The following is a 69,799-nucleotide window of genomic DNA, read 5'->3' on the forward strand; positions in this document are numbered from 1 at the left end:
GGCCGATAAGTGCCTCCAAGAGTTCGGAGTCACCTGACCTAAAGGGAGTTGAAAAAAATCTAGCAGCTCTACAAAGGCAGGGGGAAGAGGGAAACGAAGCCCGCATTCCAAGCCGGCTTCATAAACGGTGGCGTAACCCTCCGGCGGCGAGTCAGCCCTATGAAGGTCGTCGGGAATCGCAACCTTCCCCCCAGGAAAAAAATATTTTTCGTGTAAGGATATCACAGTATCCTTACTCAAGATGCTGTGAAAATACTCTACGGTCTTCTCCCCGGATTCTTTCCGGCTAGAAGACCCCTTACCCCCTTTCCTACCGCTACCTGACTCAGAAGAAGAAGAAGAAGACATAGTTCTTACTCTTTGAAAGTCTGAAGAAATTCTGAAGAAATTCTTGAAAGCGGAAGGAAATTTTTACGCAAAAGAGAGAGAATGCAGAAGAAGCAATAGCAAAAGTGTTCAAATGATGAAGAAAGGACGTATTTATCAGATTCGGAGAAGATTTCAAAATCATCGCACCGTTTCGAATCCCACCTTTTCAGGATTCAACGGCCGGATTTTACTGTCGCATTTAATGCAGTCACGCGCAAGGCACGTCCCCTAACGTCAGCCTCCCCCGTACCTTTATCCAGAATGCCGAAGTGACTCGCTTCGCCGAAGTGATTCACTTCGCTTTTCGGGGGGGGGTAGTGATGGGGTACGTACTAAACAAGCCCAATAGCAGTGACGGCCCATCAGCCCAAAGCCCAAGGAAGAGTATCAGTTCGGCATTACCAAAGAGTTCGGCCCCAGCCTACAGCTCGGTAAAAGCCGACCAATCAAGCTCTACTCTCAGATCGGCAAAAGCTGCTCGGCAATAGTTCAGCAGTTCGGTCTCAGTGTTCGACCGAACTGGGAGATAGTGGACTCATGCAGAACCTCCACGACCTCCACTACACGATCTATTTAGTGGTGTCAACTCATGCAGGATCTCATGCAGGATAGCGGACCAAACAAAGAGATAGTGGACCCATGCAGGATCTCATGACCTCCACGACATCCACAACCTAGTTAGTGGTGATGTAAGCCACGACCTAGTTAGTGGTGATGCGAGCCACGATCTTAGTTCAATGTATAAATAGAACTTAGATCAGATAGACCAGGGAGAGAGCTCTCTAGACATCAAATATCATATAGCAAGTCTGTATTTGTAAGCTGTAAACCAGATCAAGCAATACAATCTTGCCCTCCTTTCTTCCCGTGGATGTAGATTTACCTCAGTAAATCGAACCACGTAATTCCTTGTGTCGTGATCTATATTTTCTTTTACCTGCATTTACTACCATCAAAAATTCGCCCAACCATCATATATGAAATAAACAATTTTTAAAGATGTGTAACTTATTCGAAAACTCGAGATCTATTTATACATGTAAGTACCAACAATAATTATGTAGAGAATCATGACAAGCTTCAAATGTATGAGCTTAGTAAACAAAAATACTATAATACCACAAAAGTCAAGTGTCAACTCCACTTTCTTGTATAATAATACCCCAAGATTTTGAACCATTATGAGTTTACTGTCATAGAGATCCCCTTTTTACCTTTAACTCAAGTAGTTAAATATTTAATTACATCTTTTAATAAAAAGGAGAAATTGGGGAAATAGTATAAATAATGCAATTTGTTAGCTTTTTAGGAGGAAGAGATGCTTTTAAGGTGGTGTATATATAAATAACCGAGCAAAATATGTCACGCGAGAGATAAATAAATCAAGAACTTGTACTTATATCCAATCAGGACTCGCCACATGGCGTTCGAGGGAGTTTTAGAACGTGACGCTTTATTGCTTTTTGATCCCTGCAGTTTTGTGCCCTTTCTGCAGTTGCCCCTTCAATTTGAATGATTAGTGCCATCCCACCCACATACTTAACTAAGCATTTTTAGTATAAAAATTAGATAATTAAAGGAAAACAACAAATTTGAGATCGTTTATATTCAACTTAAATATTTGGTGGAAAGTTATGCAAATAAGCACAATTAACATATAGGTTATGTTGGTTATTTTCTTCATTTTCCGTCGCGTTCTCTATCTTAAACCTCTAAAACTATGACATGTCTACGTATAATTTTCAAAATCAGATAAAAGTTTCAAGATATTTATTTTGAGTGAATTTTAAAATTGATAATCCCCATCGTATTTCGAGCTATAAGAGAAACAACAAAATTAAAAATATTAACACGGACTACATATATCATTGATACTCCAAATAAATATTCCCAAAATGTGAGCAACATATCGTTTATCTAATTATCTACTCATTGATAGTTAAATAAGTATTTAGTAATTAAGTCAAATAATTTATGTATTGAAATTTGTTTTAATTTCGCGCATGGTTTCGTGACGTGTAGAATGTTTTATTAGTAAGGACATAAATCCATTTCTATAAATGGAAAATATTTATAATAAAATAACTTTGGGATAAGGAGTGGATGATGGTCGATTTATGTGTATAAACATACAACTACGTGACAACTTGTTGTTTCAATTCTCTTTTCGTTTAAAAAAGTATAATGGAAATCATGGTGTGCATGTATACATGATTAAATTAAGAAAAGACACATCTTTTAATTCTTTGTATTCCTTCTTTTCTTTAGCTATAAGTATTCTAGATTTCTAGTAACTAATTTCACTAACTATTTTCACTCTTATCATACGTCTTCAAATTTTTCAAAACCCACGTTAGAATGGACTAAATAATAATCCTAGCAATATAAAGATAACATTAAACTTAGTAGAATAAAAAGATTCGTTAAATTAGGATTTATTGAAAAAAAGGGTAAATGTATAGTGAAATAGAATTATAGTATAAGAATATAAAAATGAAGTTGAAAATAAAAGGATTTGACGATGTATCTTATCTTAAATTAACAAGTTCAATGCACCAGATCATGTGAAATGAATCATATCGTTTCCAGTCAACTCATCGTAACTATGGATGTATCAATTAATAAAATATATTAACAAATTAATTGAGAAAAAAATTGGTATCCTTGGTTGATCAGCTTTTGAAATCTTAAGTGCCACGTTTTCTTCCTTATTTGATATAATCTTCTTTTTGCTTAGTCAAATTAATAACAGTGTGATTCCACTATCTAATCAGAAGAGAATAAGGAATAAAGTTGGGGAAGAAAAAGGGATTCTAATGTTCTTAATGTAGATAAAAGAATAAAATTGATTATTATTTATTGATGGAGTATTCATCTTACTATTTGAGTCTCTGAAAAGATGAATATCTGGAAAAAATATATATATAGTATGATCGTATATACATGAAATCTCATTATATAGTATGATACATGTGTAATTATTTAAACATTGTTGCATCTAATACAAATTATTACACGACAGATTCGATAATGAAGATTATCTATATATAGTTTTCATCCAATTTATGTGATTTAGTATAGTTGCGACTTGCGACGCCACTACTTTAGCATCACATATAATATTATTTCACATTAAAAATATGAATCAATTTATAATATCAATATTGTAAAGCCAACGTTTGAAATTTGAACCTTAAACTGTAATCATGAAAGAGAAATGTAAACATTTTACGCAAAATCTAATACTATTGTAAATATATTTCGTTCAGTATGCGAAAAATTGGATGATTCCATTATTGATTTAGTTAATTAAACAAATCGTCTTTTACTTTTGTGTACGTTAAATATATTATAGTATTCATTTAAATTAAATAAAATTCACTTACTGATGTCACAATTTATCGTATTAACAGTTTAACACAACTGATTTTGAGTGCTTATTTAGGTTGTTGTGACATAATTATTTAATTGTGTAACCGAGACCAACAAAAATATAAAGAGACACAGATTTACGTGGTTCATCAACATTGTGTTGGATACGTTCACGAGCAGGAAAGGAGAACATATTATATTCAGATTGTGTTTTCAGATTATAGAGTTACGTGTCCTACTTCTATATAAATAGGCACACAGACGACGGCCTAAGCTCAATATAACAATTAGGCAATAATACAGAAACATACGAGACCCCATTTAGCTAGCGACAAACAATACAAATTCAAGACATATTAGTATAGGATTCAATACCTTTTTATACGTATTTATTTATTTAACAATCAATTATTTTGTGGGCCTCTAATTGGCTAGTTGATTCATTATACTGATATTTGAATGTACTCGATCATTTCCAGAAAGGAATAATTAAAAGTTAATGGTCATCATTATCAAAATCCCTAAATGAACATTCAATTCCAACAAAAGACATAATTATCACACCTTTTCTTGATTTTGAACCTCAAAATTTTATTCCGTGTACAATAACATAAATTTTTGAATATGTCACCCTCTTCTTTATAAATTCTCAAGGATATATACCTTTGCTCCTTTCTTTTAATACATTCCTAAAAATTATGAACATTTAGTTTGACAAAATTTTTAATATATAATTGATAAAACTTGAGAGTGAGAGATAAGTAATAGTGTAAATAGTGTTAGTAAAAAGTGGGCTCTTATATAATTAGTGATGTACTGGAATGATATAAGTTGTAAATAAAATAATGTAAATGAGTAATGCGTTGTTTAACTATTTCAAAATTATAAAGTTCATACTTTTCAAAAACAGACCAATGAAAAAATAATTTATCGATAGTACTTTTCAAGGAGGAAATATCTTTTTAAAATTACGACCGGAGTGTTTTCATGTTAATCACTTTGTGATATCATGATTAATTTACAATGTTTCTATAATCATAACATGTAACATAGTTAATTATTTATTATCAATAAATATACATTTATTTTTAAGAATAAGAAACGGTAATATTTGTTTAAAACAATCGATATGAATTATGCATTAATAAGTAATAACGTCTACTTTAATTAATTGATGATTATTAAATACATAATTTAAATATATATTGTAAACGAATAACATTGAAAATAAAGTGAAATATAGAGATTCTATAGTGGCACATAGGAAAGAGAAAAGATAGAATCCTAAATTTATTATATATACGGAGTAGTATAGATCTACAAGGAAATTTCAATAACAGTATAACAATATGAAAATAACTTATTCTTTTCTTTTTCTTTTTGGTTTAACCAAAAGTGTATCGAATCTGCTAAATAACTTCATGCAGATGTATCGAATCATCTGTGTATCGAATCCGCCTTTTGGCGGAATCCGACTAATCCTGCTCGACCGGGCTTGCGGATTAAGGCCGAAGGTCTCCCAGCGGGTGGCGGGGTTTGAACCCGTGACCTCAAGGTCACCACAGCTCCGCGCTGCCAACTGCGCTGCAACCCGTTGATTCCTTCTTTTCTTTTTTAATTACACTTCATGCAGATGTCACAACCACCACATTCCACACACTAGATAACCCGTAGTCCCGTATCACCATTAAGTATTTAAGTTTGTGGTTTTCAATTGTAAATCTTCTCGATATAATGGAATGATATAGGTTTGTGGTTTTCGATTAAAAATATATAGCCTCTTCCTTTTTTTATGATTAATTGAACATAAATTTAAAGATCATGCCACGATGGACTCGAACCCGAGACCTCTGGCCTCAGGCCTCTTCTTGATATAATGAAATGTAGAGGAGTATTTTTTAGCTTGATATAATGGAATGGAATTCTAATGTGTAGATAATCCTCGCTCCCTTGAAAGACTTCATAAGGGAAGGGTTATCAACCTATCACACTTATATAGATTAGAGGAGATCTTTACCAAATCGATGTGAGATATAATTTAAGATATTTTAACATATACCCGCATGTGTGGGCCGAAATGACACAATCAGACTTCCATCAAGTGATTAGATAAAACCAGGATAAAGAGAGCCATCATCCGGAATGAACATCGGTCTTCCACTCATGAGGTAGACAAAAGACAAAGAATATCCATCTTCGACTTGGCTCGCTTAGATATTATATTAGAAATGAGGCATCCACCCTCTTAAAAAGCCCCATAAAGGGGAGAGTTATCCAAACTTATATAGATTAAATGAATATTTACTAAGTCGATATGAGATAGAATTTAAGAGATTTTAATACTGCCAGATTATTAAGAAGGAGCCTTTCTATTCTAGTACTCCCTATCATTTAAGGTAGGTGTTACCGGTATTAAAGATGATAAGTGGATTCTCTCTAAGAAGGAAGAGGAATCTGTGAAGCATCTCATTTTCAACTGCAAGATTTTCTCCGGTCTATGGCACTATTGTAGTTGCTAATAGAACGTGTACATGTGTTCACCCAGAAAGTACTTTTTAATAAAACAAATATATACGTTTTAAAAATCAGTGTTTATTATCCATCAATAAGAAATGATAATGAAAAAAGTTTTTTAACATTATTTGACAAGGTGGTGATGTTATTTCCAAAGCGGTCACTGGAATTGAAATATTATTGTTGAACGAATCAAAATTCATTCGTGAAAGTGGTTCATTTTCTTGTTCTTTTTTTTAATAAATTCATGATTAATAATTAAAAATTCGTATTTATTTCTTTTTGCATCTATTTCGTATAATTTGAAACGAGTTGAATTTGTAGTATGTTTTTTTAAGCCCATTGTACCAATTTTTAAATATATTAACGACTTTTTTTTTACAAAATTAAGCGGAACTAGTTGTTATTTTCATAATTTATTAGCTAAGAGATACATCGATGGAGACAAAGAATTAATTGAGTTAGACTTAAGGCATCTTTCGAAAATGAAAGGGCAAAGCATAATGATTAAGTCCTCTTTTGGAAAATGAAAGGGCATAGCATAACTAGAGGAACACATTTCCAACAAATAATTTAGAATTATTATCTTCTAAAAAGTACTACTATAGCTTTGGTGACATCAATATTTAACCAACACCGATACTAATCTTTTTAATTTATTTAAATTCTTTATAAAATGAGTAACGTGCAACACGATAACATCATAAATTATCCTTATATTTCAGTGACAAACATTCTAAGTTTAATTTTTTATGTAGAATATTAACTGCATATAGTTGGTTTAATTATTTGATTGATAATACGATAATTGCAAGCGAAAATGATGGATAAATTGGACAACAGCTAATGATATACTAGTTCCCACTTCCACATAACAAATGAGATTTTATTGACTAACTTGACAGTTTGTTTTCTAAAATATTAATTAAATTAAATCTCACAATTCGAATAGTCTATTTACATTGTATTTCTATATATACATAAACACCCTTAAATAGATGATGAAGATATAAAAGTGTTTTTAGTTAGCGTCTAGTGTAACATATATTTTACTCATTGATGGTATCTAATTTTCACATGCTTAAAATGATTAATGTGCGCCATATTAAATTCCTTAATCTCTGATATCTTAATTATTTATTGGAGCATATATGTATTGACATTGATTGATTTTTAGGCCATAATAAAATTACTTTCGATCAACCATTAACATCAACGTCCTCTAAAATGCATAGTTGAAGTTGTGGAAGAAGCAATTAATAAATTCTAACATGTAAAGTAATGTTCTAAAATGCATAGTTGAAGTTATGGAAGAAGCAATTAATAGTAACATGTAAAGTAATGTTTCGCAAGCAATAATCAACTCATATAATTATATCACGAAAAGAAAAAAATAGATGAAACTTTAGACATGAGTCGACTTTGTTACATATCACATGTTCCCTTATATGCCTAAAAGAGAGACAAACATCTTCGATTATATTGTTAAATTAGTCGAATTATTACCTTTTCTTGTCAAATTGAGTTGGGATATTATGTGGAGTTTGAAAAATTAGTCTCATACCGCTGTTTGGTATGATCATTGGCCGTTATGGATTATATTCATGAACTGAACTTAACGATCTTTTAATTTTTTTTAAAAGAAACTTACCAAATTTACAATATTTTGCTATCAACCATCTGCGTTTTATAAAAAACGTCAAATTCTTATTCCCGGTACCATGTGCATGTTATAAGATTCATATATCATATAGCTCCTGATGGAGTACGTACTAAACAAGCCCAACAGCAGTAAAGCCCATCAGCCTAAAGCCCAAGAAAGAGTATCAGTTCGGCATGACTAAAGAGTATCAGTCCGGCATGACTAAAGAGTTCAGTTCGGCACAACCAAAGAGTTCGGCCCCAGCCTACAGCTCGGTAAAAGCCAACCAATCAAACTCTGCTCTCAGGTCGGCATCAAGCTCTACTCTCAGATCGGCAAAAGCTGCTCGGCAATAATTCAGCAGTTCGGTCTCAGTATTCGACCGAACTAGGAGATAGTGGACTCATGCAGGATTTCCACCTCCACTACACCCACGATCTATTTAGTGGTGTCAAGCAGTCATTAACTCATGCAGGATAGTGGACCCATGCAAGATCGCCACGATCTCCACGACATCCACTACCTAGTAAATGGCTGCATGCCACGATCTGGGTTCAATGTATAAATAGAACCTAGATCAGATAGATAGGGTTAATTTCTGTTAAGCTCTCTAGAGATAAAAGATCAAATAGCAAGTCTGTATTGTAAGCTGTAGAAAACAGATCAAGCAATACAACTTTGCCCTCTTTTCTTCCCGTGGACGTAGATTTACCTCAGTAAATCGAACCACGTAAATTCTCTGTGTCGTGATCTGCATTTTCCAGCATTCTTCACCATCAGAAATTCGCGGATTCATCAGCTCCATATATTCATCAAATGAAGTCGTATGGTCGAGTTACAATTGTAATTATCTTTTAAATATGGTTTTCAAACATATTCTTTCTAGAAATTTGATCACAACTTGATCCATTGGTTTACGGATTCGTTAAGTTATTATTCACTTTACATAATTAACTGCAATTACGTCTATCACACCACAACCCCTCTGACATATATTCTTAACATAAATAAATCTAAAATAAAAATTTGAAACTCTTAATCCACATGTCAAATAAAACACTCATATCAAATACATTCAAAAACCAACATCCAACATCAACATCCATCTATATAATTGATATCTATGAGCCACAATCCAGTGTATATAAATTTCACATTTAATTTCATATTACAATTATCAAACATATTTTCTAACCAATACATATAATCATAAGCATTAATAATCATAAATAATTTCACATCCATATGCATATGTCTCTATGTCCAATTTATTATTCTGTACAAATCAAGTCTGGTATCTGCCCGGGATTTTCAATATGCCAATATAATATGACTCGTAGGTCCCACTGTGATTTGACCCGAAGGTTCCAATATGATTTTAGATCCTGAGCGAGACTGTCACAGATCCTCTTTAATTCAGTGATTCAAATAGTCCAAATGTCATATAAAAACATATCCATTACTGTCACACTCCAACCCTTCGACGTATATATTGATAATAAACAAATACTCCCTTTAATTTCACACTACACAAATAATATCATAACAATTTCATATCTATATGCATATGCCTCTCTGTTCAGTTTATTATTCTGTGACGGATCAAACCTGGTATCTGCCCGGGATTCCTCTATGACCCGAAGGTCCCCCTGTAATTGGACTCATAGGTCCCTTTGTATTTGACCCTTAGGTCTCTCCGTAATTCGATCCGAAGATCCCTCTATAATTGGACTCATAGGTCCCTCTCTCTTCGACTCGTAGGTCTCTCTTCGACTCGAAGGTCCCCCTATAATTTCAGATCCAGGGCAAGACCGTCACAGATCCTCTTTAATCATGTGATTCATGTACTTCAATGTCGAGTGTATCCACCGCATCAATCAATATCCACATTATATTCTATGAAATAATTTCAACACAATATATAAATATATCCCTTGCACCAATCATGCATTCACATTATATTCCATCATATAATCCAAATACGATATAAAAAACATATCTATTTCGTCAATCACATAACACGTGTAAAATTAAAAGGCATGGGTTATACATACCCGATTATAATATGTAGTTTATTCGGAAGTAATTTACCTGAAGGCTCGATTCCTCTTCTTATTTTAGAGCCCAAGACCCTATGCAATGCTCTTGCAAATTTTATTCAGTTTCCTCAGTGATCTTGTTCACTAATTGCTTTCCATTTTGCTTTCCCTCTCCTTATTTATAACCTTCGATCCTCAGGTTTCTATTTTTTTTTCTTTCCTCCTCTTTGTTCTGTTGCGGACATTTCCAATTTTCTATTTCCTCCCTTCCCCTGTCTTTTTGTCTTACCATGCAAATATATATTAGTCGAGTTTTTTTTAAGTCGGCTAAACCGACTTTGAGATCTTTAATACAGTATAATATTATATATGTTTTGATACCATTTCTTAATATTTAAACATTTGGAATTATTTTATAACAATGACACATCCTGTTTATAACACATGTAAAAGTTTTAACTTGAACACGTACGGTATCCATATAACAATAGAGCATGTCTTCATTTCTTTTTCTTGCAAAGTTGTCGTGTATAGTATACTTGTATACATTTCATGTATAAATATTCTATTTATATATTCATGTCATGCATGCACACGGCACACCACTATATATATTCATATCAGATAATGACACTAATTTAATTACTAACTAAATATATATTTAAGTTTCGTTCATATATAGATACATATAAAAATAATTCAAATACTAGGCATAATTATGTCAAAAATAAAATAACATCTTTTATAATATCCGAAAAACATATTTGTAGAGCTAATGAGAATATGCAATAACAACACAAAAACAAATATATTGCTATGCAAAATTTATGTTTTGTGTTAGGGATGTTACAACATCACTCGGGATCTATTGTCTTACAGTATTATTTCATTGATAAACTCATTATTTGTAACTTTTGCTTAGTGTATTGACGTGTTTATTGTTGCGTTTCATAGCTTGAACTACACATTTGAGTCAATTATACATCAATTGATTGTTTTGATATGTTTATTGAGTTTTAAATGTAAAAGAGATAAAATTCTGACTCCTAATTAGCCTATGAAGAATACCAATCTCTTCGTCTTCGAAAAAGCTTTTCGTGGGTTTCTTGCATGCTTCAACCGAAGTTTTTTAAAGAAAGTTATGCATTTTTACTAAAACTGCGCGTGTCCAAGAAGTCTACGCGGGCCGGGTGTATGTGTTGTCCCCTTCCAAAACCTTTACCCGGGTTGGGTAGTGTCATCCTTAATTAGACCTACTTGGGCCAGGTCAGACCGAAGGCCGGGGAGGAAGATGGAGCTCCAAACATTTTGTGGCGGAACCATAGATTCAGAGATTGGGAATACTTCCTCCGTCCTTTATTAAATGTCTCATATTTGACCGGCACGAGTTTTTAAAAAATAGTTTGACTTTATGTAGTAAAGTGAGTAGAAAAGTTAATTGAATGTGGGGTCTACTTTTATATATTGGTTTTATAATAAAATGTGAGTGAAATGAGTTAGTGGAATGTAAGGTCCACTTACCAAATATAGTAAAAGTGAAATGAGACATTTATTGGCGGACGGAAAAAAAGGAAAAATGGGACATTTAATGACAGACGGATGGAGTATTTCTTAAAGAACAACGATCAACGTGTTTCTTGATTTCAAGCCTAATTGGGAATTCGAGAAGAAGAGGCTCTTGGCGGCTTGGTCTATGGATATGTGGATGGTGTTGGGACTTTTCATTCTCGCTAGAACAAGTGATGGATAACTTACGCAACATTAGAGGATGGTCGAAATCAAAGAGTGCATGGAAAGAGAGTCACATTTTCTCAATGAAAGTGGCACGGAGTGGAATGCACACATGAGAGCTAGACTACGATGTCCACATAGGGTTAGCTTTCTTCTTCTTCCATGTTTGCAGGAGGTGCACTGCTGATGTGGGTATGTTGGTTTTCTAAGTTTCATGTGGTTGTGGTGTTTGTGCTAGTATATGGTTTGTCCAAGTGTTGTTTCTTTGTTTTCATTGTCTTAGCTTGATGTGTATGGTGCTCCAAGTGAATTTGATCCACTGTTTTGTTTTTTTGTTTGTCTTGTAACTCTTTGTTCACCTCTAGCGAGGGTTTGAGCATGTTGATGCATTTATTGCACATATCGAAAAAAATAGTCTTATGGCAATGAGTTATTTTCCATAATTGATTCAATATTATTTTTCATAATTGTACTTATTAATAATACCACCAATTTTATATTTCTTTTTCGCGATTACAGCCTTCCGGAAAATCCACACGCCCATAAGTTATTTTTCATAATTTATTCAATATTACTCCCTCCGTCCCTGAATTTTGTCACATTTTTCTATTTTCGTTCGTCGCACAAAATTTGTCACATTTTACTTTTACCATTTTTGTTTATGGACCTCACATTCCACTAACTTATTTCTACTCAAATTTTATTATAAAACTAATACTTTAAAAGTAGGATCCACATTCTACCAATTTTTTCCACTCACTTTCCATTACATTTCTTAAAATCCGTTCCCGGTCAAACTGTGACAATATTTAAGGGAGTACTATATTTTGTCCAAACAGCACGTCTGGGCTAGACATAGCTTCCACCAACGACTTTGGTTCGTCATGCAACATAATAATTATAAAAATTAGACCAAAAGTCTTAGCAACTCTGATATTTTAATTACGTCTTGATTCTACGTTCTCATGACTTAGAAATTGTTCCTTTAGCCATGATACACAATTGATCTATTGATTAAATGTGTAAATATATTTATATATCTATGATATAATATACTCCTAAAGTTGTGACAATAATAACAAATAGTATACATTAATTATATATTACCCATGCAACATGCGTAAGCTACATGGATCGTGGGTGATCCCCTTTTATAATTATATCCCTCGACAATTTAAGATAACACCAAAATATACATTGTGCAACTTGAATGTCCAAATAATTAAGGTTCCCTCAACTTGAATGTTCAAATAACTAAACACAATAAGAGAGCCAAACTGAGTATTATAGCCAAATTTCATCCATACATTTATTTGACAATATTAGTCATCTATTAACTCATATTGACGAGTATTATATAGATATTGTTTAATTCTTTAAATTAATATCACATGCGTATTACACTATTTAAATAAAAAAAATATAAGTAAAATTATTTATTCAAAGTATATAGAAATATGTGACTATAGACAATCATTCATGGTAAATTTTAACTATGTTTTGCAAAATAAATACTGCTACAATATTATACTCCCTCCGTCCCGCACTACTCGCACTTATTTCCTTTTTGGGTGTCCCAAGTTACTTGCACTCTTTCCATTTTTAGTAAAAAATTTCACCTACAGCCGTCATTTTTGACTTTCCTATACACTCATCCCTTAATCTCCGAGCCGAAAAGGAAATGAGCGAGTAGCCCGGGACGGAGGGAGTATTATATACCAGAAAAAGTAGAGAAATAGTCGCCACTGAACCGACTCCAAAACGAATTGGCACGTGGCGGTAGCGTCGGTTTGCGCCCCTCAAAGCCAGCATATGGAAATAGACCATTTAAGTAGAAATTAAACTGAGCCCACACCGCAAAAATACTTGGGTTTGGGCCCACAGTACTGCATTTTACGGTCGGGAGTCGGGACCCACTTTTTATTCATTTTCCTAAAACTATGTAAATGACAAATTATTATCATAACATAACCATTTTTATTTATCCTCCAAAAATAGAGAGTTGTCAATAAAACACATACTTGTGTCATTTTAAATTTAGAGCACCCGCAACGCGTTACCCGGGTGTCTCGTATCCCATCCCTCCGAGACGAGACGACAGCGAGACGCGTTGCAGCGACCCGTTTCGTCCCGGTCTCGCCGAGACGCCCGTCCCACCGAGACGGATGGCGCGCCATCTCGTCACGAGCCCGCGCGACGTGGCGCGCGCTGGCGCTAGGCGTGATGCCCGCGAGTGGGCTTCGTCACTCAGACGCAATAAATTAATTTTTTTTAAAAATTCGAATTTAATAAAAAAAATTGAAAATTCAAACGGTAATGTTACCGTTTTCGACCATTTTTATTTATTTTTTTTACTCTATAAATACTCATATTTCATCCTCATTATATACACAAACACACATCTATTCTTCCCAAATCAACTCCATTCCCTCTCCAATTTTCATCTAACCTCTCCAATTTTCATCACAAAATGTCCGGCAACGGAAACTCTTGCGGCTCCGGCAGGTTTGACATCAACGCGTTTGGCGACTGGGGGGCATGCACAATGTCTTGGGTGGTTCCGGTTCGTCGACGCCGGGCACCCAAGGCTCGTCGACGCCGGCGGGGTACCAACCACCCCATTTTGATGTGGATGCATACGCTCATCCCTCCGCCCTGAGGTATTCGCAGGGATTATCCCAAATTATGAAGGATTATCCGGATGATCCCAATCCGGAAGGAGGACGAGGCGGTGGAAGCTCTAGGGCATTCGGCGTCGTTGAGGAAGAGCAGGAGGCGGCCGAGGAGGAAGAGGATGTAGGTCGTCATCCGTACAGCCGCAAGGACACGATGGCTCTATACAACGCCTGGATCAGCGTCTTGTACGACCCCATCATCGGGAATCAACAATCCCGAAAGTGCTTTCGGGAAAATGTCACTGAGGCCTACAACGAGATTAAGCCGAAGGGGTCCCGCCGCCGCACATTGAAGATGCTCCGAAGTCATTTTGACCGAGTCGATAGAGAGGTCAAAAAATTCTGCGGCATCTACAAGAATGAAGCGGCTCATTACCAAAGCGGAGCCATTGGAGCCGACATTCTGAGATCGGCTTTGCGAGTCTATTTCGACGACAACGACAAAGAATTCAAACATGTTGATGTTTGGGAGACCGTCAAAGATGTCGAAAGGTGGGCCGACGGTGTCCAGTCCAGCATGGCCTCGACCTCGAAACGCATGAAGCACAAGGCGGGTGGCCAATACTCGTCTAGTGGGGGCGGTTCAGGCAGCGCCGCACAAGAGGTTGCCTCGCAAGAGGTTCAGGGCACGGAAGACGATGCAGGGGGGTCCTCCCGTGGGCGCCGTCGGCCGCAAGGGACCAAGGCGGCGAAAGCAGCTAGAGGAAGGAGGGGCCGAAGCGAATCAAGCCAGACGGGTTCCCAAGGGCCGCCCTCCTCCCTAATGCCCATGTACTTCACCGCCACGATGGCGGGCACTTCCCGGATGACGCCCGCCCAATACCAAGCCCATCATGCCGACATTGTGTATTGTTGGAGATATAGCTATAAAAACACTAACCGGGCGTAATACAACCCGAGAGAAGATCGGAGAAAAGAAAACAGAAACGAAAATTACAATAAGAAATTCGAAACTGTAAAGATGAACTTAGCCGAGTCGAGGAAGGCCTCTTTCCGCAAGACGAGATACGCCCCGGTAGTGTTCTCAGTTTTGGCGCGCCGTCCCCAAAGATAAAACGGCTACGTCTCGTTCATTGCAACACCGTAGTTGGAACGAGCTCCGACGAAGTGGAAGAGGAAGAGGGCAGAGCTTCGAAAAGACTATGCAGAGAGGAAGTATGCTTGTGATATTCAGTGTGTGAAATGCAGTGGAATGGCTAGCCTATTTATAGGCCAAGCCACCATGCAGGGTCAACCAAGCCATGAAGGGTCATCAAGGCTCATTCGTAACCGTCGACGGTTACAAGCTTGTGGCAGGAGTGTGCCTTTCGCATGTGGAGCGTGTGGATTTCTCACGTGGCAGCCATGTAGGCTTTGACTGTGTCACGCTTGACGATGTGTCAAGCCACTTGGATTGCTGACTCAGCGATGGTCTAAAAAGATTACTATGGGTCCAGACCCGAGCCCAAAGATCAATTGCCAAGATCCAAGTCCAAGATCGAGACAACGGGCTCGGGCGGGCGGCGGTGGTGGCGGCGCGCGCGCGTGTGGGCTCTTTCACCCATCTTGGTCCACTATAATTATTAAGTAACATTAAGTCACTTAATTTAAGTACATTAAAAGATGTGTCACTTCTCATATGTGGGAAAATTAACACTAGTTAATTATTCCCTAAGCTCAAACTCCAAGCTTTAGTTAAAAGCTAATTATGCCTAACTTTAATCCACTATTTCTCACTCACCGGAAATCAGATTTGAGAAAGTGATATACTACATTTATCTACGTAAAATGTAGATCGACGCTATATTATTTAATTTTATAAAATTAGATGTCTTGTCACATTTATTATTTGGTCAAAATCCATTGACAGTGCATATTTTATTCCATGATTTCTACATGTATCTGGCGGGACAACTTGGTATTCCGTCTCCATTCGGTGCACCGCCACCGCCTTCGGGGGATGATTCGCCGGCGGAGTAGTTTTTATAATTTCTATAAATTTGTATTTTAAATTATGTCTTTTTTTATTTATTTTGCCACGAATTTAATTATGTATTTTTTTAGGATTTTAAGTTGTAATTTTATTTTATTTAATGAAGTGTGTTTTTATTAATTGAATTAAAATAAAAAATGAAATTGAATGAATAATTAAGGGATGAGATGGTTAAGAGACGGATAAGAGATGGAGGGTTGGAAGTGTTGTATCTTAGTTAAGAGATGGAGTGAAAAGTACAGTGGGACCCATGAATAGTTAAGAGATGAGACGGTTAAGAGATGGATAAGAAACAGCGTTGCAGATGGCCTTATATTAGTGATAATCGGAATAGATGTGGTTCGACAAGAATCAAAGGAGATGAGGCAAAGGATGACGTGGGTGGGGTGCATACAAACAAAAAAAAGTACTCCAAAATTAAACTAGTTTTGGTAAATGGTTGCTTTCCAAAATTGAAGCCATTTATGGCTAAACAAAGAGAGCTACAAAAGAAAGTGATGGATAATGTGGTGGTGGGCAATAGAATTTTGCTTCCCCACATCCAACCTAGTAGCTTTGTATTGATTCCTCGTGACATTGAAACTACATCCTATGAGTTTGAAAAGCAGTAGTCATATAGTATTTTTCTTTTTATAAAAAAGATTAAGATAGATAGAGATAAGCCCCCTTTTGGGGGCGATGTATTAACCTCACATTTGTCGAAAGTGTAAATGGTGAAAGTACTATGTATAAGAATTCGATATTGACATTCCATGGATAGACACGTAGCAACTAACAATTATTTATTCTTTTCAAAAGTTGCGTGCAGACATTATATATAGAAGTATAACATTTGTACCTACGATATTAATACTCCCTCTCTCTCCAAATAATATGCGGTCGACGCAAGTTTAAATATAAAATTGATAAAGTAAAAGAGACGTAGAGAGAAAAGGTAAATAAAGTATTGTTAGTGGATAATCAGTCTCACCTCATTAGAGAGAAAAAACTTTCCAAAATTAGAAAGTACATATTCTTGTGGGACGAACTAAAAAGGAAAGAGTGCATATTATTGAGAGACGGAGGGAGTACAATATAGCACCCCTCTGTTCTATACTAGTGAAGTCATTTTATTTTCTGATCTCATTTGGAAAAAAATATGGAGAAAAAGTAAAGTAAAAGAGAGAATAATAGAGAGAACGAACATTTTTTAGCACGAAGATTAATGGATAAATATTTAGTGAATTAAGAGGAGTACAAACAAAGTATTAAATACATATAAGTAATAATACGATAATATAATATGAGAGAATAGAGTAAATAAGTAATGATAGAATAACGTAGATGGTAGAATAAAGTAACAACATAAATGAGAGATTAAATATGTTAGATTTTATCAAAATAAATAATGACCCATTTTAATAAGAATATGACAATTCAAAAGAGAATACACCTTAGCACTAATGAAATAAAAGAAGCATATACAATGTGATATAAGTTGGTGTTGTCATGAAGCATATACAATGTGATATAAGTTGGTGTAGTTGTCATGGTACAATCAGTCATATTTTATGGTTATATTGGAATAATGAGGCTATGATGACTACTCTCTCAATCTTTAGTTTGAATAGTAAAAGCTTTACATAAAGCTATAAAAAGGAAAGTTTTCCTTACTAAAACTTGTCACTAGTCACTACAATGAATTTTGAGTCTATCTTTATGGCAATAATCCCATCATGCAAAATCTCCCAATATTTCTACGGTAATGTATTTAGATGCTGAAAATAAGATGAACATAGACCAACGTAGAACGATGCTTTCAAATGATGCTTACTATATGTAAGATAATATTTCTCTCTAAAAGTTTACATCTTCTAATTTATCATGACTGATTGATGCAAAGTTAGTCGATGCTTAGAAAAATCAACACACGTAAAATATCTACTGCTGTTACTGTATTATAATAAGATCTCAAGTCTATCCAAAAGCTCAATTCCAAATTTCTTAAAACAGAATAAAAATTATCAAGGTAAAAACGCAAACAAGTTGAGGCCCAAAGTACATATATTGGGCTTTTATTGATTCAAAGCCCAGCCCATTTTAGCAAAATCGTTTATGCCTCAATCAGGAACTCAGGTGTCGTAATCACACTGGAATTTTGTCAGTTTTAGTGCAGAGAGACTTTTTTCAGGCTGAAACGACAGCGTTCTAGTGTTACGTCATTGGCTACTGTTTAGCTATTGGCACGTGCGGGTAGCTGTCACGTGGCTAGGCAGCAGCGAATGTACATCCACTACTTCACTACTCACCGCTCACTTCAATCTTGTGACTTTGTGAAAATAATACAGGTTATTTTCCGGTGATATCCATGTCATTCGTGTCAATTTTTCGGCATGCCACGTAGGACACTTATTTACCAGAAAATACAGGGTCGGGTCAAAATGAGAGATACCAGTAACCGGCAAAATTTGTGACTTTATTCGCCAATTTTATAGATTGTGGGAAAAATTAGAATTTGATAAAAGTCAGTAACTTTTAAGGCAGTTATCCCTAAATATAATTAACTCGTACGAGTACTAGTATTTATTATAGAGTATTTTCTCTACTACTCTTTCGTTTGATAATTTATTTTATTCCTTAATTCATTAAAATCACTTTTTCAGTTATTGCATGGCTCAAAAAATATCTTCTTGGACTTATTTTCTACTCCATCGTCTCTCAAAAAGTGATAAACTCTCCGTTCCTTATTCATTGAGCCTTTTCTACTAACATACTTTTTTTCCATCTCTCTCTTATTTTATTAATTTTACATTAAAATTCGTATTATTTCAAAAGTTTTTATTTGTTAGAAAACGGAGGGAGTATCTTATAATCAAGTATCGAATGATATTTGTTGTAAGTTCGAACTAACTCAGCTCATTCTTTATTATAACTTCGCCATATCATATACTCACTCTGTCTTACTCTAAGTAGAATATTTTTGGCACGTGATTTTATGTAGTGATGTTTTGTAAGTAAAAGTGAAGAGTGTAAAATAAAAGAGATGTAAAAAGTAGAGATGATGATGTTTCTATATTTAGCAATATGTCATTAAGAGTGAGACGTTCCAAAAAGAAAAATATGTCACTTGAAATGGGACATAGGGAATAGTACGAGCACCCACAACCGTGCTATTGCCAACAAGCACGGTTGTGGGCCCGGCGCCACTATTCCTGCCTGCTCTTAGGCAAGAGCACAGCACCCACACCGGTGCTCTTCCACAAGAACGAGCACAATTCATTTTAAATAAAAACATTCCCATAACATTAAAATTCATTAAAAAACCGAAATAATATTACAAATTACAAATAAAATAGAAAAGACATAATTACAATCCTAAAAAATAAAAATTACATAATTAAAATCCTAAAAATTAAAAATTACATAATTAAAATACTAAAAATTAAAAATTACATAATTAAATTCGTAAAATTTAAAAAATCCACTACGCGTTGCCGAATTTCGCCCACATGTGTTTGATTAGGTCTTCTTGTAGCTCAACGTGGGTTCGGGTATCACGCATTGTGTGCCTTGTTTGGATCCTCTCACCCACCGTCGTATGCACACCTCGGCGTGGGGGGAGAGCTCGCGCTTGAGCTTCCGGCTTCATCCTCGTCGTAGAAGCTAGCCGCCCTCGGTCCTTCGTCGGCTATAATCATGTTGTGTAAGATAATACACGTGTACATGATGTCGGCGATATTGTTCAAGTACCATAGCTGAGCCGGGGCCTTCACAATGTTGAATCGGGCTTGAAGGACCCCAAAGACTCTTTCGACGTCTTTCCGCGCGGACTCTTGACGCTGCGCAAAAAGAACCCGTCTCGGGTCTTGCGGGTTGCTGGGCGTCTTCAAGAAAGTCGACCACCTTGGGTAGATACCATCGGCGAGATAGTAACCCATGTGGTATGTATTTCCATTGACAGTGAAGTCGATCGCCGGTGCTACACCATTCAACATATCATTGAAGAGGGGTGAAGAATATAGCACGTTCAAGTAGTTGTTGGATCCGGCAATGCCGAAATATGCATGCTAAATCCATAGGCGGTAGTCGGCGACCGCCTCAAGGATAAGTGTTGGGCCGCCGCCTTTATAGCCGCTTAAGTGTTGCCCCCTCCAAGCAGTCGGTCAATTCTTCCACCTCCAATGCATACAGTCAATGCTGCCAAACATTCCGGGAAAGCCATGGACTGATTCGTGAAGACGAAGCAACCGTTGGCAATCATCGGTGGTGGGTGCCCGAAGGAATTCATCACCGAAAGCTGTACGAACGCCATAGCAAAAATTTTTAAGACAAAGGATTCCAGTGGACTCACCGATATGCAAATACTCGTCAAAGAGGTCGGCCATTTGCCCAGTAGTGAGTTGTCGGATGGCACACGTACACTTCTGCAACGGCGTGATACTTTGCCGGCCGGCTGCATCTAGACCTGTTTGGAAGAATTCAACACGGACGGACAATGTGTTGACAATACGCATAAACAGACGCTTTGACATGCGAAAACGACGCCTGAAGTAATCCGCCGGCAACCGCGGCTAGTCGGCAAAATAGTCGGCAACGAGCCTTTCGTGGGCTCCCTCCCGGTCACGATGGATGTAGCGGCGAGTTGATCTAGTTGGTTGATGAGGAGGGGCAGGGGTATTCGCTGCGACATGCATTATAAGCGGCACGATGTTGTTCGTAGTATTCTTGTTCTTCGCGCTCCGCTTCCGCAACAAGATGGGTGAAATCCATTTGAGGTTTTGAGTGAGAGATGAAGGTGTAGATAAGTTGTATGAAAAATATGAATGAGAGATGAATGAGAGATGATTTGATGTGGAAAATGGATGATGAATGTGTGTATTTATAGATGATTTTGGGGAAAAAATAAAAAAATCAAAAAAATACAGAAAAACGGGCAAAAAAACTGCCATTTTTTTGGGATTGGAAAAATATTTTTTTTATTTTTAATCGATTTTTATAATTAAAAACCGAATTTTTGAAAAAAAAATATATATATTAAAAAATAACGGCTATGTCGTTGCCCAATCAGCCGTCGACACGTCACCTGCTCGCTGGCACATATATAATATATGAAACGTTCATAATATTATGGTCACATATTAATAATTTGTCTATAATTTTTTTTACTTTTTTGGAACCATAAAATGTAATTAGTGCATATTTTAATTCAAATTTTAAAAGCAATAAAGAGGTAATTCAAACATAAAATTAAAAATTAAAAATGAGACCAAAGACTAATAAAGTCTTTTAACTTGTGTACTAACCACATTTATTATTTTTATATATAATTAATACATCAAATTTACTAATATAACCTTATTTTGGTTGTGCAAAATTTAGTTGCTCATCATCACTTAGTATAAAAACCTCATTCTATTATTTTTATTTTCTCTCCTTTTAATCTACAATATAACTGACATTGCATACTATATTGATATGTCGAATATGAAATATGCACATGTAATAGAAAATGGATGAGCATTTGCACCACTGGACATTCAAACCAAACATTTATAGGTATTTAAATCAATAGACATTGATAAATAAATAAAAAACCAAACATTTATAGGCTAAATAGTAATTTTGTGTATTCCACCAGAAAAAATATTCAAACCATTCTTCAGAAACCTTATATTTAAATCCACTTGTATAGATTAAATATATTAATTCATGAAACAAAACATGATTAGATATTCCAACTCGACTGTATTTCAATTAGGAATTCGAACATTAACGAACCTAATAAGTTACCTAACCAAAAATAATAAAGTCCCAAGTCCTAACCAAGTTCCCCAATCTAGCCACCGTGCCTAGCAGTACGCCACGCTCTATAGGTTGTACCCTACCATAAAAAGGAATGGCAATTTCGCAAATAAAACAGAAGTAGAGTCCTCTTTCCACAAAAAAAACAAAGTTTATATAAATATTGGAAATGGGCGTGAGACCATAGAATATTTGGTAGAGAGCTTCATTTCTCTGGCTCTCTGTCTTCACTGAATTCTCCGAAGCTTCTCTCTTTTGCACCCCTTTTTTCCTATCCCTTTTCTTAACCGATAATACTACTGTGTTACGTATTTTTTCTTGAATCTGAGCTCAGTGTGTGTCCTTAACCGAGTGGGTTTTGTGTGAGAGAGAGACTTTTTTTGACGCGAATTCGGGAATTATTTTGGCGAGAGAAATGGAGTCCGATTCGTGGTCTCGGATTTCGAATTATTCTAGGCGTTATCGATCTCGATCAGGTGGGTTCGGTGCGGTTGTGATTTTTTTTGGAGTTTTTAATGTGCGAAAAGTTGTTTTCTTCAAGAGATTTGGTGAAAAGTTTTGATTTTGTTTCGTGGGACTTTTGAGCTGGATTGTGCTTTTTTGGGAGGATTTTCTTGGTTGCGTCTTGGGGAATTTGATGGGATTATGGGAGGAGTTTCGAATTTTGATTGGGATAATCGGTTTAATCTTCTTTTTCAGCTGTTTTTTTTTTGTTTTTGGAAGCACGTTTAGGTAGCTGGGTTTTTCTTCTTCGAGTGAAATTTCGGATTTCATCTCTCAATTTGAAGATATTTGAATGTTTATTTTTCCATTTCTGTACATATCTCACGAAAATGGAGCTGGAAATTGTATTAAAACTATTGGACATCAAGATGATACTTTTTTTTTATTGTTTCGTTGAAATGCGATGCTCTTTCACGGATTAAAGTTTAATTTGTGAACAAAATTGAAAAGTTTTATCAAATTTCCCCGTAGTAATGAATTTTTTATTTAGTTTTGCTTGTAAAATTCCCAGATTTTATTTGGCATATGACATGAGCTGGTTAAAAACGTTTCTTTTTTTCTTTCTTCATTTCTTGTTTATTGATTTCTTATCATTAGGATCCATTTTGATGTTCAGAGTTCCTATCTATACGTGTTTGTATGATGTTCAGAAAATTGTTTAAATCTCTTTAAGTTGTCTCAGATATTTGCAAGTTCGATTTTGTTAATGTAATGGTGAGATGTTTTATTGATTATGAGTTGCAGATGCATATCATGGAGAAGAGTTTGAAGGAGAAGAAGAGCATAAGTCCGAGTTTCTCTGCCCATTTTGCAGTGAGGATTTTGATGTGGTAGGGCTTTGTTGCCATATTGATGAGGATCATGCTGTTGAAGCTAAGAATGGGGTACCTACGTTGCAACTTTCGCTCTCCCATAGGTTTTATTGGTGTTTGTTTGTATGTAAATAGCTGCGTTTTTTATGTTGAGAGCATGTGATCTTGTCTTAATCATGTTTGCTTATGACCACATGGAATTAGTTTAGAGCTTTGGTATAGAATTGCAATTGCATATAGTTGTTTCATGTTTGCTTGTAGGTATGTACGCACATGCTACGAAAACGACGGTTCATTTAGTTTTATTCCACTTGCTTATCTCGTGTCACATCTTGGTTCTTGATTTAAACAATGCGTAAGTAGATTAATAGATGATTTCCTCATGTACAGTGAGCCTTCTATACCTTTTTGCTGTATAATCACGGTTTATGCTATTAAAACTTCGCAATTAGTGTCTTGATCAAATTGTTGGAATGTGTATCGGTGCATTTACAATCAGAAAACAACTCAAGATTCCCACAGTGCACTTGTTTCCATTAATTGATAGATTTAAACATTAATGCTGCCTACTGCCAGAAAGGCGCTTTGTCCCTCGAAGTTCTTGTGCAATGTTCTGATTTTTCATCATTGCGAGGATACTTATATATTCCCAGATTGGAATCTTGAACGTTATGCTTAGACTTACCTGCCTTTGTAGTCATGTTTCGATATGATTTGGCACGCAATCAAATACGTTGATATGCTGCATCACGGCCATTAGTGGTTAATCTGAATTTATGGTTTGGTTAGCATTCTGATAGTTTTTCCCCCCAAATGCAGGTGTGTCCCATTTGTGCGAAAAGGGTCGGATCAGATTTGGTTCACCATCTCACCATGCAGCACGCGAGTCTATTAAAGATATCCTTTTGATAAATGCTAAATACTTCTCTGTGTTATTATTATACTCACCATCAATTATCTTTTTCTTTTTCTCATTTGACAAAGAAATGGCGAACCATGTTTTTTCCTTGACCAGAACCTCACGTGCAGCGAAGAAGAAGACTGCGAAAAAGTGTATCAAATTTCCCACTGTCCATCTTCAAAAGAGAGTTGAGGGATGGAGGAAGCCTGCACTCCCTTCTCGCTGGATCTTCAGTTCCAGTTTCTTCCTCACAAGCAGAACCTGACCCTCTGCTAACGTCGTTCATTTACAATCCACCCGATGCTGATGAGTCCTCGAGTGTCCAGCCCCTGTCATCAGTCGTGGAGTGCACAATGGACGATAACCTCACAGGGGATTCACGCGACAGGTGAAGATTTGTTTTTTTTTGGCCCTATATCTTTATTCTTGTTTGCACTCTTCTTGGATCTTCAGTCGTCTTAGTGATGTTTTCCGGTCCAGGGTGGCGCAAAAATGCCCGTTGTCGGATGAGGATCTGAGGGAGAAGACCCGTAAGTGCGAATTCGTGCAGGGCCTTGTGATGTCTACTTTTCTTGATGAATTATGAACTAATGAGAGTGTATGGGAAAGGGGGGTTGAAATGGAGACCTATTTTCGGAGAGAGAAGTGAGGAAACAGCTTGAGTGAGGAAATAGAGCCTAAGTTGGTTTCTTTCTACTTAGTATGTGATGTATCATGTATGTGACAAGATATTTATGTGCAGAATAAAGCTAACAATCTACCACTTAGTATGTAATATGTATCTTGTTTTCAAATGAAGCCAATCTATATGGGATGGTGTGATAACTGGTAACCTCTCTCTCTCCCAAAGGGTAAACTGTGTTTTGTCCTGTGTGTGTTTGTGTTTGAATAAATTTGACACAGTTCATGTGCAAAAACTAGTCCCAATTTCAATTTCCAAGAGAAGCGAAATTTTCAAATTATTATAGAGTAAAAGTTTCAATTGTACAGATGCACAGGATTTCATCTTTTATTTTAAATTCTATTGAAATTTTGGGTTAAGCACGAAAAAACAAAGAAGAAGCTCAGGGTACTAAAACGAACTTATAATTGAGTTTAAAAAGGAAAAAAAAGGGAAGACAGGGAAGGGCAGTAAGACAAATTATCCATCATTCAGAAGTTCAAAATCCATCACCAAACATCTAATATCTGCATTTGGTTGTAGGAAAGCCACTTACTGGTGCAGTTGTCAACTTCCGCATCCCCTGCAATAACTCCACCATCATCTGACTGCTATGCAGACACATATGCTCGCTATCTCCAGTAAGTATTGTGCGACATGAAGAAGTTGTAGTCAGGATGATCGACTTGCAGTACTCGAAGCCAGGTATCAGCAGCTCGTGAGAGGGAACTGACCTTCTGGGCTTCGTAATCTCCATCCCCATACCAGTCCAAGGCTTTGTACTTGTATGTAGCAAGTCCAAACGTGGGTAGTGAGAGCTTGCTACTAGCTTCGTAGCCACCTTCACATGAGCACAGTAATGTGAATATGTCTAGTTGCAAGCACAAAATGAGAAATGTAAAGATACGAAGGAAAGTCACCTTTAACAGGGTTTGCAAGTGAATGGAAAGTTAGGAAACACGCATCAACATTTTGTAGAGTTGGCCCAACATGTATCCTATATATGGGGTACCTGCAAAACAAGTCACCAACTATCTCGATGAGAACAAGATACCATCATGACCGAGCCATCTGACTCATGTTTAAGAGAGGGCTTACCAAGCAACAGATATCCAACTTGAAGGAGTCAGATCACAACTATTATACGTTTTTAACCCAGGAACTAGAGAGGCAAGTTTTGACATCTGTTGAATGCAAGCAAACACAACCTTTTAAGATAAATACTACTAGTATAATTCTTTTAGGATGTTGGTAAATGGTCAATAAGAGAACAAGACTTGCCTTGTCAGCTAGTGGTTCACGATGAAATGGGAGCTCCGTTTCAAAGTATTCAAAGACAAGTAGACCAGGGGGGTTGCTAACATCGGCTCCCTCAACAGATGGTTTCATAGAAGGGTTGTTTTTCCCTGCAAATCTTCTAAATCCATGATCAATATTGTGCTTCTGGTTCCAAGATCCCTGAGCATCACTGGCTCCTCTGTCAGTTCCTTCACTTTCACCATCAGTACTCGATCCCCTGGAGGAATTAGCATCACTTTCCTCACCAGGCCTCCTGTAAGTACGTAAAGTCAACACAAAAATAATGAACTATTGCCTCCTTTGACCATGTAATAGCAATACCAATTCTACCAACTACAAATATCCAGGCTTTCAGAAAATGTTGATAAGAGTAGATAAACATATTGTAGCACAAGGCTCACCAAAATTTTCGACATTATCAAATAAATCGCCAGAGACTTTTTTCATTATTTTCAAAATTCATTCCACTCAGCACATATGACCTTAAAATGACTTGCAAGACATCACACACACAATTAAACAACTTTCTTGATAGATGGGCAACATTCAAACAAACTTTTGCTCTCAAGAGCTCAAGACAGGATGAAACAGATTGCAAGCTTGGAAGAAACTGCAAAGGGTCCTATAGCTAAAATGCAGCTACAAAATTCAATGGGACCAACTCCAAATGGTCCTTTAGTCATTCCTCACAGTTTCTGTGCACAATGACATGTCTCAAATAAAATATTCGTAAATAAAGTGGCAATGAAACCAAACGATTTAGTAAAATTAAAACTTTGAGTTAGTGATGCTTACAATTCTAACACCTCAAAACAAAAGAAGAAATGAAACATAATAAAAATAAGAACTCACCTTTGTTCCACGTTGCGGTGTGTTGGATCTATATACAATTGGATGCCAGAGAGGGATGGTGCATAATATTGAACAACAGAATCACTCTCATTGCAAAGGAGGGGAACACCAACTCCATAAACACTCCACTCCCTGAAAGATTCCCAAAGATCACCGAGAATGAAATATGGATGGAACTGAGTACCACGATTTTTCCAAGATTTCATACTTGTCTGCGAAATTCCAAGTGCATCAAATTAGACAGCTGATCTTTCATTATAGTAGCAATGTTGAAATTTACATGAAATCCTAATGTTAGGATATCAATGACATTGACGTGAGTAATCCACTGTGGTTCAGTTAAGTTGAGATGGAGGTTGGAATGCTCAAAGAAAAAACACCAATAATGCAATTGCTTCTCTATCAAATTTCAGGCCTTGAACTATTATTTCAGTAGAACAACCAAGAATCTTTCGACTTTTCTCTCTTCCCTTCAGTTTGTAGTAAACAAGCAATTAAAAACCCAACCCTCCCAAAGTTTATCTAGTCAGCCAATGGTATAAAGTAGCACAAAACACAACACACATAGACCGTGCAGTATAACAAAAGTAAGAAGTAACAACTCATAACTTTAACCCATATCCCATAAGCAGCCTCTTATAAACAAAACAATGCAATGAGCAAGTAAGTACGGTTTCGACAGACCTAGAGTCAATACCAGAATGGAAACCTCCAAGAGCTTATCATTTTCATAAGCCAATCTAATTCAGGGAGAATGAGAATGAGATCTGAGGCAACAGGGAGAATGAGAGATCCCAAGCAAAATCTTATTCATGGAAAAAAACACATTGTTATCATCATCTCGCTATCTGTTCAAGCCAAACTACATCGAAATTGCCAAATACCTAAATTCCCTATATCTATAAGGATAAAGAAGTCACAAATTAAACCCAATAAAGAAATGCCGCCCTCACCAAAATAGCACAATTTAAGCACCTACTAATTTAACAACTGACGAAACTGGAAAAATTACCCTAGCAAAATGCTGAGCCGCCACAACGGGAGTGGTGTGCTCCAAAAACCGATCCAAATACGAATCCGAAACGGATCCGTTCCTCTCCGGCAACGACGAGGCCGACTTGAGCTCCGCTTGCTCTTGCTGGCGCCGCCTCATCGCCGGCGGACTGTAGTACAATCTCTCCTCCCCTGCTCTCCTCCTCGTTGACATTCTTCCAAACTAAAAAATCAACACTGAAAACGACAGCAATTACTGCCAATTGACGTCGTGCAACAATCGCTTCGCTGAAAAATTGAGTCTGTTGACTTGATCTGTCGATGATTGTAGCAGGAATTCAGTTTTTGAAGAGTTTTTAAAGTAGAAATTTGGGCCAAAGGGGGAATTTTTTGTTAATTATGATTATAAAGAATGGGTTTTTATAATAAATCTCAATCAAGAACTCCCTATTTTTACTTTGGAATGGATCATGGAGTACCAAGTTTTGAAGGTGCACGTAAAGCAGGTGCACGGTGTTCCAGAGGATTCCAGAAGAAAATGACGGAATTGTATTAATAATAATAATAATTATTATTATTATTATTATTATTATAATCATTTATGATTATAAATACTCCATGTAACTATAATTATAATTGTATTATTATATATTATGATGGATGATCCATATTTACACTACTCATCTTAATAATAAATATAATAATATAATTATTATCATTTGGAATTAATAATTTTATTAAAATTTTATTATTATTCTTCTTTATAAATGAAATAATAATAAGTATATTTTTAGTTTGGTGTTTAAATCAAATATAAAATTTAAAATTTTGATATTTTTCAAACACGGAAAAGTAAAGTTATTGGGAATCATATTCTCAGATTCATTTTTTCAGGAATCATTTTCCTTGTCAATTTTATTTTCCCGCCAACCAAACATGTAAAAGATATACTCAGTTAAGGTGGAGCTTGATTAAAACAATTATTCAAATTATTATTATTATATTTATAAGAAAAATATAAAGAGAAAAAGGTTTCTGACGTCGACTCACGACGTGGATTTATTTGTCATTGGGCAATTATTGCTTATGAGATTGGGTCCATTAAAATTTCAAACCTAATTGTGGCCCAAAATATTGATTGGATAACCTTAATTGCTGTTTGTAGTAAATCAAGCTATTTAAGGCCCCAATTTTACAATGGGTTTAAAATATGAAATTAGTTATCATAAATCTAATTTGAACTTAAGCCCAAAAGGGAAAATTATTTAAACCTTGTTTCGTTACTCTATAATCAAGGAAGTCAATGGATACTACTAGTATGGATTTTTGACAATTATCTATTTTGGAAGTCTTCAACATATTTTATGTGATGTAATAGTCGAGACTAGTTTTTGTGATTAAGATCATCTCCAACCATACTCCAAAAATGAGTTTTGGTGTAGAAATCTTCTCCAACCACACTCCAAACTCAAATCCATTTTTGGTGTTTTTTTGTGAAACAACCACAAATACGGTGTTACTGCAAAAATTTTGTGAGACAAAACCTAAAAAATGGTGTAGATTTTGAATTTGATGTAAATAGTTGGAGTAAAACTAATTTTTGGTATGACGTATACTCAAAAATGAGTTTGAGTTTGGTGTAAATAGTTAGAGATGGTCTAAGAGCAAACACGCATGTAAATGTTGTTCCAACATTCAAAGAAAATCTTTTTTAATGACTTAACTCACCTGTTTATTAGCTAATTGAATGAATTTTTGCCTACTATGCCTTTGTTTTGGTAGATCGGACCAAGTACAGTTGACCTTACCTACTCTTTTTTTAATTTTATTTTAATTTTTAACAAAAATTTCTTGACAAAGGAACTCAAAATTAATATTCCTAGCTAGTTTTTGTTTTCATTTTCTATCCTGTCAAAGAGAGAAACCTATGACCACTATATTCAATTTTTAGAAATAATCAAATATGTCACCTAATAAAAATGATTATATAGTATGCTACAATAGAGAAAATAAAGTAAATAATAGTAGTAGAATAAAATGGAAAGAGGATATCACTTTGAGTGGAATATTTCAAACAAAAAAATGTACATGTAGATAGAGTATAAAAGAATTAAAACGTTATGAATTCATGGTATTGCAAAATCCAAAATCTACCTCTTTTTCTCTCTTAAAATCTGATTTTTGCAAAATAGATTTACCAACTAACTTTAATTTAATCAAAATTCCTACCAACTATTACCTAATCCTGTTTAAGAAATGGTCTTCGTCAACAATTCGAAGGATGCATATATAATTTGATTAATAGTGACTGATAGGATTGAGCTAGTTTTCGAATTTAATTGCATGATAAAAATAGGTGTATATTTGTTAGTTTGATTAAATCATCCGATAAACTAGTTTAAATATTTATTCATATCCCTGGGTGGTTTTCACTATGTTGCTTTACGCATAATAAAAAAAATAGCACTAATTGATTCTTTCATCCGCCCTTTTCTGTTTCAATTAGTAAGTACTAATTTATCCACTCACTTTAAAAAAGCAAATTTATTTTACTTTTTTGACTTACCAATTTTTTTTTATAAATATATGTGTCTAGTAACTAATGGCTGGATTACATTTGAGATTTTTATATTTTTTAGCTGATTAGGATTTTGCACATTAGTCGTAAGATAAGATATGATAGTTTGATAACGTCCTATGAATCGAAAAGTCTTTCTATAGTTACTAACTACGTTCTACTTGCATTTGACCATTTTATTTCTACACAATTCACCCTAAAATTCGGGCCATAAACTATAGTGACCCATAATTTTAATATATCAAAAAATAGTTTTCTTTTGTTGTCCCATAAAATTACTTTCGTTCTTTATTTTTGGAATCCTTTTCACCACATTTTACACAAGTAAGACCAAAGGTCTCACGTTCGAATCAAATCTTTCGTGACACGAATTTTAAATTAAATTAATTAACCCATAAAAAAAGATAAGTCATACTATACACTAACACTACTTTAATTATTTTTCATATTAAAATCTGTATCTTCCACATCATACAACCCGACCCCTGCAAATAGGAATTGTATTTCCCTCGTCGTTGGTCAGCTACTACACACACAAAAATAACTAAAAATTATATTATCTTTGTCTTTGAAAACTTTTGAAATGATACATATATTAATGCATTAATAGGTAAATTAAGAAAGAGACCAAAAGAAAAAGTGATTGAAGTATATTAGTGGATAAGGGGTCCATCTCATTAAAGAGATCTAAGAAAATAACTAAAAATAAATATTTTTTAAGGATAAAAATAGTAGAAAATCTAATTCATAAGTCCTACTGTAATAAAGAGAAGGAAAATGTCTAACTAATCAAAACCGACCCATGACGACTATCAATAAAAAAAATAGAAACAAAATATTGTTGAAAAAAAGATGATGACAAAATATGATCCCAATTCTTCACTTATAAATAGGAACTCCCCTTGTTAATAATTTCATCAATTTTTATTAATCATGGCACCAATCACGGTTGATCAAGAAATCAGCTGCTCACTCCCACCACAAAAATTGTTCAAAGCTTTTGTGGTTGATGCACACGACCTAATGCCCAAAGTTATACCCAATTTCTTTAAAAGCTTCGAAACTATAGAGGGAGATGGAGGGGTTGGGAGTGTCACCCTTGTTACTTTTGCAGAAGGTAAATTAATCATTTCTTTCGAGTTCTGTTTGATATATACGTGTCGTTCTTGTTGTTTGTTGCGTGTTTTACTATGATAAAAACGACTTTTTCTGTATAGTAAAAGTAAATCTATATGCTTTTTTATTTCCCTTAAAGAAATTTGAATTCTAATTGATAGGAAGTGGTATCAAGTCAGCAAAGCATAAGATCGTAGAATTGGACGAGGAAAACCATGTGTTCAAGTACAATTTGATCGAAGGTGGTATTTTAGGAGAAGATCTCGAATCTGTATCGTATGTTTTCAAATTCGATAAGGGTGCTGATGGTGGTTGTGCCATCAAGATTGCCTCAACATACCACCCCAAAAAGGAAGACCACGAGCATGGCATAAAAGAGATCATCGAGAAAGGCAAAGAGGCGACTAAAGGGTTCATTCATGCTATTGAGGCTCACCTCCATGGACATACCTAGAACTAAAAAGGAGAAAAGTAATTAATTATTGTAATTTTCATATGATGATTTCAAGAATTTCAATTAAGTTTGAGTGTTTGAGTGTTTGAGTGTTGCGTGTATTGAGTTTCTATGTATTGTATTAAAGATGTCGAGCAAATGTTATGTATCTATAAAGGTTGGAAAATTATGTTTTACCTTTTTTATTGTGGAAGTATGAATTTATAACTATAAACAATATTTTCTTTGTTAATAATAAATGTCTCACTTTGAATTGACACACAAATTTTAAAAAATGTAAAGGAAATAAACATATAAAGTAGCTAGTATAATATAAATTTTATTTTTATTATATATTATTAATTTATTATAAAATAGATAGTAATAAAGTAAGTTGGTGAAATAAAGTCACTTATAAAAACAAAAAAAAGGAAACATTTGATAGTTGATTTGTATGAATTTTGTGAAATTAAATTTTTTAATAATATTTTTTAATGTATTAAAATCAAACTAAATATATAAATTTAAATAAACAATGCTAAATGTACGTCAAACGAGCATGATGCTTGCAAAAAAAGCTCACCTAAAATATGTAGCGTACCATTCCACTTATTTTAATTATTTAATTTGAAAAGTTTAAAAAGTCTACAACGATTTCGAAGCATTTGGATATTTAAGGACAAGAAATTTTTTATGATTAAATGTAGACTAAAGTCCCAAAATAGTCCCTAACATTTGATGTTTTTTTGATTTTGGTCCAAAACATTATCTTTTGAATTATTCGGTCCCTCACATTTGAAATCGGACCGCATTTGGTCCTAAATTGACGGAATGGTTAAAATTTGACGGAATTTAACAGTCAAACTCGATTTTAATCAATTTTGACGTGATTATTAGTTATAATTATGTTTTATGAATGGCTAATACCTAATTAACCTAATTAACCTAAAACTTAAAAATGTAAAATTTAAAGCGTGAAAATAAAAAAACAACGTAGTTGCAGGAGATGATACCGAGGAAGCACGCCCCGCCGTCGAACTCCCGTCAGCTGAAAACTTCATCGCCGGAAATTTCTACTCGTTATTCAAAGACCACCACCGCAAGAACCCCAATTTAGCCTTAAACCCCGTAAACCCTAACGTGGTGCTGCCATCTCTCTCTTTTGAGTTTTCGAATATCTCCATGCCACGGTATTCCCTTCTCCCAAACTAATGGTCGATCTCAATTGAATGTAAAGCTCCACGCCACGGTGTTCCCTTCTCCCAAACTCTCGCCTTCTTCAACTGGGCCGCGCCGGCGCTGGAGCCTTCGCAATCTCCCGAGCTGTTCAATGAAATGGTCGATCTCTCCGGAAAGGTACTCCAATTCGATGTCGCTTGGAGCTTAATTGATTCGATGAAAGCTCAAAATATGAAGATTCCGATTGGAACATTTTCGATTTTGATTCGGCGGTATATTCGTGATGGTATGGCTGCAGAGGCGGTGGTATATTCGATTCGGCGGTATATTCGATTTTGATTCGGCGGTATATTCAATTTCGATTTCGATTTCAATTTCAATATCTAAAACTAATTAACAATGGCAAAAACCCACCCGAATCTATCGGCAAACACTTGTTCATCATCATCTTAGGGTTTGGATGGTGGGAGGGCTTCAAATGGAGCGATTCGAATGTTATGACGGAGAAGGTGTGTTTTCCAGTGAGGAGAGATCAGAAGAGATGGGTGTGCTGTGTGGTGAGTGTTGATGGTTGCTGCAATTACACATTGAAGGGTTTGAGGGAAAATCAAGTTTGAAGATTAGAGATTTTGAGGGAAGGGTTATGGCGGAGGCAACACAAAATTTTCATTCCGTCATAACAAATCGAGTTTGACTGTTAAATTCAACCATTCCGTCAATTTAGGACCAAATGCGGTCCGATTTCAAATGTGAGGGACCGAATAATTCAAAAGATAATGTTTTTGACCAAAATCAAAAAAACGACAAATGTTAGGGACTATTTTGGGACTTTAGTCTTAAATGTATGTAACCTCTATCTAGCATGTCTACTTTTATATCAGTTCTTTACTCCATCTGTCGTCTCATGTTATTTGTACTTTTCATTTTAGATTATAAATTTGAGATTGATTTTTTAGTATAATTAAATTAGAATTTTAAATGTAATGAGACATAACTTAATAACGTGATTTTTAACTGAATCTAACATATTAATTAAATACATTAATTCTAACTTAAACTAGAAATAATGTAAGTAGTTTAAGACGAGCTGAAATGGAATAGTGCAAGTAACATAAGACGAAGGGAGTACTTGTGACGCCCCGGAATTTCTTTCCTTTTGTTATGGATAATCCGAATTTATTAGACTAATTAATCCGAATTTCCATTGTAATTTCCATCATGGAATAAAACAAGTTTTGTGAAGGAAACAAGTACAAGAATTGTCCTCAAGCATAGAAGTAAAAGATATGTTCTCATCAACAAATTCCATGTGGAGATGCAAATTACATGATTAAGGAAGGTGCTAATAGTACATGCTTACATGCATGAAAGGGACAATACAAATCTTGGAATTTCCTAAAGTAATATAGAAAACAAGAGCTTCAAGCAGAAGTCTTCTTTCTCTCTTCCCCTCATCCCTCCCTCTCGATTCTTGCTCCACAAAACACCAAGGAGGGACAACTTGCACCTACAAGTGAAACATCAAAATAGGTATGAGAATTTTGGATTCACAAGACTCAAAAGTGGAGGACTTATTCAAAATAGCAAGTATGCAACCTTTGTGACACATCACCAAACTTGCAAAAAGAATAAGAACAAGAATGAGCAAAGGATAAGCTCATCACGAAGGGCCTTTTAAAGGCAACAATAGATTTCCACACCCTCCAAACCGAGACTAGGAGGCAGCCAAGAGGGGGCAGCCCCAAGGCTTGCATCAAATAGGTAAGATTCCCTTAATCAATAAGCTCAAAAGGGGATGAGCTTGAAGCTAAAAATGAGAGCTTCAATGCCCCAAATCCTGCCACAAGAGGCCAAGGGATGGCCTATAAATACCACCGTCACCCCCCTCCCATCCACGCTTTCTCTCTGCCCCAAGGCTCTCGGATAACAGAGGCGACGGAGGGAGGAACGGGCGGCGCAAGGAAGTGGCAACACAGAGACGATCACAAGCCACAGAGGGTGCACCGAGTGAGGTATTTTCTCCCCCAACCTCATTACACTATTGCATCATAATAGGGCAATAGATAGTCTTAACATAAAGCCTCAAATAGGATATTCCCCCACTTTGAGCAAACATCACTAAAGCAACATGAACATTTACCAAGCAGATAATAGCTAAGCAAGTTGAGTAAGTTCACTGCCCAGAAACCACAATCCATAGAGACGACATAGTCATCCCCTAACATCGCCAAATTAAGACAATAATTCTCAATCAAATAACACCCAAGCTCGACAACAACCAACAACCAAGAACTCCATAATTACGAAATAAATAGACGGGGAAAAGGGGGAAGGATGACTTAGCTTTTAGGCCGTTCGACGACGAGCGTTGACGGCGGAGAACTCATCGAAGGGAGTAATGGAGGACGCATGCAGCGGCGCTGGGAGAGCCGACGGAATGCTTGACGCCGAGGGCTGAGGCGAGACGCTCCCGGAGCAGCAACGCTGAGAAGAAGGCAGCGGCGGCTGCATCATTGAGGCGGCGCCGAGAGACGCCCGACGCTACCCGGCGCTCGGTAATTCGTCGGAGAAGGAGCCGGAGGGAGAGAGGCAGTGGAGATGCTGCGGGATCTTAAAATGGGGGATTTTCATATCAGAAGAAAAAAAGGGGAGAGAATGTGCGAATTAGAAGGGTACAACACCGGTAGACCTCCGGCGAAGCCAGACGACGAGAGTGCCGCGAGGGAGGCGCCGCGGTGCTTCTTCTTTTCTAGAAATTAGAATAAGGATGGGGGAGAGAGAGAGAGTCACGGTGGAAGGGAATATATGGATGTATTTGGGCCACCTAATGAGATTGGGCCAATGAATTAATCCTTAAAGGATCTTGGACTTGGGGAATTAATTAATAGTGGGTCAATTCCAATTCAATAATCGAGAGGTGCTTTTAGTTGGGCCGAGAATAATTGTTGGGCTTGAGAATTTATTTTTTGTTTGGATTTGAAATTAATTTAAGGAATTGAGCTTGGAACTTAATTAACTTAATTCCCGAATAAATTATTGAGTTTCCAAAGATGGAAAATATTAAAGTTGAGACGCGAAGGGCCGACCGGCGTCGCCCCGCGACGCCATGGGCGGCCTTAAGAAAAATCCTATAAAAGTCGAGACTAAGACGTAGGTGCTATCCTATAGGATGCATGCATTTTTTTTTCAGAAAAATAGTTCAAGTACTAATTAGCGTGTTACGCTATTTATTTCTAAAGGAGAGTTTATTCAAGGGCAAGTGAGGCCAAATGAGGATTTTTAATAGAAGATAAGCATGCTAGGTGGACTTTCTTTTAATATCCAGTACTATAATGTGGATACCAAACAAATGTTTTGAAGTTATGAAATACTTTTTTCTCAAAAATGAATATGTGATCATTTCTTTTAAAGTTGTTATCATGCCATAAAGTGTTTATTTTCGAGACCTGCCTGTTGGAGATATTTGTCTGTTGGAGATGTTTGTCTGTTGGAGATAACTGTTTGTTTGTTTTGGCTATGCCAAAACGTTTCTATTCGGATTGGGGTGCACAAGAGTCGTGAGCCATCTAGAGGTTGGCCGGCGAGGGTACTGTTGAAGGTGGCCATTGAAGCACGCTTGTCGTTAGTGTGAGTGTGTGTATAATAAACTTCTAGATCGAGCCGCCAAGTCCAATGAATCCACTAAAGACTAGGTCTAAGAACTCAAGGCGACGCGGAAGACTCTGTCGATGGACACACAAACTCTCGCGTTTCAAAGATCCCTCAACTCGTTATACTATAGACTAGTATAGAGAAGCAAGGGGTCGATCCCACGAAGATGGACACGTAAGAAAGCATCCAGAGATTTTTGGTTAGAAAACGGCTGCTGCCACGCAAACTTGGGTTGAGATCTAACTACTTCTAGACCTAAGCACGAAATTAACCATTAGACCTAGTAAACTGTAAACAGCATGCAGACATCGAGCATCCTTAGATCTACGTAATTTTGAACTTACCTCCTAGACCAAGCAAACAATTACCAACTTTAGCTAAACAGAACACAAATAGAAGTGTGGACCAACTTCCAGAAATATCAAGTATGGAAGAAAGGCTACAACTAACAAACAATGAACCTAACTAACAATGACATGCTTAACTTCTGTTGAATCAAACACGAAGATGAAGAAAACAGAGCACATACCGGGATTCGAACAAAATGTAAAAATTCAGACGTCGGAAACTTGCAAACAATCGGAAATAAAACAGATCTACGTTTACTAGGCGAAATGAAATGAAAACACGAAAGCTAGGCATAAATCTCAATCAGTCTTCAGATCCAACGTCGGAAACTCAATCCACTCCGGATCTAAGCAAACCGAACCCAACAGCAGCCAAAATCAACTCCATAGTTCCCGATTCACCCAGATCTACTTCGATCAACACCAGATTCCAATGATTCTACCCAAACTCAGCAACCAACACAAAACTCAAACATCCAACTCAGTAATCATAACAAACTCAAAATAATGAACATCCATAACCAAAACTCAACAGCAGCTCAAATATGAAAAATAGAAATTGCATAACTACGGAAATTTAACTGAAAACAGAGCCGAGCTTCGAACGGCGAAGCTCGGGGAAATCCTTAGCAATAACTAAAATAAAAACGGGAAATTGTTTCTTCGCCCTCTGCAAGGACGGTATTACACCACAAATGTCGAGAATTTAAAAGCAACAGTGACGGCAAACGCAACCCCCTTCGAAACTCCGAAAATCCCCTAAGTATGCAGAAGTGTGTGAGCTAAGAACCAGAGGCCTAAGTGCCAAAAGTCCCCGAGCATTGCATGCTCTCTTCCTTATATAAATGCGGTAGGATCTTCTAGAAACCTTTGCAGAAATTTTCATTCTGCCCTTCAGTTTCACGATCCCTCCGTCTAGTCATTTTCCTCCGAATTTGCTCACTTATTCGCCGTATTTGCATGGTCCTTGTAATTCATCTTCTTTGTTCCTCGACCTGGCGAATTCTTCTGCACACCTGGCTTAAAACATGTGTTAGACCCTATAATTGTATTAATTCAACCCCTACACCTATGCATGAAATTAGCCTTATCAGCCACCTTCACGGTACACTAGATTATCAGACATGGCGGGATACACCAAGAACTTAGACTGCAGTCGGACTTTTAAGATCACAAAAGAATTTAGTATGCTCGGACCTTTTTAAGAAAAACCCCCCGTGTGATACTGTTGATGGATGACAACTTATATATATGTATGTTTTGTTTTCGTCACGTGCCCACTGAGTACTCCTGTAATCAGCCCTGCATGTATTTATAAATGTGCAGGTTGATCGTCAAGATGGAGAAGAATTGATCGGAGTCGATGCTATTAAATAAGCATGTGGATTGGGGTGCACAAGAGTCGTGAGCCATCTAGAGGTTGGCCGGCGAGGGTACTGTTGAAGGTGGCCATTGAAGCACGCTTGTCGTTAGTGTGAGTGTGTGTATAATAAACTTCTAGATCGAGCCGCCAAGTCCAATGAATCCACTAAAGACTAGGTCTAAGAACTCAAGGCGACGCGGAAGACTCTGTCGATGGACACACAAACTCTCGCGTTTCAAAGATCCCTCAACTCGTTATACTATAGACTAGTATAGAGAAGCAAGGGGTCGATCCCACGAAGATGGACACGTAAGAAAGCATCCAGAGATTTTTGGTTAGAAAACGGCTGCTGCCACGCAAACTTGGGTTGAGATCTAACTACTTCTAGACCTAAGCACGAAATTAACCATTAGACCTAGTAAACTGTAAACAGCATGCAGACATCGAGCATCCTTAGATCTACGTAATTTTGAACTTACCTCCTAGACCAAGCAAACAATTACCAACTTTAGCTAAAACAGAACACAAATAGAAGTGTGGACCAACTTCCAGAAATATCAAGTATGGAAGAAAGGCTACAACTAACAAACAATGAACCTAACTAACAATGACATGCTTAACTTCTGTTGAATCAAACACGAAGATGAAGAAAACAGAGCACATACCGGGATTCGAACAAAATGTAAAAATTCAGACGTCGGAAACTTGCAAACAATCGGAAATAAAACAGATCTACGTTTACTAGGCGAAATGAAATGAAAACACGAAAGCTAGGCATAAATCTCAATCAGTCTTCAGATCCAACGTCGGAAACTCAATCCACTCCGGATCTAAGCAAACCGAACCCAACAGCAGCCAAAATCAACTCCATAGTTCCCGATTCACCCAGATCTACTTCGATCAACACCAGATTCCAATGATTCTACCCAAACTCAGCAACCAACACAAAACTCAAACATCCAACTCAGTAATCATAACAAACTCAAAATAATGAACATCCATAACCAAAACTCAACAACAGCTCAAATATGAAAAATAGAAATTGCATAACTACGGAAATTTAACTGAAAACAGAGCCGAGCTTCGAACGGCGAAGCTCGGGGAAATCCTTAGCAATAACTAAAATAAAAACGGGAAATTGTTTCTTCGCCCTCTGCAAGGACGGTATTACACCACAAATGTCGAGAATTTAAAAGCAACAGTGACGGCAAACGCAACCCCCTTCGAAACTCCGAAAATCCCCTAAGTATGCAGAAGTGTGTGAGCTAAGAACCAGAGGCCTAAGTGCCAAAAGTCCCCGAGCATTGCATGCTCTCTTCCTTATATAAATGCGGTAGGATCTTCTAGAAACCTTTGCAGAAATTTTCATTCTGCCCTTCAGTTTCACGATCCCTCCGTCTAGTCATTTTCCTCCGAATTTGCTCACTTATTCGCCGTATTTGCATGGTCCTTGTAATTCATCTTCTTTGTTCCTCGACCTGGCGAATTCTTCTGCACACCTGGCTTAAAACATGTGTTAGACCCTATAATTGTATTAATTCAACCCCTACACCTATGCATGAAATTAGCCTTATCAGCCACCTTCACGGTACACTAGATTATCAGACATGGCGGGATACACCAAGAACTTAGACTGCAGTCGGACTTTTAAGATCACAAAAGAATTTAGTATGCTCGGACCTTTTTAAGAAAAACCCCCCGTGTGATACTGTTGATGGATGACAACTTATATATATGTATGTTTTGTTTTCGTCACGTGCCCACTGAGTACTCCTGTAATCAGCCCTGCATGTATTTATAAATGTGCAGGTTGATCGTCAAGATGGAGAAGAATTGATCGGAGTCGATGCTATTAAATAAGCATGTGGATTGGGGTGCACAAGAGTCGTGAGCCATCTAGAGGTTGGCCGGCGAGGGTACTGTTGAAGGTGGCCATTGAAGCACGCTTGTCGTTAGTGTGAGTGTGTGTATAATAAACTTCTAGATCGAGCCGCCAAGTCCAATGAATCCACTAAAGACTAGGTCTAAGAACTCAAGGCGACGCGGAAGACTCTGTCGATGGACACACAAACTCTCGCGTTTCAAAGATCCCTCAACTCGTTATACTATAGACTAGTATAGAGAAGCAAGGGGTCGATCCCACGAAGATGGACACGTAAGAAAGCATCCAGAGATTTTTGGTTAGAAAACGGCTGCTGCCACGCAAACTTGGGTTGAGATCTAACTACTTCTAGACCTAAGCACGAAATTAACCATTAGACCTAGTAAACTGTAAACAGCATGCAGACATCGAGCATCCTTAGATCTACGTAATTTTGAACTTACCTCCTAGACCAAGCAAACAATTACCAACTTTAGCTAAAACAGAACACAAATAGAAGTGTGGACCAACTTCCAGAAATATCAAGTATGGAAGAAAGGCTACAACTAACAAACAATGAACCTAACTAACAATGACATGCTTAACTTCTGTTGAATCAAACACGAAGATGAAGAAAACAGAGCACATACCGGGATTCGAACAAAATGTAAAAATTCAGACGTCGGAAACTTGCAAACAATCGGAAATAAAACAGATCTACGTTTACTAGGCGAAATGAAATGAAAACACGAAAGCTAGGCATAAATCTCAATCAGTCTTCAGATCCAACGTCGGAAACTCAATCCACTCCGGATCTAAGCAAACCGAACCCAACAGCAGCCAAAATCAACTCCATAGTTCCCGATTCACCCAGATCTACTTCGATCAACACCAGATTCCAATGATTCTACCCAAACTCAGCAACCAACACAAAACTCAAACATCCAACTCAGTAATCATAACAAACTCAAAATAATGAACATCCATAACCAAAACTCAACAGCAGCTCAAATATGAAAAATAGAAATTGCATAACTACGGAAATTTAACTGAAAACAGAGCCGAGCTTCGAACGGCGAAGCTCGGGGAAATCCTTAGCAATAACTAAAATAAAAACGGGAAATTGTTTCTTCGCCCTCTGCAAGGACGGTATTACACCACAAATGTCGAGAATTTAAAAGCAACAGTGACGGCAAACGCAACCCCCTTCGAAACTCCGAAAATCCCCTAAGTATGCAGAAGTGTGTGAGCTAAGAACCAGAGGCCTAAGTGCCAAAAGTCCCCGAGCATTGCATGCTCTCTTCCTTATATAAATGCGGTAGGATCTTCTAGAAACCTTTGCAGAAATTTTCATTCTGCCCTTCAGTTTCACGATCCCTCCGTCTAGTCATTTTCCTCCGAATTTGCTCACTTATTCGCCGTATTTGCATGGTCCTTGTAATTCATCTTCTTTGTTCCTCGACCTGGCGAATTCTTCTGCACACCTGGCTTAAAACATGTGTTAGACCCTATAATTGTATTAATTCAACCCCTACACCTATGCATGAAATTAGCCTTATCAGCCACCTTCACGGTACACTAGATTATCAGACATGGCGGGATACACCAAGAACTTAGACTGCAGTCGGACTTTTAAGATCACAAAAGAATTTAGTATGCTCGGACCTTTTTAAGAAAAACCCCCCGTGTGATACTGTTGATGGATGACAACTTATATATATGTATGTTTTGTTTTCGTCACGTGCCCACTGAGTACTCCTGTAATCAGCCCTGCATGTATTTATAAATGTGCAGGTTGATCGTCAAGATGGAGAAGAATTGATCGGAGTCGATGCTATTAAATAAGCATGTGGATTTCTCGACGATTCGTGTCTTCATACACGAAGTCGTTTAAAAGGGACCTATTTCCGCTGTATTTTGTTAAGTGAGAATTTCAAAGTCTCACATTCGAACCCTGATTTAGTTAATATGATGAATTATTCATTTTGAGATCTTGTAATCAAATACTTGGCTTCTAATTTGTGGTATCAATTGATTGGCCTTTCGGCAAGTCCCTTGAGTTCTTTCCTCGTTTCGTTAATTCCACTTATTAATCACGGATTTCCCGCTTTTGCTATCATTAGCAAAGTGCGGTCGTGACAGTACTTATTTTGTCCCATGAAAATATGTAAATTTTTATTTTTGTATGTTCCATAAAAATATGAATATTTTTATTTATGAAAAGTTATCCTTAAATCATTACCCATATACATTAATTTATTTACAATTTATATACCATTATGACCTACCATTACAACTTATTAAATACTAGTAATAATAATGTGGGTCTCACTATTCACTAATCATATTTTAACTATCATTCTCCTCTTCTTTCTTACTTTACCATTTGTCTTATGTTATTTTAAATGCATATATTTTTACCATTTGTCTTATGTTATTTTAAATGCATATATTTTTATGGGATAGAGAGAAAATTTATAATGACTTTGTTTGCTTAGTGCATTATCGCTTATGTTAGTTTATTATGAAGGAGAATGATGTCCATTATAAATATGCATAATATTATAACTATTAGTCAAAATATGCGGATATAAGGTTATTAAAATATTGTCTTAGTGTTGAAAGAAAAATTATAATTAATTGTCAATTATCTAGAATACTTAATAAAATAATGAAATATGGTAATCGGATTCTTTTTATTCAAAGCGACCGAATTAAAACAATTACTAATTTTTTGTATACGTACGCTTAATTATTTTATTCAAAGCTTGTATTTAGTACTATATGATTATTAATCTGTGTATAGTTGATGTATCTATTTTGCTCACTTAGATAATAAACTTTCTTTTAATATTTCTTTGGATATTAAATTAGATAGCGGTCTGCTTAGATTATCTTAATTCTTATTAAGATATCTGTTTTTTAGTGATAAAGAATGCAACACTAGTTGACAATTTATCCTTATCTTCACTATAAATAGGAGCATAGTTTCTCATATTGAACACACACAGCTCAATTAGCTTTCTTCTCATTTGATTTTTTATCATCATTTAATTTCTTCGAAAGAAAAAAAAAATCATGGGTGTAATAGTTGATGAGGAAGCAATCACATGTTCAATTCCACCTGCTAGGATTTTCAAAGCATTCATCGTTGATTCACACAATCTAATTCCCAAGATTTTGCCTACTGTTTTTAAGAGCATCGAGTATACAAGTGGAAATGGTGGACCTGGATCGATTAAGGTCCTTTCTTATTACGAAGGTACATAATAACTATAGTATTATATAATATGTTTGTCGCAGTCACTCTCATGGCCATATAATATACATACATGTAACAGGAGGTGAAGTGAAGACCATGACGCATAGAGTGGACGAATTGGACGAGCAAAATCTTGTGTACAAGTTCAGTATACTTGAAGGTGCTAATATGGGTATAGATTTTGAGTCTGCCTCGGTCGTGAACAAGGTTGAAGCTGGTCCCGATGGAGGTTGCATCTTTAAATCCACCAACACATATACCACGAAAGGGGATAACGAGAGTGCGATTCGAGAGGGTATAAAGAAAGGTAAAGAGAGTGTTGTTGGATTCTTCCAAGCTGTTGTGGGACACCTACAATCGAACCCCGATGCATACAAGTGAAAACGAAATTTAAAAAAATTATGATGGCATTTTGGTGTATTGAAATAAAAAGATCAGGTGTGTGCAATTGTTGCATTTGTGTGTGATTCCAAGTAAGTGGTGTGATTTTCAAATAAATTTGGTGGCCATCTTATTCCTTTTCATGTTCGTGTGATCAATTGTTCATGATTTGCTATGTTGTACTTTTGGATTTGACATATTATCAATAAATTGTTTTGCTTATAGAATTTTGTACCTCATACACATGACATGGGCACATGGCCATATATATTTCTCCTAAATAAATAGTTATATACCTTTTATATATTTCCAAGTAAAAAGAATTCCTATTTAAGTGTTAAATACATAGATAGAGAAGCGATACGACATAGTCAAACGAAGAGACATGGCTGAATGTTGGTTTCTTCGTCTGTGCTGTGTTTTTTTTAGTTTGGTTCATCCGCAAATAAAAGTCCGGTTCATTATTTGTGTTATAAATGATAAAAAGAGTCACATTCCATATACTCATCTGGATATCTTTTAATTAAAACTAACTTTGACCCCATATTATTACTAATATATATATAAATTGTAAAGAAACTCATATTTCACTAACTTTTTTCATTCATTATTTTTAAATATTTCTTAAATTTACACCCGAAATAAATGAGACTCATAATATTGGTGAATGGAGGAAGTATCAAGTAAGTCACTTCGTTTCCCGCTCCTATTTTAGTTCCAACCCTTCAAAAGTGATTTTATTTCGAATATTCCCAATTAATCAAGAGATAACATAAAATATGGAAATCCGCATCTTCTTATCAAAGTTAGGACATAGTATAGTATAGCCATGATTAAGTACGCGATGGGATTATTGGGAAAGCACATGAAATATGCTTTTGATTGCAACAGAAGAGTTAGAGCATGCGCAGCGGTGGCGTCCGTCGCCATCGCCGTCCGCGCCGCTGGCACGGACGCCATCCGCCGCCGCTGCGCTCGCGCCGCTGGCACAGCGCTGCTCAATGTATCGAGCACGTCCGTGCCAGCGGACGCACACGTGGCGCGCTCCCATTCGTCAACGGCATAGCCGTTGTGTTTAAACATTTTTTATTTTTATTTTTAAAAAATCAGTATTTAATTATAAATAATGCTAAAAAATAAAAAAATATATTTTCCAAATCCCAAAAATATGGCCGTTTCTTCCCGTTTTTTTCTGAATTTTTTTGATTTTTTTGATTTTTATTTTTTTTCCCAAAATCATCTATAAATACACACATTCATCACTCATTTATCACATCAATTCACCTCTCATTCATCTCTCATTCATAATTCTTATACAAACTATCAACACATTCAACATTCACTCAAAACATCAAATGGATTTCACTCATCTCATGGCGGAAGCGGAGCGCGAAGAACAAGAATACTACGAACAACATCATGCCGCTTACGAAGCATATGTCGCGGCGAATACCCCCGCTCATCCTCCTCAACGCACTAGATCAAATCGCCGCTACATCCATCGTGACCGGGAGGGAGCCCACGAAAGGCTCGTTGCCGACTACTTTGCCGACCATCCGCGGTTTCCGGCAGATTACTTTAGGTGCCGTTTTCGCATGTCAAAGCGCTTGTTCATGCGAATTGTCAACACATTGTCCGCACGTGTTGAATACTTTCAAACAGGTGTAGATGCAGCCGACCGGCAAAGTATCACGGCGTTGCAGAAGTGTACGTGTGCCATCCGACAACTCGCTACTGGGCAAATGGCCGACATCTTCGACGAGTATTTGCATATCGGTGAGTCCACTGGAATCCTTTGTTTAAAGAACTTTTGCGAGGGCGTTCGTTCTGCTTTTGGGGATGAATTCCTTCGGGCACCCACCACCGATGATTGCCAACGGTTGCTTCGTCTTCACGAATCAGTCCATGGCTTTCCCGGAATGCTTGGCAGCATTGACTGCATGCATTGGAGGTGGAAGAATTGCCCGACTGCTTGGAGGGGGCAACACTTAAGCGGTCACAAAGGCGGCGGCCCAACACTTATCCTTGAGGCGGTCGCCGACTATCGCCTATGGATTTGACATGCATATTTCGGCGTTGCCGGATCCAACAACGACTTGAACGTGTTCTATTCTTCACCACTCTTCAATGATGTGATGAATGGTGTAGCACCGGCGATCGACTTCACCATCAACGGAAATACATACCGCATGAGTTACTATCTCGCCGATGGTATCTACCCAATGTGGTCGACGTTCGTGAAGACGCTCCACAACCCGCACGACCCGAGACGGGTTCTTTTTGCGCAGCGTCAAGAGCCTTCGGGGTCCTTCAAGCTCGATTCAACATTGTGAAGGCCCCGGCTCGGCTGTGGTACGTGAATAATATCGCCGACATCATGTTCACGTGTATTATATTACACAACATGATTATAGCCGACGAAGGACCGAGGGCGGCTAGCTTCTACGACGAGGACGAAGCCGGAAGCTCAACAGCGAGGTCTCCCCCACGCCGAGGCGAGCATACGACGGTTGGCCAGAGGATCGAGACAAGACACACAATGCGCGATACTCGAATCCACAATCAACTACAAGAAGACCTAATCAACCACATGTGGGCGAAATTCGGCAACGAGTAGTGGTTTTTTTAATTTTTAGGATTTTAATTATGTAATTTTTAATTTTTAGGAGTTTAATTATGTAATTTTTCATTTTTAGGATTTTAATTATGTAATGTTTAATTTTATTTGTCATTTGTAATATTTATTGTGGTTTTTAAATGAATTTTAATATTATGGAAATGTTATTGTTTAATTGAATTTTAAATTAATTGTGCTCGTCCTTGCGGAAGAGCACAGTTGTGGATGTTGTGCTCTTGCCAGAGAGCAGGCATGAATAGTACCGCCCGGGCCCACAACCGTGCCGCTGGCAAGAGCACGGTTGTGGATGCTCTTATACTACTTATGTAGACTACTTGAGATTTTACAGCTGAACATGATGTCCTCTGATGTATCTATCTGGTTCCTCCTTGAAGAATTCGCACCTGTCATATTTAAAAAAAAAACAATGAAATTAATTAGTTTGAAGAATTATGGAGAATTTTGGGGAATCGGACCGAACCACATCAATTTTGGCTAATTAGAAGCGAAGTTAATATTTTTATATAATGATTAAATTAATAAATCAAATTAATTTGGTTGGCATAGCAATATAATGATTAATACTATGTTTAATCTATCGTAATATAATCTTTAAATTGAATACTACTATAATTAATTACTAGTATAATATAAAAACAGTGCAATCAATTTTAGTATATAATATACAGGTAATCTAAATATGCGGCCGTGAACGAGATCGTTTGGCACTATTAATGACTTAACATTTATTTTATGGTCAAGATATACGGATATTACTAAATTTATTATAATATGCGGAAATGGAAAATACTGAGTATTGACCGGATAATTATAAACAAATCTGTCGCCTATCTAAATTATTTTATAACCAAAACAATTCATCATAAATACTAGTTTTTGCTCCAAGCCACTGAATTAATTAAAAATATATTTACAAAATGATTAATTTTTTGTACTAATATGCAATACTCCATAATCCACGAGATCACGTCAGTCCAAAAGATAAAGCTTGAAACTTCGAAAACCGATATATGATAAAATTAGACCCGTAACAAAATTCTTGAAAGAAAATTCTTCGATATTCAATTAAAAAGGGTATTTTTCCTTCATCTTGATTAGCCATCTAGAAATTGAATTATCGAATTAAATATGTTAAAGTCCTAGGAAATTTGAATAAAGAATGCCAACCAAAATAGACAGATTTTATCCACATCTTCACTATAAATAGGGTGATTGTTTCTCATATTGAACACACACAACTCGATAAGTTCTTACTCTTCATTGATCTTATAAAGAGAAAAAAAGAGAATCATGGGTGTGATTGTTGATGAGCAAGTACTCACATGTTCAATTCCACCAGCTAGGTTTTTCAAAGCTTTCTTCGTTCATTCCAACAACCTAATGCCCAAGATTTTGCCAACAGTTTTCAAGAGTATCGAATTCACAGAAGGCACTGGTGGACCTGGATCCATCAAGGTTCTTTCTTTCCACGAAGGTACATATGTGATTTTATTATTATATGTTTGCTTCAATATATATATATATATATATATATGTGATATAAGATCAAAGTACTCATTTTTGGCTTATGATGAAATAGGAAATGAGGTGAAGACCATGAAGCATAAGGTCGAGGAACTTGACGAGGCAAACCTTGTGTACAAGTTCAATATCATCGAAGGTGCTAACATGGGTGTTGATTTTGAGTCCGTCAAATGTGTGAACAAGGTTGAAGCTGGTCCGGATGGAGGTTGCGTTCTTAAATCAACTGTCACATACAACACAAAAGGAGATAACGAGAATGTGATTCAAGAGAGCATCAAGAAAGCCAAAGAGGGTCTTGTTGGATTCTTCCAAGCTGTTGTGGGACATCTACACTCCAACCCTGATGCATACAACTAAGAAACAAGATTTCAAAGAATAGTGATGACCTTTTGGTATATCAAGTGTGTGCAATTTCGTATGTTGTGTGTTTCCAATTTAATTGTGTGATTTTCAAATAAAATTTTGATGGCCATCTTATGTCCTTTTAATGTTTGTGTGAACACAGAGGTAATATTGTACTTGTACCTTTGAAAAATTATCAATAAATCATTTTGCTTGAGTATCTCTTTCTATGACTAATTACATATATTTCCGGTCGTTGTTCTCTTAAATGGTTTCCTGGTATTGGGTGATTGAATCACTAGATATAATACTTCAATAGTATTTTTTTGATAATATAATCAATTAATATTTATTAATTGTTTAGATAAAAAGACAAGAAGTGAAATATTGATATCAATTTCTAAATAGTATATCAAAACATATTTTACGAGTATTTGAACAAAGCCTTGTAAATTTAGAGTGGATAACGAGGGTAGATCGGACCAATCCACCCGATTAACGGTTTTGGCCTAATTAGAAGCTAATGTCAATTTGCTTAGCCATGTTTTAGTCGCTTTTAAATTATACCCCTCCGTTCTATAGTAGTGTAATCATTTTGTCGTTTTGATATATTCCTTAAAAGTGCAATCATTTCCCTTTTTAGTAAAAGTTAACACATTTCTTCTCACTTACTTTTCCTTCTCTCTTACTTTATTCTATCTACTTTTTCTTCTCTTCTACTTAATTATCTTTTTATTTAATACACTATACACATTTTTCTTAATTTTCGTGCTGAAAAAAAATGTCTCCATCACTATGGAACAAGGGAATAGAAAACTGCCAACTGGCATGGTTTTATGTGTTGGTTTAAATGGTACAACTATTTGCCTATGTGTTTTATGATTATTATATTACATTGATGGATAAATTGTTTCTTTGTCTATTTGTGGATTGTATTGTTATTTATCTTCTAAAGTTCCTATATTGATAATCTGATGTCTGCAAAAAATTTTTTTGCATTTGATCGTCAATCCTATGAATTAATCGCTTTGTACTTCAAAAAAGTAATACTCCGTACTAATTAATAATTAATCAAAGCAATATTTGTTTCTATGCGAGTATACCATAACGCAATTTTTAAATTTAATATAAATAAAAAAAATTGCAATTAATTTTAATATATAATATTGATACAGTTACAGCCTGAGACCAGGTCTAATACTATTTTTTTTTCACTCGAGACCAGGTCTAATATTAGAACGTGGACTGAACGAGAACATAAAAGAACGAAACATGTAAAAGTCGTAGGAAATTTTGATAAATAATGGCAACCACAAATGACAAATTTTATCCACATTCCACTACAAATATGGTCATAATTGGTTCATATTGAATACACACAACTCAATTAGTTCCTACACTTCATTGATCTTATAATACAAGTTGGTTATTTACTTTGAAAAGAGATAAAAATTAGAATCATGGGTGTGATTGTTGATGAGCAAGTACTCACGTGCTCAATCCCACCAGCTAGGTTTTTCAAAGCTTTCTTTGTTGATTCCATCAACCTATTGCCCAAGATTTTGCCTACAATTTTCAAGAGTATAGAATATACAGAGGGTAATGGTGGACCTGGATCTATTAAAGTGTTTTCTTTCTACCAAGGTACATATATGAGAGTTTTTTAAAAATTTTATGTTAGCTTAACTATTCATATGAATAAGACCAAATCATTCATTTTTGGCTTATGGTGAAATAGGAAATGAAGTGAAGCTCATGAAGCATAAGGTCGAGGAAATTGACGAGGCAAATCTTGTGTACAAGTTCAGTATAATCGAAGGTGCTAACATGGGCGTTGTTTTCGAGTCTGTCAAAAGTGTAAATAAGGTTGAAGCTAGTCCGGATGGAGGGTGCATTCTTAAATCAACAGTCACATGTAATACAAAAGAAGATAACGAGAATGTGATTCAAGAGAGTATCAGAAAATCCAAGGAGAGTCTTGTTGGATTCTTCCAAGCTGTCGTGGGATATCTACATTCTAACCCGGATGCATACAAATAAAAAAGAAGACTTCAAAAGATAGAGATGACCTTTTGGTATATTAAGTGTGTGCAATTTCATGTATATGCATTGCTGAGGCAACCAACTACTTAGCTCTAGGTGTTATTGTCACCTTAAATCAGCAAGCCAGTTTGCCTCAACTATAAAGATGCCTCCATCTTAGGCATTACTCCACTAAATTGGCTAATCCCTTATCTTTTAAATAACCTGTTAGATGTCAATTGGCATACATACTTCGCTTTTAAATTCTTGAAAACTATCGACTGGTACAGTTTGATGTTTTTTTAAACGATGTTTAATTATCTGTGTCTTTTTTTGGTTTTTGCTTTTGCTATTTGTCATTTTTCTGTTTTTTTTTTGTTTTATTTATAGTTATTAGATCCCTTCTTTATTGGTAAATGAACATAAATTTTAAAAGCCGTGTTGTGATGGAATCGAATCCATGACCTTTAATTTAGTCTAGACATGAACCGTTAAATCATTTTAACGCCTGGTCAACACATGCACACAGTCATTAGATTCATTTGACCATGAGGTTGGAAAATGACATTAAATGAGTTACTTTTTCAATTGCTAATTTTTTTCTATATTTTTATTCTGATTTTGCAATTAATTTTAATACTATTATACAATTTTCATACAGCCAGGTAATGTAATTTTATAATGTGGCGCTGAATGAGATTGTGGCCGGCTTGGTGCTATTGACTTGCATATGATCAAAATTAGCTGAAATTTAAATAAACCGTTAGAGAGTCTATTTTGATCGAATAATCAAAATATATTTTGTCGACTATCTAAAATACTAATGTATGTAATAATTAACAATAAAATAATATAAATCGCGTCATCCCACGACCCCGTTTTCACGGTGTAGGTTGTTCGCATTTTAAATTATAAACAGAAGATACAACTTTTAATTGATAAGAATTAAAGTAAACAAAAATAAACCTTCGTCGTTAAATACAACTGACTTCACGTAAATCCAATGGATCTTAACCAAGACCTTTTTCTCTCGATTTTGCTCCAACCGAGCCAAAAATTTGAATTAATGGAAATATATTTTAAAGAATGTATCATTTGTTCTAATACTGTAATATTATTATAATCCATGAATATCATCATGCCAGTCCATAAATTGAAGCTTAAATTTTCTAAACCGATGCATCATATGCTAAATTAAACTAGTAACAAAATTCTAAAAGAAAATTTGCTTTAGTTGTTGTTTTTATTTCATGTTTCTTATTTTTGCTGGTATTCAATTATTCGTGGTTTTCTGTTGTTTAGAGCATCCACAACCGTGCTCTTGCCAGCGGCACGGTTGTGGGCCCGACCCCACTTTTTCTGTCTGCTCTCTGGTAAGAGCACAACACCCACAGCTGTGCTCTTCCGCAAGGACGAGCACAATTAATTTAAAATTCAATTACACAAAAACATTTCCATAATACTAAAATTCATTAAAAAACCACAATAAATATTACAAATTACAAATAAAATAAAAAAGACATAATTAAAATTCTAAAAATTAAAAATTACATAATTAAAATCATAAAAATTAAAAATTACATAATTTAAAAACTAAAAATTACATAATTAAACTCCTAAAATTTAAAAATTACATGATTATTGACTAATATTACCCGAGGAAGACCCTAAAAATTAAAAATTACATGATTATTGGCTAATATTACCCGAGGAATACCCTAAAAATTAAAAATTTTTGGGAGTGAAATTGGGGGGTATTTATAGATGAAAGTGTGTATTTTTGGGGTAAAAAAATGAAAAAAAATTAAAAAGTGGAAAAAAAAATTACAAATAAAATAAAAAAGACATAATTAAAATTATAAAAATTAAAAATTACATAATTAAAATCATAAAAATTAAAAATTACATAATTAAAAAACTAAAAATTAAAAATTACATAATTAAACTTCTAAAATTTAAAAATTACATGATTATTCGCTAATATTACCCGAGGAAGACCCTAAAAATTAAAAATTACATGATTATTGGCTAATATTACCCGAGGAAGACCCTAAAAATTAAAAATTTTTGGGAGTGAAATTGGGGGGGTATTTATAGATGAAAGTGTGTATTTTTGGGGTAAAAAATGAAAAAAAAAATTAAAAAGTGGAAAAAAACGGTTATAAACGGATATTTTTTTTTTGGGAAGTGAATTTTTTTTTTATTTTTATCGGTTTTTTTGATTAAAAACCGATTTTTTAATTAAAAAAAAATTTAAACACAACGGCTATGCCGTTGACGAATCCCAGCGCGCCACGTCAGCTGCTCGCTGGCACGGCGCTGCTCGATGCATCGAGCAGCGCCGTGCCAGAGGCGCGAGCGCAGCGACGGCGGGTAGCGTCCGTGCCAGCGGCGACGGACGCCACCGTTGTGGATGCTCTTATGTTTGTGTATTTAATTTTACTTCTGTGTATCCAATCAAAACATATACTTTTGAGTATTATTCGAAAACTGCACTTATAGTTATTAGATTCCTTTGGTGTATAGAGTGTTTGTATTTATTAATTCATAAAATTTTGTAAGTTCTTTGTGTTCATAAATTGATGTATGCCATTTTTTGCATTTCATCGTCACTCCTATGAATGACGAGCTTTGTACTTCATAAAATATACATAGTTAGAATAATTAATGTATCAAAGCAATAATTATGAGGTTCTATGCGAATATACCGAACGAGATTGTTTCGCACTATTGACTTACATTAGTATGTTATGGTCAAAATTAAATATGCAAAAGTCATAGGAAATTTTGATAAAGAATGCCAACCAAAAATGATAAATTCCATCCACATTTCACTACAAAAGGGTCATTGGTTCTCACATTGAATATACACAACTCAATTAGTTCTTACTCTTCATTGATCTTATAGTACAAGTTGATTATTTCCTTTGAAATAGAGAAAAATTAAAGTAAATCATGGGTGTAATTGTTGATGAGCAAGTACTCACATGCTCAATCTCACCAACTAGGTTTTTCAAAGCATTCTTTGTTGATTCGAAGAACTTGTTGCCCAAAATTTTACCTACGGTTTTCAAGAGTGCAGAATACATAGAGGGCAATGGTGGATCCATCTTACTGCTTTCTTTCTATGAAGGTATATATATGTACTATGTGATAATGATTTTGTTATTTTATGTTAGCTAAATCATTCATTTTTGGCTTATATTTATATGGTGAAATAGGAAATGAAGTGAAGACCATGAAACATAAGGTCGAGGAAATTGACGAGGCAAATCTTGTGTACAAGTTCAGCATAATCGAAGGTGCTAACATTGGCGTCGATTTTGAGTCTGTCAAGAGTGTGAACAAGGTTGAAGCTGGTCCCGATGGAGGTTGCATTCTTAAATCAGTTGTCACATACAACACAAAAGGAGATAACGAGAATGTGATTCAAGAGAGTATCAAGAAAGCCAAAGAGAGTCTCGTTGGATTCTTCCAAGCTGTTGTGGGACATCTACATTCCAACCCTGATGCATACAACTGAAATCAAGATGGCCCTTTTGCTATATTAAGTGTGCAATTTCGTGTGTTGTGTGTTTTCAAATCAATTGTGTGATTTTCAAATAAGTTTTTGATATCCATTTTATTTCCATTCAATGTTTGTGTGAACATATAATGTTGAAAAGATGCAATAGTGTACTTGTACCTTTGAAAATTGATCGATAAATCGTTTTGCTTTAGTATCTCTTTCTACTCGTTGTTCTTTGGGTTCTTGCATTGGGTTGCTAGAAGATCCATAACTTAAAAATGAAGAAAGGAGCATAATCAAATGTTTAAAATTAAAGACAATACTTCAATATTTTGTTGATAATATGATAAAATAAATATATATTGATATTTAATTAGCCTTAGTGCCTGTCAACACGACAACTGATTAATAAATATCATTAGTTAATAGTACTAGTATTCAAAAAGGGTTCATAAGTATTAATTTATCCAAATGAGTGGAGTTTTCAATATTAAATTATCGTAAAATGATTGATTGCTGACTTAAAATTCTATTTAATGGCTGATAATCATTAGAAACTCAAGAAAACTAAAATTATACTGAATGACCAAATTCTATATAGAAAAGTCGTCAATGATATGTAAAATTGTAAAGGCTTATTTTGGTCCTTAAGATATTGCGATTTTTTTATTTTGGTCCAAAATATTATCTTTTGAATTATTCGGTCCCTCACAAATAAAAATGGGTCACATTTTGTCCATTTTGGACGGTTCCGTCAAAAATTAGACGGTCAACGCCAATTAACTTAATTTTGACTGGATTAATAATTTTAACACAATAATGTATTCTACCTATTTGGTCCTAAACATATTGACCGGAAAAGGTGTTGAGCCCAACGCCTCTCTCACTTCCTTTAAGTCCATGCTCGACTCTGATTGCTTCCTCAACAATGCCATCACCGCCCCCAATTCGTTCAACCTCCCTGAATTCAGCTCCCTTTTATTCAATCCTTTGGATTCCTCTTCCTCCTGCTCTCCCTCCCAGCCCTTCTACCTCGATTCGTTGCAGCAGATGCCCTCATTTTGACCCCCTAAATCCGTAATGCCCTCTCTCTTCACCGCTAATTTGATAATGGCGGCTTCGATTTGAGCTGCGACCAGAGCTACTTCCCCGCTCTGGACGCGGTTTCCGCGCCTATGATGATGGGTTTTAACGGATTTAATTCTCAATTTCAATCCAATGCCGAGTTCTCGACGCGGATGCTTCCCTTTTCCGACGATAACGCCGCTACTGGAGGTGCTTCAAATGCAATCAATTTCGAGGGTTTCGACCCTAGCGGTGGAGTGGGATTGAATCCTAACAAGACTAAGCTGCTGAGGCCTCTCGAGGTTCAGCCGTCGGTGGGAGCGCAGCCGACTCTGTTTCAGAAGAGGGCGGCGGCAGAGCTCGAGGCTGCAGAATTTGGGGGCTATGAGCTCGAAGAGCGACGAGGTCTCGGCAAACATTGATGATGCAATGGAGATAGAATTAGGGAGAAAAAGGAGATTTGATGATGAAATGGAGGATATAGGCGCTGATATCTCCACCTTGAATTACGATTCCGATGACCTGTTATTTCGTTTCTTCTTCAGTCATTTTCTTATTGTATTAGATGGTGATTAATTAAATTAAGATTGTAATTAATGCATGAAATTGAATAAGAAAGAAAGAGAACAAAGACACTATGGATTGGGGCCTTTTTTGGGGATGGAGGGGATGAGATGATGGGTGAATAAAGACAATATGTTTAGGACCAAATAGGTAGAATACATTATTGTGTTAAAATTGTTAATCCAGTCAAAATTAAGTTAATTGGCGTTGACCATCAATTTTTTGACGGAACTGTCCAAAATGGACCAAATATGACCTGTTTTTATTTATGAGGGACCGAATAATTCAAAAGATAATGTTTTGGACCAAAATAAAAATATTGCAATATGTTAAGGACCAAAATGAGCCTTTAGTCTATGTAAAACTAAGATTTACTATGAAAGAGGTAAAACATGTGGATTCTATTAGGATCGTACCATCTCTTAGTGTGCTAACTAATTTGTTGGATCTAGAAATGAATATGATCAAGATTTTATTTCTATCCGATGTTTGTTTCAGAGCCAAAAATGTATTCGAGGTATATTAACGTGTAAAATCATATTAGAAATGAGTCACTCACTCCGTAAAAAGATCTTATAAAAAAGAGGATTATTCATATCTATAAACTAGCTAGAATCATCACCAAGTCGATGTAAAACAAGATTTAAGATTTTTAACATTACATATATTTATATAGGGTCCTGTTAGGTTGAGATTATTTAGCTAAATTGAGAAATGAGATGCAATCTCAGCCACTAATCCACAAGATTAACGAAATGTCAACAGCTATCACATTATGTCAACACGGGGGTATAAGTGTCATTTCATGTTTTAATGTGTCGGATTGTTGACATAGCTTGTATGTCTAGTTGACATGACTTATAATTGTTGTTGACATGGTTTCTATGTATAGTTGACATGGTTGTACGTGTAGTTGACATGGCTTGTAACACAGTTGACATAGCTTGTACGTGTAGTTGACACGATATGTACCGTAGTTGACATGACATGTCAATATTCTATACAATCTCATCTACCAAATTGGTATTTTATGGAGTTGTCTTACGAAGCTCAAGGTATGTTCTCATGCTAATTCCACAAATGTCAGCAAAAAACATCACATAATGTATTCATAAATTTCAAAGAAATGTCACTAGCAACGCAAATGTCAATATGTCAACAGACTCCAAAGGCACCTACAAAATGTCATCCTAAATTTTCATCTTCAATTCACAATGTCAACAAACCAGCATCTCCTACATTTCAACATGTCAACAGCAAATGCCTACAACTGAAGTTTCAATATAATGTCAACAACAAATTTGTTCACCCAAAAACCAACAGCCAATGCCGCAGATTTTCAACAAATAAACAACATCCGAGAAACGCTGCAGAGACAGAATCAACGCTCAACTCTCAGCAAACTCATCCCTAAATCGCTCAACTCTCCGCAAACTCATCCCTAAATCTGAAAAGGTATTTTCCCTTCTTTCTCTGTCTCTCTCGAATCGAATCAAAATTCTCACTGAATTGACCGATTCCGATCAATATAGATGGACAAGGCAGCGCCATTGGGGCACGTGGTGGATCACGTGAAGGAGCAGCGGCAGAGGGCGAAGGAGGCGAGCAAAATCAGCAGCGGCGTGCCGAGCGAGATCGACGAGGTAATCGTCGATCAGATTGAAGACGGATCGGAGCAGATCAAGTCGTCGATCCGTTGCGACGATCGGCCGGAGCTCTTCGCGGAGATCGGGAGCGCTCTGAAAGCGCTGGAAGCCACCATTGTTGAAGCCAACATCTCGAAGCACACACACCAGCACCCTCACAATCCCTAATTAAAATATGAAATTACCATTCTGTCCTTTTATAATTAATTAATCTAAAAATATTTTTCATGTGGCAAATTCTGGACCACTCATTTAATAAAAATGAGTGGCTGAGATTGCATCTCATTTCTCAATTAGCCTAAAAAATCTCAATTGATCATGGACCTATTTATATATTTGAAAAATATGTATACGGGATTTAAGATTTTTAACATTGCATATAGAGTCAAATAATTGAAAAATATGTATCTGAATCCTCTAGAATAGTCGTATTAATACTAAGCCAACAATTTTGACCAATATATAATATATTAAACGTACATTTCGTTCAAATGTCATTTTAGCCTTCAAATATTTCGGTTCTCAGTAACTTTTGTAGAGGGGTGTTGAATATTATGTTCTTTGAAAAACTAAATTTGTAATAATTTATATTAATTTTCTTGCCATAAAATTTGATGTTAAACTTTAAATGAAAATTTTAAAGAACTACATAAAAAATGAAATAGTCAATGTGGATGAAGAGCACTATGGATAAAATTAGAGTCAAATTTTAAGTCTAATTTTATTTTGCTTTAATTTATTTAACTCTTATCTGTTTGAAACAAGCTAATTAATTCACCAATCAAGATATATGTAATTTTTTTGATTATATCAAAAATCTCAAACCGCAAGAGTGTGGTGAGATCAGGGGCGGATCTAGTAAAGTGCTAGGAGGGGCATTTACCCCACCTCAAATTTTTTTCTCCATATATATATTGTATGTATAAAATTTATTTCTTTTAATTTTTTATTAAATGCCCCTCCTCAAATTCTTAATTTTCTTCATAGATAAATTTGCCCCCTTTTCTACAAATTTCTGGCTCCATCCCCGGGTGAGATATAATTAATCGCCTTGACCTCTTAATTTCCTTGTGGTCTTTGCATTAAGTTAAGTTATATGGTTTTCTAATATTGATATTTTATATTTTTTTATGTATTAAAAAGAGAGTTTCCCATTTGCAATAAATTGAAAATGATTAGAGTGGCAATTTCTTTAGAGAAATTGTTGGCCACCGTTTAAGTCAATTTTTCCTTACTATCTTGCGTAAATGATTAGAGTGGCAATTTCTTTAGAGAAATTGTTGGCCACCGTTTAAGTCAATTTTCCTTACTATCTTGCATTGGAGAGAGAATTTTGAGATTCACTCATTCATTTACTTATTTCATATGTTTTTAACCCTTTTTTAATAAAGTTTAATTTGTTTAATAATAAGATAATAAATACTTAAATATACTGAAATTTTGAGCATATAGGTGGTCTTGTCTTTTAGCGAGTTCTTTTGATAAATCCAAAATTTCAAGATAACTAGAACGATTAAATAATCATCACAGTCAATGATCGAGCCAGACCACATACTTATGTATTTATATAGCAAAGAAGACTTCCAACCAAATAATCAATCACGTAAGAAGAAAATTCGTTAAAATAATTAATGAAACTACCAAACAATTTTGCCATCGCTTATAAATAGCCGTTTTGAGATACAACGCCAAATTTGGTTCTTAATTAGCCGAAAAATCTTGATTTTTCATTATCGCTAAAAAAAAAGTTAAATTATGGCGGCGATAATTGATAAGCAAGAAATAAAGAGTTCGATACCGGCGGGAAGGTTATTCAAAGCATTTGTATTGGATTCCGACAACATCCTGCCGGAGATAATGCCCGGAGTTTTCAAGTCTTTGGAAATCATACAAGGAGATCATGATGAAGTTGGAAGAATAAAGATTGTAACATTTTCCCCAGGTAAATAAATACTACTAGTATATAAATTTATTGAGTTTTTGTTACTCCTACTAATACAAAATAAATATGGAGTGCATGTTTATATACATAAATTGTGTTCATTTAATGTGTTTAAATAGAGACTCAAATCAAGGCTGCAAAGCATAGGACCGAAGCAATTGATGAGGTGAACTACAAGTACAAATATAGTCTTATCGAAGGGAGTATATTGGGAGATGATTTAGAGTCCATCACGTACGACATCAACGTTGAAAATGGTGAAAACGACGTCGTTTCTGTTATGACCTTTGTCACTACTTATCGCCCCAAAGGCGATAACCACCATAGCATACTAGAGAAGGTCAAGCAAAGCCAAGAGAGGACTGAGGGATTTGTTCGTGCTATTGAAGCCTACATTCTTGCAAACCCTTTTAAGTACAATATCTGAGTGGAAATTTGAAATAATAAATCTTGTTTAAATTGTTGGTTTGTGTTTTTAATTTTCATTAAATAAGTTGAATTGTCATCAACTCGCGAGTAGAGTGGTCACTGGTGTATGTACCTCACAAGGAGTGACAATTATTTTCAACAAAACGTATTGTATGCTCCATAAATACCATCAAAATCGTTACTCCTCCGTCTATGATTAAATCTCTCATATATGATCAAGATTCAAGATGGGTTTTTAGAAATTGTTTAACTGGATAAAGTAAAGTGAGTAGAAAAAAGTTAATTGAATGTGGAGCCTATTTTTATATATTATTTTATAGTAAAATATGAGTAGAATGAATTAATGAAATGTAGAGTCCATTTACTAAATATAGTAAAAGTGAAATAGATATTTATGGGCAGAAGGATAAAAAAATGAGATATTCAATGGGGGGAGAGTATATTTCAATTATATAATAGTGTGATCATACATAAATAGGGATAAAAATTTATAGTCGGAATTGTGGAAAGTAGTAAACTAGTGGTAGTAATTTATAATTCGGCTTCCACACCCACAAATTGAGTCGTTATTTATGTACTAGCATATAATATTTTTTCAACATGAATTATGTCCAACATGCATTTTAAAATCTTTATACCTTACAGATATAGTTATAGTTGCAGACTATTTTTGTTAAAAAAAAACTTAATTAACTAGATCCATGCTTATGTAGATCGGTTGCCAAATTTATGCTCATTAATATTATCAAATTTAACAGAATATATAACGTTGAGCAAATTAAAGAACAGTCCTATTTTAATCGTAGGAATCTGCTATTTTCAATCGGCAAATAAAATAGAAATATTAGTTTTTATACTGAGATTTTTCAGTTTTTATTTGATTTATAAAACTATCAATTAGTAACGCAAATAAAATATTCACATTTTCAATTATTTAGTACATACCCAAGTTTAGTTTTTCAAGATGAGCACTGAACCCAGTTACGCATAGGCCGACCTGGACCTTGGTTTTATGCCCATGCGGGATGGTAGTTGGTCAACTCAGAATAGGTTAATCAATTGTATTCGACTCAATTCTAATTATATTCGTTCCGTCACATTTTGTCATTTCGGTCTGTCTCATTATAAGAGTCACATTTCACTTTTATCGTAAATAAATCTCACATTCTACTAACTCATTTCACTCACATTCTATTATAAAATCAATATAAAAAAATGAATCATATATTTTACTAACATTTTCAACTTACTATTCTTTATATTTCTTAAAACTCGTGCTCACATCAAATGTGTATCCTATTGTGAGACGGAGGAAGTACTATTAATAATTTAAATACGAACATTATACTAATAAATTAGTAGTACTCCTATAAAACTTGAAAATGAAATAAAATTATTTATGAATATAAACCTTAAATAATTTCGATATACTAGGGAGTATTTAAAAATACTCCGTATAAAAAAATTATGTTCACATAAGTTGAAAAATCTTGTGCACAGCAAATTGTGCTGTGATTCTAGAAAATACTGTAGAAATCATATAGAAAGAGTATTTGGCGACAAAATTATGATCGCAGCCTCCCATTTTGACTAGTTAATGGTGGTATTTTACTGGTCAATATCAATTTTACTGGTCAATAAAATAGACTCTAATAATAGAAATTCCTATTATTGGAGGGATAAAACATATATTTTTATCAATTTTCTAGACGTTCGACCATCCTGCACAAGACATATTAGTATTTTATGAAATTTATAATAAATAATCACATTTATTGGCTAAGAGCCTCGACCCCTACTCTACCTGAACCAGTATTGCATCAAAAGGGGTTAATTATTAAAAATATTTATCAAGGGTAACATGGGTATATAAATGACAAGAGTATAAGGTGTGATGCAATTACTTCCTTTAGATAATTCATAGTTTTGAATAGAAATCTTATCGTGTTTGAATGTATGATGTGCCGAGATTGTATTAATTAAACATCAGTAATATTGTAATATTTGAATTGGAATTTATTGACACCATCTAATAAATCTTGATATTTTAAATAAATTCATGTATTTTTTTAAATAGGGGACCAAATCAAGAGTGCAAAACATAGAACTGATGAGATCGATGAAGCAAATCGTGTGTTCAAGTACACTTTGATCGAAGGTGGAGCCCTCAGAGATGATTTTGAGCTCGTCTCGTACGACATGAAGGTTGAAGATGGTCCAAATGGAGGGTGTGTGTACAAGATGACTAGCAAATACCACACCAAAGGAGATAATCACAATGTGATTCAAGAGAAGATCAAACAAGGACATGAAGGAGCTAAGGCATTCTTCCATGCTGTTGAAGCTTACCTCCAAGCAAACCCCAACGAATACAACTAAATTGGAAAAATTATAACTAGCTTCTGTTAATTTTACCAATTTTAATTAAATTATGGCTTGTTTTGTTGAGCTTTGAGTTGTCACTTTTTCAATAAAATGTTGTGGAAGAATGAATGTATTGCTTGAAGTTTATTAAACTTGATTTGTCTTATTATATACTCTTTATATAATGCTTAATGTTCCAATGTCTTCAAATATTTTACTAGAACAACTTTATTTCATATTTGTGGGGATAATATATTAATGGGCAAAAAGAACAGTTGTATACAAATTTCGTGCACTTGTTAAAGATATAAATATTGCTCTAAAATTTCCTAAATAGTACCCCTTCCATTCATATGTAATGGAGTCGTATTTCTTTTTAGGTTGTTCCATCGTAGCTGAGTCATTTTTAGCAAAAAATAACGTATTATTCTTCTCACTAACTTTATTTTCTCTTCATTTCTTTATCGTTTTCCTTTCCTACTTTATTCTTCATTCACTACTCGCTTTTAACATAATTTCTTAAATCTCGTGATAAAAAGAAATGCTTCACTATACACTTACGCTATCGAATAGTGAAGTTAATAATTGGGCCGGATATATTAGCTTTTACGTGCAATAGTATCTGGTTGGCTCCCAATACTCTTTGTATCCCACTTAAAATGAAATGTTATTTCATTGCTATATTTTTACATAATTTTATGCGATGCCATTATGTGAATTAAGTGAAAAAGATAAAAAAAAATGAAGAGAGAGATGATTTTATAAAATATGGAGCATCACTTTAGATTGAATATTTAAAAAAATATATCTAAGTGTTTAAATAAAGTATTCACTACAAAAGAAAAGCTCTTTACCGAGCATATATGTGTTACCGAGCACTTTTTGTATTTGGAAATTTCCAAGCATTTTGTAATTGTTGGATGTCAGATCATTCTTTATGCTATAGCCTATAAGCGCCTCATAATTTTTTGGATTATTAATATTCTTTTAATAAGACATCTCTCTGTCTATTATTAATTGTCATATATTTATTCGACATAAGTTTTAAGAAATATAATAAAAAGTGAGTTGAATGTTGGTACTATATTTATATATTAGTTTTATAATTAAATATGAATAATGAGTTAATAGAATGTGAGGTCTATTATAAAAATAGTAAAAAATAAACGTGGTAAGTATTTGGGGACGTCCAAAAAAGAAATTATTGACGAGTAATGACAAAAGTAGAAAGTATATTATTTGTAGAATTGACACTCAATTTTTGGGGTTTTGTTTTTGACAGATGCCTTTGTAGTCAAAACGGAGTACGATAGCTAAAGAGAAAATTCATTTTCAATTATACTCGTTGAAAGGAGGTAGATAAAGCGAGCACTTTTTGTGCTAAAAAATTGCTCTCTAGTTTGTATTTTTCAAGTATTTATACCTTTATTTCAAGCACATTAGTGTTGACAAAAAACTTTATTTTATGGAGTAGTAACTAATTAATTTTAAGAGAGACATATGTTGTGTATATCTTTGATAACTGTTCTCAATATTGGCATTCGTCAATCGTCAATATACGAGAAATCCTTTAGAAAGAAAAAAAAAATTGCCTGAATTATTGTCGCAGCCAGCAGCCTCCCTTGTTGACCAATTTGGTGGAGTAGTAAAGTAGTAGTAGTAATTGGCTCTAAATATCCTTTTTTACTAGTCAATAAAATAGAATTCCTATTTTGGAATAATGAAAACCTAACATTTTATCAATTTTCTAGACGTTCGACTAACTGTTGCCGGTCTTATCAGACCATCCACAACGGGACTCGCCGGCGTCTCGCGTCTCGTCTCAGCGAGACGAGACCCCGGCGAGACGCGTTGCAGCCTCCATCTCGTCCCGTCTCGTCGCGCGACTCGACTCGCCGAGCCAGGAGACGAGCTGGCTCGCCACGCGCCTCGGCGACGTGGCGCAGCCCGGCGTCGTCACGTGCTGACGCAATAAATATTTTTTTTTAAAAAAAATTCGAATTTAAATAAAAAAAAAAAAAAAATTTGTAACGGTATTATTACCGTTTTTTTGTTTTTTTTATATTTTTTTTGTTTTTTATTAAATTTTTTACTCTATAAATACTCCTAAACCCATCCTCATTTACACACAACTACACATCTATTCTTCATATCATCTAAATTTTCTCTCAAATTTTCGCTGAAATTTTCATAACCCAACTCAAGATGTCCGGCGACGGCGAGGGCAACTATGGCGGCTCCGGCTCCGGCGGGTGGGATCTCAACTCATTCGGCGATTGGGAGAACATGATCAACACATTGGGCGGTGGAGGTTCGTCAACGCCGGGGACCCAGGGTTCGGCGACGCCGGGGGGGTACCAACCACCCAATTTTGACCTTGATGCATATGTTCGTCCCAACGTCCCGCGGTTTTCGCAGGGATTATCCCAGATCCGGGAGGATTTTCCAGTTGATCCCACGCCGGGAGTAGGCCGAGGCGGTGGAGGTGGGCGAGGCGGTGGAGGTGGCCGAGGCAGTGTACAACCCCAGACGGGCGAGGACGAGGAGGAAGAAGAGGAAGAGGAAGAGGATCTTGGCCGACATCCGTACAACAACCTCGAAACGATGGCGGTGTACAACGCCTGGATCACGGTCTCGTACGATCCCATCGTCGGGAATCAACAAACCCGGAAGTGTTTCTGGGAAAAGGTTGTCGAGGTCTACCACCAAATAAAGCCGAACCGCTCCCGCAAGCGCACAGTTAAAATGATCCGCTGTCACTTTGACCGAGTCGACCGACAGGTCAAAAAATTCTGCGGCATCTACTCGGCGGAAGAGGCGCGCTACCAAACGGCGCCACGGCCACCGACATTTTGACGTCCGCTTTGCGCGCCTACTACCAGGACGAGGGACATCAATTCAGATTTGTTGATGTTTGGCGCGCCGTCAAGGACGAGGAACGATGGGCCGGCGGTTTCCACTCCAGCTCGGGCTCAAACTCGAAGCGCACGAAGCATACGGCGAGTGGCCAATACTCGTCTAGTGCTGGTGCGTCTGGTGGTGACACTGCTGAAGGCATCAGCCAACATGATGCTGAATCCCAGGAGTTTGCGGGTACGGTCGGCGATGCAGGAGGATCAGCGAGTAGGCGCCGTCGGCCGCAAGGGACGAAGGCGGCGAAAGCGGCTAGAGCAAGGAAGGGCCGAGGCGAATCAAGCCAGTCGGCCTCAGGATCGGGCTCGCGAGGAGGCTCGGACACACTTATGGTGGCGTACATGACCGCCACAATGGCGGACACTTCCCGCTTCTCGCACTCCCAATACGCGGCCTGGTGGAACGGAATTGTGCATATGGCAGCACAACTTGGCCTTCCGACTCCCCCTCAACCTCGACCGCCTCCGGAGGATGATTAGCCCTTCCGATTAATTTTTTTTTATTTTGTGTGTTTTTTTTATTTTGTGTGTTTTTTTATTTTGTGTGTTTTTTTTATTTTGTGTGTTTTTTTATTTTGTGTGTTTTTTAATTTTGTTTTAATTTTAATAAAGTGTGTTTGTTTAAATTGAATTGGGTTTTAAAAAAAATTATAAATTAAATTGAATGAATAGTAATTAAGAGACGGTATAGAGACGGTTAAGAGACGGAGCGTTGCAGCCTCCGTCTCTTAGTTAAGAGATGGAGGAAAAAAGGACAGTGGGGCCCTCAAATAGTGCTCAAATAGTAGTTAAGAGACGGTTTAAGAGACGGTATAGAGACAGCGTTGTGGATGGCCTCAGCTTGAGTATATCAGTAATTTACGAAAGTTAATTAATTATGATAAATAATTACATTTATTAGATAAGACATGTGTCCATATCTACTGATTTAGAAAGTTACGTCTTTGTGAGATAGGTATATTGTGATAAAAATTTGTGTGTCGTGTTGAAATACAAAGATAGTGTGGCATGTGTGTTATTAAGTTAGTACTATCAGCAACCTTGACCATTTAGGAAAGTATAAATTAGTGGATAAAGCTTGTCACAAATTCAAAATAGTTTGACTGGAAATGAGTACTTTGTCTAGAAGAGAAGAATTCAAATGCAGACCAAAGAGGTCAAGAAATAAATATATACTAAATATAATTTGTATAATTGATCGTGTGATATGACAATTTTAACCTCGCCTACACCACTATATATAGAGGCCATTTGTTCCACCACAAATCAATCAATCCAATCTTGCTCTCTCAGAATTCCAGCTTTATAAATTTGTTAGTTTGATTTTATTTGGAAATCATGGGCAGTGTGATCGTCGACGATCTACAAATCAGCAGCTCAATCCCTCCGGCAAGACTATTCAAATCATTCATTCTTGACTCCGACAACCTCATGCCCAAGGTGTTGCCGGGCTTCTTCAAGAGCTTTGAAACCGTTCACGGCGACGGCGGCGCTGGTTCCATCAAGCTGATCACTTGGGCTGAAGGTACCTACTTTTTATTTACTTTGAAAGTTCTAACAGTATTACATATATCTGTCGAGGGTAATATGGGTATAATAATATTATTCAATATACACACAATCACTACCTTCAATAATTCATAGATTTGGATAAAAAAGTCTTTATCGTGTTTGAATGTATGATGGACGAGATTGGATTAATCAAACATTGATAACATTGAAATATTTGAATTCCGATATATTGAGACGCCATCTAATCGATCTTGATATTTCAATAAAAGAAGAAAATAAATTAAAAATTCTTGTATTTTTGTCAAATAGGAGACCAAATCAAGAGCGCAAAGCATAGAACTGATGAAATCGATGAGACAAATCGTGTATTCAAGTACACTCTGATCGAAGGTGGAGCCCTGGGAGATGATTTTGAGCTTGTCTCGTATGACATGAAGGTTGAAGACGGTCCAGATGGAGGTTGTGTGTACAAGGTGACTAGCAAATATCACACCAAAGAAGATAACCAAAATGTGATTCAAGAGAAGATCAAACAAGGACACGAAGGAGCTAAGGCATTCTTCCATGCTGTTGAAGCTTACCTCCAAGCAAACCCCAACGAATACAATTAAATTGGGAAAATTATAACTAGCCTCTGTTAATTTTACCAGTTTTAATTAAATTATGGCTTGTTTTGTTGAGCTTTGAGTTGTCACTATTTCAATAAAATGTTGTGGAAGAATGTATTGCTTGAAGTTTATTAAACTTGATTTGTCTTATTATATAGATGAATACATAATTTATAACTCTTGTCGATGTTTCTTTGTTATATTTAACGGTCCAATATCTTAAAATCTTATTTTACAAAAATAACTTTATTTCATATTTGTGAATATAATATATTAATGTGCAATATAGACAGTTGTATTACGTACACTATATTGCTTTAAAATGTCTATAAATATGGAGTAGTTATTATCACTTAAATCGAATTATGAAATTACTTTGTGAAGTAATAAGGGCAACATAATTTTGGCCCACACCATAAATGGCCCTAGCTTCGAATTAATTTTTTGTTTCATGATTCCTATAACGCCTACCATCATTAAAATCGAAGAAAAGTTACATTTTTTCTGATTTTTTTCAAAAAGTACCTATGTGCCAAATTTGGTGAAATCTTTTTTTTTATCCTTCTCGAATTTTTAAAATAGTAGTAATAAAAATAAGCTCAAAACCTCATTTTATGGCCCAATATAGTGGATATCAAAACTCAAATTGCTTCAAAATTGGATTTTATCATGGTAGGTATTTTGGAGGTGGATTTTTCCCTTTTTTGTAATTGGCAAATAAAATAGATAAATAAGAATGTTACAAATAATAATAACATAAGATTTATATTAAATCATTTTTCTAAATATAATAAGTGGATTGCTATATATAATTATGGCAAATGAAATTTACAGAATAATGTATATTTTCAGATTTCATTACAGTAGAAGAAATTGTAGATTATTCAAAATTTATTGTCGCGAGATGAGCAAATATCTGATGTGGCAACATGTTATTGGGAGAATGACCGTTCAGAGACGTGGCTCTAGCATGCCAATTTATTGATTTTTCTTTAGTTTCTTATTTCTACCGCGTTAAAAAGAGGTTACTAATTTCACACATACTGGAGGAGAGGTGTTCATATTTTGCAGGTGTGTGACAATTTATCTTCTGAATTTGAATCTCATTATGTAATCTGTATTTATACATGTGTATATGCTTTCCTCTTACATTTCTTGATGATAAAATATTGTTTTTTATTTTAAATTTTCTGTTTGCGAATTCTTAACCAGCAACATCATCTTCCAATTTACGAAAGAACTAATAAGTTCATTCCTTAACAGTTGCAAATTACATAAAAATTTGTAACCCTAATTATATGTATAAAGCATGTGTATAAAAAATTGTAGCTCATACATAGATTATTTCTTTACGAATTTCAGTCGACTAAATTTACTTATTTGAACTCTGTTAGTGTTATCTGCATAAAATATCTATATTTATTCATTCTAATTTAAGAACAACATGTTTAATTAAATTTAAAATAAAAAAAACATTTAGTTTGATGAATTACTGTACAATAAAATTAGCAATAAATGAATAATAAAAACAAGGCCTAAAGTAAATAAATAAATAAAAATTTCCATTTCTCTCCTCTCTCCGTCTCTCACCGCGGCCGCCTCAGCCTTTTTTCTTCCTTATTCTCGGCGGACCGACCACCGCGTCAGTTCCCCCACCGTGGACTTGTGCTCGCCATCTTCTTCTCAGGTCAATTTTTCTTCTGCATCTTCTTCTACATGGACGTTTCTTCTTCTTCTTCTTCTTCTTCTTCTTCTTCCCATCTCAGTACACTCTTTGTTGAATTTTGTAGTGAGATCTAAGATTTCGAATTGGTAGATCTTAAAATATGAATAAGATGATTTGTGAGATATCGAATTTAATGTCAAATTATTTGAATTTTGCATTGACTAATGGATGTTGTGTATTTTGGTGGAAGTTTAGTGATTGCTGTGATCTGTGATGTGTAGTTCACACCTCGAGATTTCCCTCTATCAAAGGCTTCTTAATCGAGTAATCGAGAAACTCAATTTTCTTGTCATTCCTCAACAGCAACGTGTTATCGAGAATACTCGGCTCATTTAGAATCTAGTTATGGTGATCATACAATGCACAAACCAGTAATATTGTCAGCTCTCGAGATTCATGTGCCTACTATATCTTTAATACCTAAGGTAGCGTGTTGGTACGGTTTAGGGTTTAGGGTTTAGGGTTTAGGTATTCATGCATGTTTATAAAAGAGAAAGTGGTGAGTAGAAAATGAGTGATGATTAAGCATCAACTTATATGGTATGATGGTGTCCTGGAGCTCAAATATTATGTTCCAGTGCTTTATTTTATGTGTATTAATGTGCTTTATTTCATGTGTATTAATATCTCATCTTGCATATTACACAACAGACACACCGTAATATTGTAAACTGAGGGACACTTCAAAATTTCTGAAGTTATTAGAATG

The 69,799-nt window shown here is 35.7% G+C and overlaps 12 protein-coding genes and 1 long non-coding RNA gene across 15 annotated transcripts in view; 12 read left to right on the forward strand and 1 right to left on the reverse strand.

The window, feature by feature from the left end:
• The first annotated feature begins 22,272 nt into the window (after positions 1-22,272).
• On the forward strand, positions 22,273-25,137 carry LOC121799830 (protein DEHYDRATION-INDUCED 19 homolog 4-like). Of its 2 annotated transcripts, none has more exons than XM_042199329.1 (5): positions 22,273-22,571; positions 23,344-23,483; positions 24,231-24,308; positions 24,435-24,700; positions 24,775-25,137. In XM_042199329.1, exons 1-5 carry the CDS (start codon positions 22,511-22,513, stop codon positions 24,896-24,898), a joined length of 669 nt encoding a protein of 222 aa, XP_042055263.1. In that variant the 5' UTR covers positions 22,273-22,510; the 3' UTR covers positions 24,899-25,137. The 2 variants fall into 2 exon arrangements, with proteins under 2 accessions (XP_042055263.1, XP_042055265.1); XM_042199331.1 differs by having other exon boundaries at positions 22,274-22,571; positions 24,793-25,137.
• LOC121799829 lies at positions 24,688-28,576 on the reverse strand. The gene is made up of 7 exons (XM_042199328.1): positions 28,137-28,576; positions 27,125-27,336; positions 26,255-26,525; positions 26,072-26,157; positions 25,894-25,985; positions 25,530-25,814; positions 24,688-24,826 (listed from the first exon to the last, which is right to left on the reverse strand). Exons 1-6 carry the CDS (start codon positions 28,329-28,331, stop codon positions 25,606-25,608), a joined length of 1,065 nt encoding a protein of 354 aa, XP_042055262.1. The 5' UTR covers positions 28,332-28,576; the 3' UTR covers positions 24,688-24,826; positions 25,530-25,605.
• Positions 28,577-31,593: 3,017 nt separating this feature from the next.
• LOC121800097 (major allergen Pru av 1-like) lies at positions 31,594-32,441 on the forward strand. Its single transcript, XM_042199659.1, has 2 exons — positions 31,594-31,812; positions 31,973-32,441. The coding sequence occupies exons 1-2, from the start codon at positions 31,629-31,631 to the stop codon at positions 32,263-32,265; spliced, it is 477 nt and encodes a 158-aa protein (XP_042055593.1). The 5' UTR covers positions 31,594-31,628; the 3' UTR covers positions 32,266-32,441.
• Positions 32,442-34,653: 2,212 nt separating this feature from the next.
• LOC121799831 lies at positions 34,654-42,695 on the forward strand. Of its 2 annotated transcripts, XR_006050364.1 has the most exons (4): positions 34,654-35,435; positions 38,748-38,866; positions 40,594-40,712; positions 42,440-42,695. It is a non-coding gene; the product is annotated as an uncharacterized LOC121799831 (long non-coding RNA). The 2 variants fall into 2 exon arrangements; XR_006050363.1 differs by lacking the exon at positions 42,440-42,695 and having other exon boundaries at positions 34,656-35,435; positions 40,594-42,355.
• Positions 42,696-43,642: 947 nt separating this feature from the next.
• Positions 43,643-44,510, forward strand: LOC121800231 (major allergen Pru ar 1-like). Its single transcript, XM_042199811.1, has 2 exons — positions 43,643-43,907; positions 43,987-44,510. Exons 1-2 carry the CDS (start codon positions 43,724-43,726, stop codon positions 44,286-44,288), a joined length of 486 nt encoding a protein of 161 aa, XP_042055745.1. The 5' UTR covers positions 43,643-43,723; the 3' UTR covers positions 44,289-44,510.
• Positions 44,511-48,174: 3,664 nt separating this feature from the next.
• On the forward strand, positions 48,175-49,012 carry LOC121800008 (major allergen Pru ar 1-like). Its single transcript, XM_042199547.1, has 2 exons — positions 48,175-48,400; positions 48,506-49,012. Exons 1-2 carry the CDS (start codon positions 48,217-48,219, stop codon positions 48,805-48,807), a joined length of 486 nt encoding a protein of 161 aa, XP_042055481.1. The 5' UTR covers positions 48,175-48,216; the 3' UTR covers positions 48,808-49,012.
• A 1,172-nt stretch (positions 49,013-50,184) lies between these two features.
• On the forward strand, positions 50,185-51,006 carry LOC121800410 (major allergen Pru ar 1-like). Its single transcript, XM_042199982.1, has 2 exons — positions 50,185-50,436; positions 50,531-51,006. The coding sequence occupies exons 1-2, from the start codon at positions 50,253-50,255 to the stop codon at positions 50,830-50,832; spliced, it is 486 nt and encodes a 161-aa protein (XP_042055916.1). The 5' UTR covers positions 50,185-50,252; the 3' UTR covers positions 50,833-51,006.
• Positions 51,007-53,717: 2,711 nt separating this feature from the next.
• LOC121800508 (major allergen Pru ar 1-like) lies at positions 53,718-54,360 on the forward strand. Its single transcript, XM_042200075.1, has 2 exons — positions 53,718-53,947; positions 54,036-54,360. Exons 1-2 carry the CDS (start codon positions 53,770-53,772, stop codon positions 54,335-54,337), a joined length of 480 nt encoding a protein of 159 aa, XP_042056009.1. The 5' UTR covers positions 53,718-53,769; the 3' UTR covers positions 54,338-54,360.
• Positions 54,361-55,816: 1,456 nt separating this feature from the next.
• Positions 55,817-57,765, forward strand: LOC121801099 (transcription factor bHLH51-like). Its single transcript, XM_042200559.1, has 3 exons — positions 55,817-55,945; positions 57,314-57,406; positions 57,484-57,765. Exons 1-3 carry the CDS (start codon positions 55,817-55,819, stop codon positions 57,763-57,765), a joined length of 504 nt encoding a protein of 167 aa, XP_042056493.1.
• Positions 57,766-59,223: 1,458 nt separating this feature from the next.
• On the forward strand, positions 59,224-60,017 carry LOC121800143 (major allergen Pru ar 1-like). Its single transcript, XM_042199730.1, has 2 exons — positions 59,224-59,539; positions 59,659-60,017. Exons 1-2 carry the CDS (start codon positions 59,353-59,355, stop codon positions 59,964-59,966), a joined length of 495 nt encoding a protein of 164 aa, XP_042055664.1. The 5' UTR covers positions 59,224-59,352; the 3' UTR covers positions 59,967-60,017.
• A 1,812-nt stretch (positions 60,018-61,829) lies between these two features.
• LOC121801100 (major allergen Pru ar 1-like) lies at positions 61,830-62,347 on the forward strand. The gene is made up of 2 exons (XM_042200560.1): positions 61,830-61,833; positions 62,046-62,347. The coding sequence occupies exons 1-2, from the start codon at positions 61,830-61,832 to the stop codon at positions 62,345-62,347; spliced, it is 306 nt and encodes a 101-aa protein (XP_042056494.1).
• A 4,174-nt stretch (positions 62,348-66,521) lies between these two features.
• LOC121798492 (major allergen Pru ar 1-like) lies at positions 66,522-67,541 on the forward strand. Its single transcript, XM_042197530.1, has 2 exons — positions 66,522-66,769; positions 67,066-67,541. The coding sequence occupies exons 1-2, from the start codon at positions 66,583-66,585 to the stop codon at positions 67,365-67,367; spliced, it is 489 nt and encodes a 162-aa protein (XP_042053464.1). The 5' UTR covers positions 66,522-66,582; the 3' UTR covers positions 67,368-67,541.
• Positions 67,542-68,899: 1,358 nt separating this feature from the next.
• The window catches only part of LOC121801456 (signal peptide peptidase-like), a 5,083-nt gene continuing 4,183 nt past the window's right edge, over positions 68,900-69,799 (forward strand). The window contains exons 1-2 of the mRNA XM_042200950.1: positions 68,900-69,051; positions 69,742-69,799. The exon at positions 69,742-69,799 is cut by the window's right edge and continues 37 nt beyond it. Coding sequence (XP_042056884.1) covers positions 69,797-69,799 — 3 coding nt within the window. The 5' untranslated portion in view covers positions 68,900-69,051; positions 69,742-69,796. The remainder of the gene's footprint in view (positions 69,052-69,741) is intronic.

The sequence above is a fragment of the Salvia splendens genome, chromosome 4 (genome assembly GCF_004379255.2).
Source record: "Salvia splendens isolate huo1 chromosome 4, SspV2, whole genome shotgun sequence".
Classification (NCBI taxonomy): Eukaryota; Viridiplantae; Streptophyta; class Magnoliopsida; order Lamiales; family Lamiaceae; genus Salvia; species Salvia splendens.

Bases quoted from the DNA above. Each gene is read 5' to 3' on its own strand.
- LOC121801099 (XM_042200559.1), top strand. From the start codon at position 55,817: ATGGAGATAGAATTAGGGAGAAAAAGGAGATTTGATGATGAAATGGAG. The intron at 55,946-57,313 runs GTATTAGATGGT...ACAACATCCGAG, and splicing joins TCTTCAGTCATTTTCTTATT to AAACGCTGCAGAGACAGAAT. The intron at 57,407-57,483 runs GTATTTTCCCTT...CGATCAATATAG, and splicing joins TCATCCCTAAATCTGAAAAG to ATGGACAAGGCAGCGCCATT.
- LOC121800410 (XM_042199982.1), top strand. From the start codon at position 50,253: ATGGGTGTGATTGTTGATGAGCAAGTACTCACGTGCTCAATCCCACCA. The intron at 50,437-50,530 runs GTACATATATGA...ATGGTGAAATAG, and splicing joins AGTGTTTTCTTTCTACCAAG to GAAATGAAGTGAAGCTCATG.
- LOC121799829 (XM_042199328.1), bottom strand. From the start codon at position 28,331: ATGTCAACGAGGAGGAGAGCAGGGGAGGAGAGATTGTACTACAGTCCG. The intron at 26,526-27,124 runs GTGAGTTCTTAT...ACGTACTTACAG, and splicing joins CACCGCAACGTGGAACAAAG to GAGGCCTGGTGAGGAAAGTG. The intron at 25,815-25,893 runs GTGACTTTCCTT...GCTCATGTGAAG, and splicing joins ACTTGCAAACCCTGTTAAAG to GTGGCTACGAAGCTAGTAGC.
- LOC121799830 (XM_042199329.1), top strand. From the start codon at position 22,511: ATGGAGTCCGATTCGTGGTCTCGGATTTCGAATTATTCTAGGCGTTAT. The intron at 22,572-23,343 runs GTGGGTTCGGTG...TATGAGTTGCAG, and splicing joins GCGTTATCGATCTCGATCAG to ATGCATATCATGGAGAAGAG. The intron at 24,701-24,774 runs GTGAAGATTTGT...CAGTCGTCTTAG, and splicing joins ACAGGGGATTCACGCGACAG to TGATGTTTTCCGGTCCAGGG.
- LOC121800097 (XM_042199659.1), top strand. From the start codon at position 31,629: ATGGCACCAATCACGGTTGATCAAGAAATCAGCTGCTCACTCCCACCA. The intron at 31,813-31,972 runs GTAAATTAATCA...TCTAATTGATAG, and splicing joins CCTTGTTACTTTTGCAGAAG to GAAGTGGTATCAAGTCAGCA.
- LOC121798492 (XM_042197530.1), top strand. From the start codon at position 66,583: ATGGGCAGTGTGATCGTCGACGATCTACAAATCAGCAGCTCAATCCCT. The intron at 66,770-67,065 runs GTACCTACTTTT...TTTGTCAAATAG, and splicing joins GCTGATCACTTGGGCTGAAG to GAGACCAAATCAAGAGCGCA.
- LOC121800143 (XM_042199730.1), top strand. From the start codon at position 59,353: ATGGCGGCGATAATTGATAAGCAAGAAATAAAGAGTTCGATACCGGCG. The intron at 59,540-59,658 runs GTAAATAAATAC...GTGTTTAAATAG, and splicing joins GATTGTAACATTTTCCCCAG to AGACTCAAATCAAGGCTGCA.
- LOC121800008 (XM_042199547.1), top strand. From the start codon at position 48,217: ATGGGTGTGATTGTTGATGAGCAAGTACTCACATGTTCAATTCCACCA. The intron at 48,401-48,505 runs GTACATATGTGA...ATGATGAAATAG, and splicing joins GGTTCTTTCTTTCCACGAAG to GAAATGAGGTGAAGACCATG.
- LOC121800508 (XM_042200075.1), top strand. From the start codon at position 53,770: ATGGGTGTAATTGTTGATGAGCAAGTACTCACATGCTCAATCTCACCA. The intron at 53,948-54,035 runs GTATATATATGT...ATGGTGAAATAG, and splicing joins ACTGCTTTCTTTCTATGAAG to GAAATGAAGTGAAGACCATG.
- LOC121800231 (XM_042199811.1), top strand. From the start codon at position 43,724: ATGGGTGTAATAGTTGATGAGGAAGCAATCACATGTTCAATTCCACCT. The intron at 43,908-43,986 runs GTACATAATAAC...TACATGTAACAG, and splicing joins GGTCCTTTCTTATTACGAAG to GAGGTGAAGTGAAGACCATG.